The sequence below is a fragment of the Triticum aestivum genome, chromosome 3B (genome assembly GCF_018294505.1).
Source record: "Triticum aestivum cultivar Chinese Spring chromosome 3B, IWGSC CS RefSeq v2.1, whole genome shotgun sequence".
Taxonomy (NCBI): Eukaryota; Viridiplantae; Streptophyta; class Magnoliopsida; order Poales; family Poaceae; genus Triticum; species Triticum aestivum.
The window spans coordinates 347,307,400-347,379,488 of record NC_057801.1 but is presented as its reverse complement, the minus strand read 5'-3'; the positions used below and the strand labels follow the sequence as shown (position 1 = coordinate 347,379,488).

The 72,089-nt window shown below is 42.3% G+C and overlaps 1 protein-coding gene across 2 annotated transcripts; it reads right to left on the bottom strand.

Moving 5' to 3' along the window:
* Positions 1 to 31,363: 31,363 nt before the first annotated feature.
* Positions 31,364 to 61,797, bottom strand: LOC123069869 (protein HASTY 1). Of its 2 annotated transcripts, none has more exons than XM_044492826.1 (22): positions 61,579 to 61,797; positions 61,079 to 61,180; positions 58,013 to 58,156; positions 57,854 to 57,934; positions 57,697 to 57,766; positions 57,201 to 57,271; positions 56,952 to 57,115; positions 56,800 to 56,871; positions 56,469 to 56,706; positions 56,184 to 56,246; positions 55,825 to 56,100; positions 53,940 to 54,053; positions 53,702 to 53,828; positions 53,459 to 53,628; positions 53,113 to 53,217; positions 51,635 to 51,738; positions 51,239 to 51,539; positions 50,715 to 50,947; positions 49,968 to 50,468; positions 49,564 to 49,858; positions 32,348 to 32,531; positions 31,364 to 32,011 (listed from the first exon to the last, which is right to left on the bottom strand). In XM_044492826.1, the coding sequence occupies exons 1-22, from the start codon at positions 61,684 to 61,686 to the stop codon at positions 31,932 to 31,934; spliced, it is 3,603 nt and encodes a 1,200-aa protein (XP_044348761.1). In that variant the 5' UTR covers positions 61,687 to 61,797; the 3' UTR covers positions 31,364 to 31,931. The 2 variants fall into 2 exon arrangements, with proteins under 2 accessions (XP_044348761.1, XP_044348762.1); XM_044492827.1 differs by having other exon boundaries at positions 53,113 to 53,211.
* Between the last annotated feature and the right edge of the window lie 10,292 nt (positions 61,798 to 72,089).

Genomic DNA, 72,089 nt, shown 5'->3' with positions numbered 1-72,089 from the left:
CTGAATGTGCCTTTAATTAAAAGAAATATGGTCGGGCTTGTTCGATCTAAACAAAACAAAAACCCATCTAAATAAAAAAACATAACTGTTCGCGGATCTAATCTGGATAATCAAAACGAGATCGAACGGGTGGGGCTTTCACTGGCGCTTACAGAGGGGGTCAACGATGAGGGCGGCTCGGGCATGGTCGCCGGTGTTGCTCTGGTGGTCGAGGGTGACGGTGGTGGCGTCGGCTGGATGCGGCAGAGCGAGGCGAGGTCAGGCTGGCCTTGGTGATAGTTTGGGATGACGGAGGCGGCCAAAGCATCATCGGCAGAGCCCGAGCGAGTTGTGCTCGGGCTCGCGGCTGTGATCGAGTAGAAAGGGTCGAACCTTGTCAAAACGACGTGCGACAGCGAGGGCAAAAGGTAGACGAAAGAAAGGGTCGTGGGGTTGCTCACCGACGTCAAAATTTGGTGGTGAACGGCGGCGGCTGTGGCGAGATCGGGTTGGCCAGGGCGACCTCTGTAGGGGGTTTTGGTCATGGGTTTTGAAGGGGATCGAGGGAGGAGGGTGAGGTTCTTTATAGGGCACAAAACTTGGGGAGGGGGCGACTCAGTTAGGGCTTTGGCGAGGGTACAAACGCAGTCGATGTCGGGGTCGAGCGGGATTTGGGCATGGCTCTTGCGGGAACGAAGACAAGGTGGGCCCCACCTGTCAGTGGCAGCAGGGAAAGGACGCGGGTGCAGGTGACCCAGGCATAGCGAGCAAGGAGGGGAAGGCTATGGTGGGTTGCCGGGAGTGGGCTGGCTAGCCTGGCGCCTGGCTCGCGTCGGCTAAGGGTTTTCTTTCTTTTCCTGACAGAAAAGAAAAACAGAGAAATAGAGAAAAGGAGAGTAATTTTATATAGACAATATATATGTCAAAAAGATCGGAAAATAAATCCTAAAGGATGAACTATTTTTTAGAGGCAAAATAAAAACTTTATAAAATCAGTTTTTTTGAAAATTCCAATTAAAACCAAATATGAATTCAAATTCTTTTGGCATTATTTTTCTTTTGACTGTTGGGGTGTCATGTTACCTCCTCTCATACTTTTGATCAAAGTATTTGTCAAGGATTTTTAAAATGAATTTCAAATGCGAGTTTGAAGTGAATTCAAAATTCAGACAAAAAATCAAATGCCTTTAAAATTATCAAATTCCACCAGAATTCAAACAAAATCCAATAGATGCTTAGCTAAAATTGTAAAAGACTCCAAATTGAGAATTTGGGATGTTAACCTACCCACCTTAAGATGAATCTCGCCCTCAAGATTCGGGTTGGCTAGAAAATAGGTGTGGGTGGTCTCAACGAAGGTCTTCTTCTTGTTCCCAGGGGCTTCCTCCTCGGAGTGGTGACTCCACAGTACCTTGCCAAACTTGATGATCTTGCTGCTGGTAACTCTGTTCGCAGTCTCGAGAATCCTGACGGGCTCCTCCTCATAAGTCAGATCACTGTCAAGTTGTATGGCCTCTAGGGGCACTATGTCTCTCAAAGGAATATCAGCCATCTCAGCATGGCATTTCTTCAGTTGGGAAACATGAAAGACATTGTGAACTCCAGACAATCCTTCCGGCAATTCCAGCTTGTATGCAACTTCTCCTCTACGTTCAAGAATTATGTATGGGCCTATAAACCTGGGTGCAAACTTTCCTTTAACACCGAACCTCTTAACTCCCCGAAGTGGGGACACACGGAAATATGCTCGATCTCCCACTTCGTACGTTATCTCCTTGCGTTTACTATCAGCGTCTTCTATCTCGACTAGCTATCTTGAGTCTGTCCCGAATCAACTTGACCTTCTCTTCGGAATCACTGATAAGATCGGGACCAAAAAGTTTTCGGTCTCCAACACCATGCCACAACAATGGTGTCCTGCACCTCCTTCCGTATAGAGCCTCGAAAGGGGCCATCTTCAAACTTGTCTGATAGTTGTTGTATGAGAACTCTGTGCAGGGTAAATTATCATCCCAGCGAGCTCCATAGTCTAGGGCACAAGCTCTCAACATGTCCTCCCTAATATGATTGACTCTCTCGGTCTGTCCATCTGTCTGCGGCTGAAAAGTTGTACTGGACTCCAGTCTCGTACCCAAAGTTTCGTGTAACTGGTTCCAAAACTTTGAGGTAAATTGTGTTCCTCTATCTGACACAATACTCCTCGGAACTCCATGCAGACATACGCTCCTGGTCATGTATATCTTAGCTAACTTAGCACTAGTATAGGTGGTCTTCACGGGAATGAAATGAGCTACCTTGGTCAAGTGATCGACCACTATCCAGATAGAATCATAACCTAAACGAGTCCTTGGTAATCCTGTGATAAATCCACTAGATCATCGATGACGCACGTTGCTGCATTCATCTATTTGTAATATTAAATGTTATTAATTGATGCAAATATGTGGAGGCATTACACAAGAAGGAGTAATAGATAAAGGCACCAATGCCCTTATTGTCAACATAGCACACTATATATACAGTAGAAATTGTCAATACTACATATTAATGCATTAGTAAATATGATCGAGTTTGTTGCCAGCTAGATTTCAGAATGTAAAACTTATGCAAGGCTCCCTACTGATTTGATGGCATCTTAAAATGCAAAATTGGTTGCCATAATAGTAGTTGAAGGAAAATATCGCAGGTATCATACAAAGTTAATTCTAACAACAGTCACAACACATTGCATGCCAATTTTAAGTTGAAGGCAATGATTTACCTGAGATGAAAGATTATACCCTTCTTTGTTAGTTGGTGGCAGTTTAGAGGAAAGTAACGTTCAAATCTTGACAATAACAGGTGGATAGATGTAATATATATCTTAGACAAATGGATTTTACATGCTTCCATACGTAGCAATGGACTCATAAAGATTTAGGCTATTGTTTCTTCACTTCATCATGTAGGTTTAACAAACACATCTTCTCTTATCAACCCGGCCACTTAATGCTATATCAACATTGGTTCTGATACTTCAAAGATCAAAGAACAGTCACTACACGCCGTGGATAATAATATTATTGTAAGATCACATATTAAGCAGTAGCACGTACCTTGTGTTGTTATAATGCAATACATGCTTCAAAGATATGTAGCAGCCTTCCTGCAAAAGAAGATATATAGCAGTCATTATATTCCAACAAATGTGTTACATGTGTTAATTAACAATTACTTTTTATTCCAATCAAGCATTTTTTGTAGGTAATTAATATAGTCTCTATTAGTATTGTAGAGTTAACTGCAGAAAAATACCCTTGTGCGAAAAATTCTTTTCTCCTAACATGTTGCAGTCTTATCAAACGGATAAGAAGATGTACGCATCATCTTGTTCTAGTGAGAAAGAGCAACCAAGTACCAACATACAACGATCTTTAAGAAAACAAGAGGGCTCCCTGGAGTTTAAAAGGGAATTAATAGTATAAAGTAGCAAGTCATTGTCAGCATCACACTACAGCACACCCTTCCTAAGGCTAACATTTTGCAACTTCTCATGCTTAGCTTTAAATTATATTTTCCCGACCTTGCATGGAATAGAACTGTATAGCCCCCGTGTCTTCACTAACTGATGCATGTGAGTTTATATTGATAGTGGATCATCAGGTAAGCGACATAAACACATCACACCACATGCCTTGGAATCTAAGTTCATCAAGATAGTTGATTCAAATGATGCATTAATTAGCATGATCTAGTTGTGTTTGGTCAACTGCAACTAAAAATTATGTTTTGGGCAAGTAAGTGAATCATAAAGTGATGAAACAATGAAACCACGGTTAGAAACCTTCTTAGAAATAAATTGACATTAAAATAATAAAGAAGAATTAAGCGAGTGATGGTGTGCAAGAAAGGGGATTTAGAGAAAGGGGAGGTATGGGATAAATCCCTACAAAGACGAATTCGATTGCAAGGAGAGCTCGCTCTGCCTGATACAAATGACCAAATCAACATATAACTGAACATGTAATAAATCAAGAATTAGGCAAAAAGTGTCAGGTCAACTTGAGCATGGCGCATAAGTGGCCTTCCTCGGCCTTCTGGTGATCTTCAGATCTTGGCAAGCTCCGGTGACGTCCTCGCTCCTCGGGGTGCTGGCCACGGACGGCGATGTGCTCCGAGCGTTGGTTCCCTTTTGCCCCTTCGGATGGTGAAGCCGCCTTTTGTGGATGTTATCATTCCTGTCGGATCTTGGTCTTCTCGACTTCTCTCGCCTCACATGGTCCAGTGGTTTGAGGAATCCAACAATTTGATTAACAGGACCAACAAACTTCTTGAAGAGAAGAAATAAAATCAGTAGATGGAATACGAACCACGAGCGAGGAGGGTTGTAGGGGTACAAAAGATCTGCCCTAGTAAAGAAGATATTGAAGGATCGCATATATAGGTGCATCAAGCATGAACTAAGGAGGGGGCAGCAGGATGGTAATGCACATCAACCATCAACGCCAGCGAGTAACGCGCCTACATCGCCATTATGGCTCGCATCAACGATACCCTAAATCCACTACTTCGATTCTCCTCAACCGCCACATCAGCACCCCTTCGCATCGCCCGACGTGGAGTGTGGACTCCTTGTCCCAGTGGGCTCACATCACCCAGGCCCAAGCACCTTCTTTTGTTTTTCACTAGTAGGCCTTCTTCAATGGCAGACAAGCAATTTTATTGCTGGAGCAGCGGCCCAGCCTGTGTAGTGCTTTCTATCGACATACGAATGCTTGGATGGGTTTAGAAGGAAATCCAACGGCCAGAGATGCCCACAATTTTAGATCTGACAACCAAAAACGCATATGGCCTGGGAGGGCAGGAAAAGTGCTCAGTTATAACATCTCTAACTTCCAACTTTTTCCCATTTCCACTCGGGTATCGGTAAAGGTTGAAGTAACCCTGCTGGCTTCTGATGTTCTGCCTTTACTCACTGACAAACACCGCATACTGCTATGTAATCGGCAATATCCTTCTTCATACCTGTCCACCAAAAACTTTCCTTCAAATCCAGATACATCTTGGTGTTGCCTGGGTGTATCGAGTACGGTGAATCATTGGCCTCCTAAAGAATCAGCTTACTGATCTCTGAATCATTGGCACACAGATACGATCCTCAAACCATATAGTTTCGTGTTCATCCTCATGAAAACATTTAGCTTTTACTTTACTCATCCTTTCCTTTATCTCTACAATTTCATTGTCCGACTTCTTGGCTTCTAGTTTTCTTTTGGTCAGAGTGGACTGAATATCTAGGGTGGCGACAAATCCTCTCGGAACTATCTCCAACCGTACATCTCTAAGATCATCACATAACTCCTGCGGTAATCCTCCCGCTGTGAGGGTGTTCACATAGCTATTACTGCTCAAGGCATTCGCTACAACATTTGCATTCTCTGGGTGATAATGTAATCTCATGTCATAATCCTTGATCAACTCTAGCCATCTCCTACGTCTAAGGTTCAACTCCTTCTGCCTGAATATGTACGATACGTCTCCATCGTATCTACTTTTCCAACCACTTTTGCTCTTGTTTTGGACTCTAATTTGCATGAAACTAACCTGGACTAATGTTGTTTTCAGCAAAATTGCCACGGTGTTGTTTTTGTGCAGCAATCAAAGTTCTCGGATTGAGCTGAAAATTTGTGTAGAATTTTTGTGGAATGTATAAAAAATATTGGTGGAAAATATACTAGAGGGGGGCCACCCAGGAGCCACAAGCTTGGGGGTGAGCCCAACGAGCTTGTGGCCCCTTGGACCTCCGGCAATCCTAACTCCAACTCCATATATACATATTCACTAAGAAAAAACAGAGAGAAGGATTCATCACATTTTACAATACGGAGCTGTCGCCACCTCCTATTCTTCATCGGGAGGGCTGATCTGGAGTACGTTCGAGGCTCCTGAGGGTGGAATTCAATGTTGTCCCCATCATCAACCTTCCTCCATCACCTCATGATGCTCACCGCTGGGAGTGAGTTATTCCTTCATAGGCTTGCAGGACGGTGATGGGTTGGATGAGATCTATCATGTAATCGAGTGAGTTTTGTTGGGGCTTGATCCCTAGTATCCATTATGTTCATATATTAATGTTGCTATGACTTTGCTATGCTTAATTCTTGGCACTAGGGCCCGAGTGCCATGATTTCGGATCTAAACCTATTATGTTTTCATTATTATATGTGTGTTCTTGATCCTATCTTGCAAGTTATATGCACCTATTACGAGTTATGAGCCGCATTGCCCAAGGTGACAATAATTGGGATTCTTTTCCGTGATTAACGTAGTTTGAGGAGTTCATGTATTCACTAAGTGCTAATGCTTTGTTCTGGTTCTCTATTAAAAGGAGGCCTTAATATCCTTTAGTTCCCTTATGGACCCCGCTGCCACGGGAGGGTAGGACAGAAGATGTCATGCAAGTTCTTTTCCATAAGCACGAGTATATACGGAATACAGGCCTACATTACATTTATGAATTGGAGCTAGTTCTCTGTCGCTCTAGGTTATAACTGTTACATCATGAATGCAATCCAGCGCAATTATCCATCACTGATCCAATGCCTACACTTTTCACATATTGATCTTTGTGAAGTTACTTCTGGTGTTGCTATTGTTACAATCACTATAAAACTGCTACTGTTTCCGCTACTGTTACTATTGCTACTATTACCGTTACTATCAATCTACCATACTACTTTGCTACTGATCACTTTGTTGCAGATATTAAGTCTTTCAGCTATGGTTGAATTGACAACTCAACTGCTAATACTTGTGAATATTCTTTGGCTCACCTTGTGTCGAATCAATAAATTTGGGTTGAATACTCTAACCTTGAAAACTGTTGCGATCCCCTATACTTGTGGGTTATCAAGACCTTTTTGTAGCGTCGTTGCCGGGGAGCATAGCTCTATTTGCTGAGTCACTTGGAATTTATATCTATTGATCACTATGAGGAATCTTAAGGATGAAAGAACCAAGATCGTTCCCTCTAAGACGATAGGAGGTAAGGAAACTCTGCACTTGATTCACCTTCTGTTTTGAGTAAACTTGCAACACCACCACCTCCTATTAATCCTGATATGTCGCAAGTAATTGGGATGCTACTTCTGCTAGGAATGATGCTATTGATGATGCTAGTACTTTGCTTGATGATAATGTGCCACTAGGTGAGTTTCTTGATGAACAACTTGCTAAAGCTAAAGTGAGAGTGCTGGAACTGATGAAATTATTGAAACTGAAAAGTATGAAACACCTATTAGACCTAGCTCTCCTAGGTATGAATTGCCTGAGATACCTGAGGGTTATGTTATGTATAGAGAGGTAGCTACGAAGTTTCTTGCTTGTAAGGATAGAAATAATCTTAAGAAATTATTATGCAAGTTGAAGGAAAAATCTCTGAATGATAGGATGAAATATGATCTTAATTTTTCTACTTAACCTATTTTTGTTACTGATAAGGATTATGAATTCTCTGTCGATCCCGAGTTAATTACTTTGGTTGAATCTGATCCTTTCCATGGCTATGAATCTAAAAATGTTGTGGCACATCTTACTAAATTGAATGATATAGCCACCCTATTGGCTCATGAGGAAAAAATTTGCTACTACTACATTCTTAAGTTGTTTCCTTTCTCATTAAAGGGTGATGCTAAGATATGGTTTAATTCTCTTGCTCTTGGTTGTGTGTGTAGTCCCCAGGATATGATATATTACTTCTCTGAGAAATATTTTCCTGCTCATGAGAAACAAGTTGCTTTACAGGGAATATTTAACTTTGTGCAAATTAAAGAAGAGAATCTCCCTCAAGCTTGGGGGAGGCTTCTCTAGTAACTTAATGCTTTGCCTGATCATCCTCTCAAAAAAATGAAGAACTATTGATAATGGACTAGTCGATGATTCTCGGGACTACCTAGATACTTGTGCTGGTTGTGTTTTCAGAAAACGAACTGTTGAACAAGCTGAAGAACTATAGAATAATATATTGAGGAATGATAATGATTGGAGTCTTCATGAACCACCACCCAAGACAACTCCGAGGAAGAGATGTATTTTATTTCTCAGTCCTGAAGATATGCAAGAGGCAAAGAAATCTATGGAAAAAAGGTATTAAAGCTGAAGACATCAAGAATTTACCACCTATTGAAGAAATACATGGTCTCGATACCCCGACATAGGTAGTAGAGGTAAATTCTCTCAATAGATTTGATGAAGGTGGCATTCCTTATACTAAGTCTGCTAGTCAATGCTTGGATGAATTTGATAACTTTATTGTTAAACAAGAAAACTTTAATGAATATGTTACTAGACAATTGAAACAAAATGCTTATATGATTGAACGCTTGAGTGACTTTATGTTTAGAACTATTAATTATGTTAAGGGTGTGAGTAAACATCCATTCATGATAAAAACCCAAGTATAACAAGTCATCAAGTCACAAAATGATTTGCTTAATGAGATGAACAATAATATGAATGATCATGCTGTTAGAGTTATGACTAGGGGTGGTAAAATGACTCAGGAACCCTTGTATCCTGAAGGTAACCCTAAGAGAATTGAACAAGACTCTCAAAGAATTAATACTGGTGCACCTAGTCCATCTAAAAATAAAAAAGAAAGATGGCAGGACTTTGCATGCCTCTAGTGAACCTACTATAGACACACCTGAGAATCCAAATGATATTTCTATTTCTCATGCTGAAACACAATCTGGTGATGAACATGAACCTAGTAACAATGATAATGATGATGTTCATGTTGATGCTCAACCTAAAAATGATAATGATGTGGAAATAGAACTTGATGTTGATCTTGATAACCCACAACCTAAGAATAGAAGATATGATAAGAGAGACTTCATTGCTAGGAAACATGGTAAAGAAAGAGAAACATGGGTTCAGAAACCCATGCCCTTTCCTCCTAAAGCTTCAAAGAATAAGGATGAAGAAGAATTTGAGCACTTTGTTGAAATGCTTAGACATGTCTTTTTGCGCCTTTGTTTGACTGATATTCTGAAAATGTCTCCTTATGCTAAGTACATGTAAGATATTGTTAAAAATAAAAGAAAAATATCAGAAGTTGAAATTTCCACCATGCTTGAAAATTATTTATTTAAGGGTGGAATGCCCAAGAAACTAGGAGATGCAGGAATACCAACTATACTATGCTCCATTAAAAGAAACTATGTTAAAACTGCTTTCCGTGATCTAGGAGCCGGTGTTAGTGTTATGCCTTTCTCTTTGTACCGAAGACTTGATTTGAATAAGTTGACACCCATTGAAATCTCTCTACAAATGGATGATAAATCAACTGCTATACCCATCAGTATTTCTGAGGATGTGCATGTCGTAGTTGCAAATGTTACTATCTTAACGTATTTTGTTACTCTTGATATACCCGAGGACGATAGTATGTCAATCGTCCATGGTAGACCCTTTTTGAATACTGCAGGGGTTGTTATTGATTGCAACAAAGGCAATGTCATTTTTAGTGTCAGTGGTAATGAGCATACGGTACACTTTAAGAAACAATCTCAAGTGAATAGTATTAATTCTATTGGAAAATTTCAACAATTACTACTGGAGGTTTTGAGTTCCCTATTCCTAGTGTCGAAAAGAAATATCAAGTTCTTATTGTCGAGGACATGCATATCCCCGTTGAGGTAACCTTGTGTTATACGAAGATTCTCCAATTTCATGTCATTCGGAAGAAGTTTGTTAATAACACTTGATCAACCTTATTAATGGATTCTTTTTTATGGACATGTGGTCGACGAATTTAGTAAACACAACTTGTTGTACCCACTTTTTACTTTCCATTATTTAGAATTAATAAAATAGAAATGCCATAATTATATTGTTTTCTGAATTATCCGTGCAATAAAAAATGACCAGAAAATAGAAGTTCTCCAAATGCCCTAAAATTTTAATATGATTTTTTCTGCAATATATAAAAATAGTAGCACTAAACACACCCTAGGGGGGTGCACCTGTGAGCCACAAGCTCACAGGGTGCACCCACCCCCTGGGCGTGCTATGCAGGCTTGTGGGCCCATGTAGGCCCTCTCGCTTATTCCTGCCACCCATGCTCATCCTCTTCCTCCAGGAAAAAACAAACTTGCTCCACAGCCCATGTTCTTGCTCTTCTTGTTGCAATTTTTGATCTGCTTGCTCGTAGCTCCGATTCCAAAACTGTTTTGGTGGATTGCTCATTGGTACGTGACTCCCCCATTGGTCCAATTAGTTTTTGTTCTAGTGGTTTTTTTATTTTTCACATTTAGCTATTGTTGGTGACCTTGTTCTTGAGCTTGCATGACAAATTTATATGGTCAAAACTAGTTTTGGTGCACGATATGGCCTATAGACACTTGTGGGAGTAGTTGCTATCGATTTTGTTGAGTTTGGTTCACTCTTATTATGAGTCACTAAATTTTTTAGTAATTTTCAGAGAAAAGGAGAACCATGAGAAGGTGGTTAAGGGGCTCATCAAGCCGGGATTCGGAGGAGACTCCAAAGAGCAAGCCCAAGTACCATCTTCCGCGTGCGGCGGAGGCTCGACCATGTGAGTGGTCGTGTGACACATTCTTGAAGGAAGCGGGAATTTATGAGGATTTCTATTACTTGGCAAACAATGTTGGCATCATTCCCTTCCTCGAAGATAAGTGTGATCAGTACCTCCTACTCATTAATACCTTCGTGCAAAGCTTTCACTTTTATCATAGGAAGGAACCACACATGGTAGAATTTAACCTCTGTGATGTGCCTAAGGAAATGACACTATATGATTTTTGCAAATGTTTGCAAAATACCTTATGAGGGCAGTCACGATGATCCACATCCTAGAGACATGGAGGATTTCATCTTTGAAACTACTATGGGAGAGACAAGGGGAGTGTCAGAAGAGGGAGTAGCTAGTTTACATTTTTCCCATCTTACGTTATTATGCATTATTTGCCGGGAGATGTCTGATTGGTCGGTGGGAGAGTGGATTGCTCAGTGCGCCTGACCTTGCTATTTTGCGCCATGCTTTATATGTTGATTGAACTTTTAGTTTGGACGATACGGTTGCTCGACGGTTACACACAAACCATATGAAGGGTGTTATTTATGATGGTATGTATGCCTCCCACCTTGCTGAACATTTTGAGGTTCCTATTAGACATGAGGAGGCAGAGGAGAAGCTGCTACCTACTAAATATTTAGACTAAGATGATATGGTGGTGCATCATTTTATTGACAATGATAAACATAGGCGACTTTGTTACAACTTAGTATTTAGCCAAGGGACTCGTGAGATTATTACGTTGCATGCATCTTCTTTGCTCGATGTTTATTAAGGCAGGCACACTATTATGCCCAATGACATATATGCATACTGAGGTCTGACACAACCCCCAACACCTGAGCCAGCACCAGTACATGAGCCATATCTGGAGCCTGTTCATCAGTGGGAGCCACAGGAGCTCTCCAACCAGTGGAACTCTCAGGAGCCCCCGCACTAACCAGGGGAGGGCTACTTTGATCCGTGGCCATAAACCAACTTAGGCCAAAAGCCTAAGCTTGGGGGAGTACGAATTTCTCACCAACATTACATTCATGTTCACACATTTCATTCCAGTTGTCGGTGTTCATCCTTTTTCATTGCATAATCCATCCTAGTTTTATTTTGCTTTCTTCTTGTGTGTTTGAAAAATTGCGAAAATCCAAAAATATTTCTCATTTCTTTTTGGATTTTCTTTCTAGTTTTACTTTGTTTAGTAGTTCGTAATATTAAAAGAAAATAGAAAAAGATTTCTCATTCTTCTTTTGCTTGTTGGGAGCTTTCTTGTGTATATAGTTCTTTTTCTCATTTTTGTCTTTCTTTCATTTTACTTTCTTCAGAAAAATAAAAACTCCAAAAATATTTCAGTGTGTTTTTTGAAATTCTTTTCTTTTCTTTGGGTTGTCGTAAGGAGAATACCACCATGAAAATGTTGAGTGGATCTCATATGTATTATTGTTGATCTAACAAAGAGTCCATATTACATTGTCTTCTCCTTGGAATAAATGTTTGCAGATTCCAGCTTAGTCCACGGCACGTGCACTCTTATTATTATTCACATCGTTTGGTCGTGCAAGTGAAAGCCAATAATGACGAAATTTGATGAATTAATTGAGTTGACGAAAAGCTGGTATGAACTCAACTTGTTTTGTTTTTGTAAATATGTTTAGCTCATCGTTCTTGATTCAGCCTATTATGAGCAAACATGTTTGCAATGACAATTATAGATCATAGGTACTCATGCCATGTTTAAATAGATAGGAGTGGATAATGGTTTATCTTGTGTGTCAACATGCATTTAAAATGGTTATGATGTAGTATGATAGGATGGTATCATCCTATGAATGATTCAAGTGGCTTGACTTGGCACATGTTCACACATGTAGTTGAATCAAAACCAACAAAGTCTCCATGATACTTATGTTCATGGTGTTTTATATCCTACTCATGCTCGTATTCAATGTTGATTAATCTCAATGCATGTTTATGACCGTTGTTGCTCTCTGGCTGGTTGCTCCTCAATCTATTTGCTAGCCTTCACTTGTACTAAGCGGGAATACCGCTCATGCATCCACTTCCTTAAAACCCAAAGTTATTTCATATGAGTCCACCATACCTACCTATATGCAGTAATTACCTGCCATTCCAAGTAAATTTACATGTGCCAAACCCTAAATCTTCAAATAGTAATCTGTTTTGTATGCCCGAATCGCTCATGAAGCGACAGGGCACGATCATATCTTCCATGCTAGGTGGATTATTCTCATGATGAGTGTTTATTCACGAGAAAGTGGCTGGTAATTGGGATGCCCAGTCCTATGATCAAAATCAAAATATAATAATGAAACAAAGCTCCTCGGATTGTTGTTGGTATGGAGGGCACCCGAGGATTCAGCTAGCCATGGCTTGTGTTTGTTGGTCGATGGGGAGTTGTAGGATCGAAAGTATGTCTAGAGGGGGGGTGATTAGACTACTTGACCAAATAAAAACTTATCCTTTTCCCAATTTTAGTCTTTGGCAGATTTTAGCTAACTTAGCACAAGTCAAGCAATCTTAATACAATTCAAGCAAGCATGCAAAGAGTATATGAGCATCGTAAAGCAAGGCATGCAACTTGCAAGAATGTAAAGGGAAGGGTTTGGAGAATTCAAACGCAATTGGAGACACGGATGTTTTTGTCGTGGTTCCGATAGGTGGTGCTATCGTACATCCATGTTGATGGAGACTTCAACCCATGAAGGGTAACGGTTGTGCGAGTCCATGCAGGGCTCCACCCACGAAGGGTCCACGAAGAAGCAACCTTGTCTATCCCACCATGGACGTCGCCCATGAAGGACTTGCCTCACTAGCGGTAGATCTTCACGAAGTAGGCGATCTCCTTGCCCTTACAAACTCCTTGGTTCAACTCCACAATCTTGTCGGAGGCTCCCAAGTGACACCTAGCCAATCTAGGAGACACCACTCTCCAAGAAGTAACAAATGGTGTGTTGATGATGAACTCCTTGCTCTTGGGCTTCAAATGATAGTCTCCCCAACACTCAACTCTCTCTCACAGGATTTGGATTTGGTGGAAGGAAGATTTGAGTGGAAAGCAACTTGGGGAAGGCTAGAGATCAAGATTCATATGGTAGGAATGGAATATCTTGGCCTCAACATAAGTGTAGGTGGTTCTCTCTTAGAAAATGCAAGTTGGAAGTGTAGGTTCATTCTGATGGCTCTCTCTACGAATGAAGAGGAGGTGGAGGGGTATATATAGCCTCCACACAAAATCTAATCGTTACACACAACTTGCCAAACTCGGTGGGACCGAATTGAGAAACTCAGTCGGACCGATTCAGCAAATCTAGTGACCGTTAGGATTTTCGGTGGGACCGACATGCAACTCGGTAGGACCGATATGGTTAGGGTTAGGGCATAACGTAATCTCGGTGAGACCAATTAGACAAACTCGGTGGGACCGATTTTGGTAATAAGCTAACCAGAGAGTTGGTCAGGTAAACTCGGTGGGACCGGTTCGCTCATTTCGGTGAGACCGAAATGTTACGAAAAGGAAACAGAGAGTTTACATTGCAATCTCGGTGGGACCGGTCGCTCATCTCGGTGGTACCGAAACATTACGAAGGGAAACAGAGAGATTACAATCCCATCTCGGTGAGACCGAGATCCCTATCGGTGAGACCGATTTCCCTAGGGTTTGTGGCAGTGGCTATGACATCTGAACTCGGTGGCGCCTGGTAGAAAGAATCGGTGGGGCCGAGTTTGACTTTTGGTTTAGGTCATATGAGGATGTGAGAAAGTAGTTGAGGGCTTTGGAGCATATCACTAAGCATTTTGAGCAAGTAAGCCATTAAGCAACACCTCATCCCTCCTTGATAGTATTGGCTTTTCCTATAGACTCAATGTGATCTTGGATCACTAAAATATAAAATGTAGAGTCTTGAGCTTTGGGCTTGAGCCAATCCTTTTGTCCTTAGCATTTTGAGGGGTCCACTTTTCTCGTCCATGCAATGCCAATCATTGAGCTTTCCTGAAATATTTAACTTGAAGTGGCATTAGCTCAATGAGCTATATGTTGTTAGGAATTACCAAAACCACCTAGGGATAGTTGCACTTTCAGGAGTAAAACTTTACCTTTATGATTGGGAACCGCCTATAATGTGTCTAGAATGGAAGATGGTGAAAACTTCCGGTCGCTACATTGACAATGAAAGCATATCCCTCAAAATTATATTCATCTCTATTTTAAAAGCTTTGAGCTCTGGCACCTCTATAAATCCCTGCTTCCCTCGGCAAAGGGCCTATCTATTTACTTTTATTGTTGAGTCATCATCTTCTCATTAAAGCACCAGCTGGAGAACACTATTGTCATTTTTATGCTTTTTGATTAGTTAATGTTGAGTATGAGTGTGACTAGATCTCTTTTACCATGAATTACAATGTCCAGTCAGTGCTTGAACTTCAGAGGTGCTCTGCGTTTATGTTTTGCGATCTCAGAAAGGGCTAGCGAGATACCATTATGTCATATTATATCATGATTGTTTCAAAAAAGTATTGTCATCCGAGATATCTTATTATTGCTCGCTAGTTGGTTATGTCATTGATATGAGTAAATGTGATACCTAAATGTTATCGTGATTATGGTTAGTTCATAATCTTTGCTGAAAACTTGAACATGGTTAGGCATATTTACAACAACAAGATCAAACAGAGTTTGTCAAAGTTTTTCTTTGTCACTTTTAGTTTGTCGACTGAATTGCTTGAGGACAATCAATGAGTTAAGCTTGGGGGTGTTGATACGTCTCCGTCGTATCTACTTTTCCAAACACTTTTGCTCTTGTTTTGGACTCTAATTTGCATGATTTGAATGAAACTAACCCGGACTGACGATGTTTTCAGCAGTATTGCCATGGTGTTGTTTTTGTGCATAAATCAAAGTTCTCGGATTGACCTAAAAATTTGCTGTGAATTTTTGTGTAATATACAAAAAATATTGGTGGAAAATATACTAGAGGGGGCACCTAGGAGCCACAACCTCAGCCCCCCCCCCCCCCGAGGCGTGCCCTACAAGCTTGTAGGCCCCTTGGACCACTGGCAACCCTAACTCCAACTCTATATATACCTATTCGCCAAGAAAAAAACAGAGAGAAGGATTCATTGCGTTTTACGATACAGAGACACCGCCACCTCCTATTCTTCATCGCGAGGGCTAATCCGGAGTCCGTTCGGGGCTCCGGAGGGCGGAATTCAACATCGGTGTCGTCATCAACCTTCCTCCATCACCAATTTCATGATGCTTGATACGTCTCCAACGTATCTATAATTTTTTATTGTTACATGCTGTTATATTATCATTGTTGGATGTTTTACAATCATTTTATAGTCATTTTATATCAATTTTTGGTAGTAACCTATTGACATAGTGCCCAGTGCCAGTTGTTTTTTCTACTTGTTTTTTACATCACGGGAAATCAATACCAAATGGAGTCCAAATGCAGCGAAACTTTTTGTGGATTTTCTCTCGACCAGAAGACACAAGATGGGCCGAAAAAGTACAAGAGGGGTGCCCAGAGAGGGGCACAACCCACCAGGGCGGGCCTGGGGGCCCAGGCGCGCCCAGGTGGGTTATGCCCACCTCGGTGGCCTCCCGCACCGCCTCTTTTCTCTATAAATACCCCAATATTCTAGAAACCCTAGGGAAGTTGACGGAAATCAATTCCAGCCGCCGCAAGTTCCAGAACCACCAGATCCAATCTAAACACCATCACGAAGGTGTTCATCATCCTCATTGGTGCCTCTCCGATAATGCGTGAGTAGTTCATTGTAGACCTACGAGTCCGTAGTTAGTAGCTAGATGGCTTCTTCTATCTCTCGTTTGATTCTCAATACAATGGTCTCTTGGAGATCCATAAGATATAACTCCTTTTGCGATGTGTTTGTTGGGATCCGATGAACTTTGAGTTTATGATTAGATCTATGTTTTTATACATGAAAGTCATTTGAGTCTTCTTTGATTTCTTATATGCATGATTTCTTATAGCCTCGTGTTTCTTCTCCGATGTTTGGGTTTTGTTTGGCCAACTTGATCTATTTATCTTGCAATGGGAAGAGGTGCTTTATGATGGGTTCGATCTTACGGTGCTTGATCCCAGTGACAGAAGGGGAACTGACACGTATGTCTTGTTGCTATTAAGGATAACAAGATGGGGTCTATTTCTACATAAATAGTTCTTGTCTATATCATGTCATTGCTCTTATTGCATTACTCCGTTTTTCCATGAACTTAATACACTAGATGCATGCTGGATAGTGGTCGATGTGTGGAGTAATAGTAGTAGATGCAGGTAGGAGTCGGTCTACTAATCTTGGACGTGCTGCCTATATAATGATCATTGCCTGGACATGTCATGAGTATTTGAAGCTCTATCAATTGCCCAATAGTAATTTGTTTATCCACTGTTTGCTATTTTTTTCGAGAGAAGCCACTAGTGAAACCTACGGCCCCTGGGACGCTTCTTTAATATATTTGCCTTCGCGATCTATTTTCATTTGCTTTTATTTTCAGATCTATTAATCCAAAAATACAAAAATACCTTGCTGCAATTTTTAGTAATTTATTTTATCTTGCGTTCCCGCGAGATCTATTTATCCAATCTACTATAATTTTACCTATCTTTTTACCCATGAGGGATTGATAACCCCTCTCTTACGTCGGGTTGCAAGTATTTGTTCTTTGTGTGTAGCAGTTGTTTACGTGGTGTTGCGTGGTCCTCCTACTGGTTCAATAACCTTGGCCTCATCACTGAGGTAAATACCTACCATTGTTGTGCTGCATCATCCCTTCCTCTTTGGGGAAATACCGACGTAGTTCAAGCAAACATCAAAAGGAATTTCTGGCGCCATTACCGGGAAGGATCAAGTCAAGATAGTCTCCCATCAACTTGCCAATTTCTGGCGCCATTGCCAGGGAGACATCATCAACATCAACCAGGTTCCTAATCACAAATCTCATCTCCTTGCAATTTACATTATTTGCCATTTGCCTCTCGTTTTCCTCTCCCCACTTCACAAAGATTTGTCTTTTTATTCGCCCTCTTTTTCGTTCGTCGTTTTCTTGTTAGATATGTTTTTGAGTGCAATCTTGTTGTGTAGTCACCATGACTCAAGAGAACACCAAGTTATGTGATTTCTCAAATACCAACAACAATGATTTTATTAGCACTCTGATTGCTCCTCCCGCCACTAGTGTGGAGTCTTGTGATATTAATACTGCTTTGCTGAATCTTGTTATGAAAGATCAATTTTCCGGTACTCCTAATGAGCATGACGCTTCCCATCTTAACACATTCGTGGAATTATGCCATACGCGAAAGAAAAAAGATGTGGACAATGATGTTGTGATGTTGAAATTATTTCCATTTTCTTTGCGATATCACGCAAAAAATTGGTTTTCTTCTTTGCCTCGCAATAGTATTGATTCTTGGAATAAGTGCAAGGATGATTTTATTACTAAGTATTTTCCTCCTGCAAAAATAGTTTCCCTTAGAACCCAGATCATGAATTTCAAGCAACTTGAACATGAGCATGTCGCACAATCTTGGGAAAGGATGAAACTGATGCTAAGGAATTGCCCAACTCATGGGTTAAATCTTTGGATGATCATACAAAAAATTTATGCGGGGTTGAATTTTGTTTCTCGTAATATTTTAGATTCCACCGCGGGGAGTACTTTTATGGAAATTACTTTGGAAAAAGCTACTAAACTGCTAGACAATATTATGGCAAATCATTCACAATGGCATACCGAAAGAGCTCCTACTAGTAAAAAAGTCAATTCGCTAGAAGAAATAAATTCTTTGAGTGAAAAAGTTGATGCTCTTATGAAGTTGGTTGCTAATAAAAGTGCTCCTAATGATTTTAATGATGTGCCTTTGTCTACTTTGTTTGAGCGAAATAGTGATGCCATAGATGTGAATTTTATCTCGCGAAACAATTTCAATAACAATGCTTATAGAGGTAATTTTAATCATATGCCTTTTCCTAGTAATTCCTCTAATAATTTAGCTAAAAGAGAATTTTTAGAAAAAGTGTTTTCTAGTGATTGCTTTCATAAAAGTGATGAAGATCTTAAAATGATTGGTGTTTCTTCTATTGATTCTTTGTTTAGTAAAATTAAGGTTGATGAAAAAGGGACTGGAGAAGAGTCAACTTTAGCTAGTAAGGAGTCCCGATAATTCGGAGGGTCAAAATCTTGCTGAGAAAATTGATAAAACTGGGTTTGAAGAGGTTAAAACTTTAACTAGTGATGCGCCCACTCTTTTGGATTACAAAGACTTTAATTATGATAGTTGTTGTTTGGTTGATTGTATTTCTTTGTTGCAATCCATGATAAATTCACCCCATGCTTATGAACAAAAAAAAGCTTTTACTAAACATATTGTTGATGCCATGATGAAAGCTTTTGAAGAAAAGTTGGAATTAGAAGTTTCAGTTCCTAGAAAATTACATGATGAATGGGAACCTACCATCAAAGTCAAGATTAAAAGTTATGAGTGTTTTCTTTATGTGACTTGGGTGCTAGTGTTTCTACAATTCCGAAGTCTTTATGTGATGTGCTTGGTCTTACCGATATTGATGAGGACATCAATACCATTTTTACACCCACAGCCCCTGCTGCTATACATACTGGACCAATTACTAGAGCTCGCGCACGCCAATTAAATTACCAGGTACTTTTGTTTCTTGGTAATGATTCTAATGTTCATGAGAATATGATGCTGCCTAAATTGGATACATTTGTTTTGCTTACAAATGAAGGGCCTAGCTTGGAGAAGGATGAACATTGGAGCAAGACCAAGCATGGAGATGATGGCATGCGCAAGGGGAACAAGAACGGAGTTACAAGTGATGATTTCAGGACTTTGAAGCCACCATAATGAGTGCATGAAGCCTTGGACGAAATATACAAGATGCCACTTTATAAATGTCGTCTAGAGGCTTTTCTAGGTGCTGCGTCACCTTTTTATTCGGCCAGGCCCATGTAATTTCGAAATACATAAGTATAGGCTATTTTTAGAGTCCGTATGTGTGGGGAAACAAGAGATAGGGTTGGTTTCGGACCCCTCCACTAAGGGCCACGAAATCCCCCCCCCCTCTTCCTCCATATATACAGCCCTTAGGGCACCGTTTAGACTTTGGGTTTTGTTTAGATTAGAAGTTCGCCATAGCTGCAACTTCACGTACTTCGTTTGTGTTCAACGACCAGACCAAGACGTCACAGAACCCCATCTTGATCAATAAAGCTTTCATCTTATATTCGCAATATCCAAATTGTAATCTCAGTTTCTTGCTTGTTCGTCATTTGCGCGCAGGAAATAGACCCTCGTGGTCAGCTTGATCGTGCTCCGACGTGGTCAATAACCTCTCGGAGTTGGTTTAGCGATTGCTATGGCGCGACATCCTCGCACGTACGTAGTCGGATCGTCAAAGTCTACTCCTCCGAAACGATAATCACCATCTCATCGAAAGACGGGACACCTTTGCCTCTATCAAGTGGTATCAGATTTTCAGGTTGCTCAGTGAGATTTTACAGTTTTTCATAGTTTAGATAGAGTTTGTTTCTTCATACCTATAGTCCACAAAATAGCCAAAAAAATTAGGGTTAGTTCATCCTATCCGAACCAATCTGAGCCGTTGCATAATCTTTTCTGCATTTGCTTTGTTGAATTTGCGGTTGCATCGTTGTGTCAAGTTGCTGGTCTTAGCGTCTAGTCCTTTAGAGTTTCGAGTTCTGTTCACAGGTTGTCACGTCGCCGCTGCCATATATCACCACCGCATCATCATCATTGATGCTGTCATATACCACCATTGCACCAACTTCATCACCGCTGCCATATACCACCACCACATATTCACCGCCAATCCGAGTCCATATACGCCACCACATATCCGCCGCCATCATGCCAATCCGAGTCCACCTGCATAATATATCCGCCACAAGTCCGAGTTCCACCATATTCATCTCCGCCACTAGTCTGAGTTCCACCAGATTCATCTCCGCCATCAGTCCTAGTCCGAGCCCAGTATTTTGTTACTCTATTTTGGATTTCGAGATCACGCCATACTCCGAGTCGTGACAGAGTAGGACTCCCGAACTTTCGAGCTACCCACAGTAGAAAAATAGTTCCAGTTTCGAAAACAAGACTAAGTCTGGAAAATTCTGGCTAGGCAGTTTTTAGACCGTTTGTAGACTTTTTCAAAAACAATTGTTGCGGAGCAAAAAAAAGAGCCAAAAAGTGAGAAAAAAGGAAAAAATATTCAGAGTGTGCACCTCCCTTATTTACGTGTAGCGCCGTGATTTTGTTAGTGTTCTAGGCTCGCGTCTCTAGCACGGTCTAGCCTAGGACCAGCACAGTACCGTCGTTGAGCGTTTATTTAACTTTGCATCTCTGAATTGATTATTGCTGACCCTTTTTGCTACCATATTATAAGCCTTCCCAACTCCACATACATCTATGTCATGCGTTTGACTCTCCCTGGTAATCGCTCTATCCAAGCTTTGAGGGTTTTGACTATAACAGTTGCCGATCACCACCTACTACTGGGTAAATAAGGGAGTTTCCAAGCGTATTGAAATAGTCGCCATTATAGAAAGTTTTTTTTGACCTGTTTCTAGTTTTTGGGTCCGGGCAGTCGGAAAAACAAATTGGTCGAAAAAAATTCGTGTCTATCCTGTTATCTTGACTTGGGAAGAGTTTTGAGACACTCGCCATTATAGTGATTTTCGGCAAAAAAAAGAGCAGCGCAAAAAAATCAAAGTGTGCTTCTCCCTTGTTTCCGTGCAGCGTCGTGATTTTGTTAGTGTTCCAGGCTCGCGTCTCTAGCACAGTCTAGCCTAGGTCCAGCATAGTACCATCGTTGAGCGTTTATTCAACTTCGCATCTCTGAATTGATTATTGCTGATCCTTTTTGCTACCATATCATAAGCCTTCCCAGCTCCGCATATATCTACGTCATGTGTTTGACTCTCCCTGGCCATTGCTCTATCCAAGCTTTGAGAATTTTGACTACAATGGTTGCCGATTACCACCTGCTGCTGGGTAAGAACTGGTAAGAATTTGAGATTTGCTTGATGGGTTTGTGATACACCACCACCACTTCCTAGTAGTCTGTAGGATCATATTCTTGTGTGTTTCTATTTGCTGCTAACCATGGCAGGATCACAAGCCTATGAGACTGATTGGGAGAACCTGACGAACAAACAGCTACATGATAAATTTTAGCAAATGATGTGTGGACAGGTGCAAGATGTGCTAAACAGATTCGAAGAGGCCATGGAGAAGATAGATGGCATTGAGAAGACGTTCGAAACAAAGCTTGATAACAAGTTTAATGAATTGCTCACGCGTTTTCCATAACCACCGCCAGCTGCACCTATCGCACCTCTGCAACGACAATAACAATGCCCCCTTCCGAATCAGTATGGACGAGCGAAGCTTGTTCCTCTTGAGGATGGCCAAACTTCTGGTGCTGCTGTACCTGTTGTTAATGCTTCTTTGGCTCCTGCTACTACTGCTGCTGGTACCCAGGAGGATGATGAGTATGCGGGCGATTATGAGGATGAGGTTGATCAAAATCAGAACTACGTGCAGCCACCAGCACCACCAGCAGCAGGTCGACCTCAGGTATATAATCAGAATGGTAGGCCTGCACCACCACCTCAGGTACGAGATCATGACCATGTTCCTAAACTGAAATTGAATATTCCACCATTTGAGGGTAGATATGTTCCTAATATATATCTTACTTGGGAGTTAGAAACTGAACAACATTTTACATGTTTACAATATCCCGAGGAGAGACTGGTTGCTGTTGTTGTTTGTGCTTTCACTAGTTTTGCATGTGTATGGTGGTCTGAACATTGTAGATTATATCCTATTCCAGCTACTTGGGCTGCTTTGAAAACCGCTATGCGTACTCGTTGGGTTCCGCCATATTATCAACGTGAATTGCTTCAAAAATTGCAGCGTTTAAGACAAGGGAGAAATTCTGTAGAAGAATATTATCAGGAATTACAAACTGGCATGATTAGATGTGGTATTGTTGAGGAGAACGAAGTTATGCTTGCACGTTTTATGGGTGGATTAAATAGAGAGATTCAGACCATTCTAGAGTATAAGGAGTATATTAATATCACTCGTTTATTCCATCTTGCTTGTAAAGCTGAACGTGAAGTGCAGGATCGACAAGCATTGGCGTGAACTAACTTTTCTGCAGGTCGACCTTCATCATGGACACCGCGTGCATCCTCTACTTCCACTGCACCAGCACCTCCATCAGCTGCCACATCCACCCGTGATACAAGAAAGCAGGCACAACCACCACTATCTACCAAGAGCACACCTGTCGGGCCTGCACAAAGCTCTTCTTCTTCCATGGCATCAACAGGGCACACAAGTGATATTATTTGTCGTCGTTGTAAGGGAAGAGGACATTATGCGCGAGAATGCAAATCTCAGCGTGTGATGATTTCTACTGAGGATGGTGGGTATGAATCCGCTAGTGCATATGGTGAGGAGACTTTGGCTCTTATTACACGTGAAGAACACGGTGGAGATGATACTGATCATGAGACGCAATACATGGCTCCTGAAGACGCTGATAGGTATGAATGTTTACTTGCTCAACGTGTTTTGATTGTGCAGGTCACACAAGCTGAGCAAAATCAGAGGCATAATTTGTTCCATACAAAGGGAGTTGTGAAGGAACGTTCTGTGCACGTCATCATAAATGGAGGAGCTGCAACAACTTGGCTAGCATGGAGATGGTGGAGAAGCTATCTCTCACCACAAGACCACATCCACATCCTTACTACATCCAATGGTTCAACAACACCGGCAAGGTTAAGGTAACATGTACTGTTCGTATGCATTTTAGTATCTCTACATATGCTGATTATGTTGATTATGATGTGGTACCTATGCAAGTATGTTCCTTATTACTTGATCGACCATGGCAATTTGATAAAAATTATGTACACCATGGTAGAAACAATCGGTATAGTCTTTTTCATAATGATAAAAATATTACTTAGCTTCCTATGACTCCTGATTCCATTTTGAAAGATGATATTAATAGAGCTAATAAAGCAAAACAGGAGAAGAATAAGAGTGAAAATCAGATTGTGGCAAAAGAATTTGAGCAACAAATGAAGCCTAATAATAAACCATCTAGTGTTGCTTCTGAAATTAAATTGAAAAGTGCATGTTTATTTGCCACCAAATCTGATATTGATGAGCTAGATTTCAGCAAATCTGTTTGCTATGCTTTTGTGTGCAAAGAGGCATTATTTTCATTCGAGGACATGCCTTCCTCTTTGCCTCCTGTTGTCACTAACATTTTGCAGGAGTTCGCTCATGTCTTTCCACAAGACGTGCCACCGGGATTACCGCCTATTCGAGGGATTGAGCATCAGATTGACTTAATTCCCGGTGCTTCACTGCCAAACCATGCGCCATGAATGGAAAACAGCATTTAAAACTAAGTTTGGATTATATGAGTGATTAGTCATGCCTTTTGGCCTAACTAATGCACCTAGTACTTTCATGAGATTAGTGAACGAAGTTTTACGTGCTTTCATTGGACGATTTGTGGTAGTCTATTTTGATGATATACTGATTTATAGCAGATCTTTGGAGGAACATTTGGAACATTTACGTGTTGTTTTTATTGCTCTACGTGGTGTACGTTTGTTTGGTAACCTTGGGAAGTGCACATTCTGCACCGACCAAGTATCTTTTCTTGGCTATGTTCTTACTCCACAGGGAATTGAAGTTGATAAAGCCAAGATTGAAGCTATTGAGAGTTGGCCGCAGCCCAAAACGGTCACACAAGTGAGGAGTTTTCTTGGCCTCGCTGGATTTTATAGGCTTTTTGTGAGAGATTTCAGCACCATTGTTGCACCTCTCAATGAGCTTACAAAGAAAGATGTGCCCTTTGTTTGGGGTACCGCACAGGAAGAAGCTTTCACGGTATTGAAAGATAAGTTGACACATGCTCCTTTACTCCAACTTCCTGATTTTAATAAGACTTTTGAGCTTGAATGTGATGCTAGTGGAATTGGATTAGGAGGTGTGTTATTACAAGATGGCAAACCTATTGCATACTTTTCCAAAAAATTGAGTGGGCCTAGTCTGAACTATTCTACTTATGATAAATAATTATGCTCTTGTTCGGACTTTAGAAACATGGCAACATTATTTATGGACCAAAGAATTTGTTATACATTCTGATCATGAATCTTTGAAACACATTAAAAGTCAAGCAAAACTGAACAGTAGACATGCTAAATGGGTTGAATTCGTTAAGACTTTCCCATATGTCATTAAACACAAGAAGGGTAAAGAAAATGTTATTGCTGATGCATTGTCTCGTCGTTATACTATGCTTTCACAATTTGACTTTAAAATATTTGGTTTGGAGACCATCAAAGATCAATATGTGCATGATGCTGAATTTAAAGATGTATTGTAGAATTTTAAAGAAGGGAGAACATGGAACAACTTCGTCGTTAACGATGGATTTGTGTTTCGTGCTAACAAGCTATGCATTCCAGCTAGCTCCGTTCGTCTTTTGTTGTTGCAGGAGGCGCATGGAGGAGGATTAATGGGACACTTTGGCGTGAAGAAGATGGAGGATATACTTGCTTCACATTTATTTTGGCCAAAAATGAGACGGGATGTTGAGCATTTTGTTGCTCGGTGCACTACATGTCAAAAAGCTAAGTCACGACTCAATCCTCATGGTTTATATATGCCTTTGCTTGTACCTAGTGTTCCTTGGGAGGATATATCTATGGACTTTGTTTTAGGTTTACCTCGAACAAAGAAGGGGAGCGATAGCATATTTGTTGCCGTGGATAGATTCTCGAAAATGGCACACTTTATACCATGTCATAAAAGCGATGATGCTGTTAATGTAGCTGATTTGTTCTTTCGTGAAATTATTCGCTTGCATGGTGTGCCAAATACTATTGTTTCAGATCGTGATACTAAATTTCTTAGCCACTTTTGGAGATGTTTATGGGCTAAGTTGGGGACTAAGCTGCTTTTTAGTACTACTTGTCACCCCCAAACTGATGGCCAAACTGAAGTAGTCAATAGAACATTACCTACTATGCTTAGGGCTGTTTTGAAGAATAATAAGAAAATGTGGGAGGAATGCTTGCCTCATATTGAATTTTCTTATAATCGTTCATTGCATTCTACTACTAAGATGTGCCCTTTTGAAGTTGTTTCTGGTTTCCTACCTCGTGCACCTATTGATTTGTTGCCTCTTCCATCTTCGGAGAAGGTTAATTTTGATGGTAATCAACGTGCTGAATTGATTTTAAAAATGTATGAGTTAACTAAGGAAAACATTGAGCGTATGAATGCTAAACATAAACTTGCTGGAGATAAGGGTAGGAAACATGTTCTGTTTGCACCTGGAGATCTTGTTGGGTTACATTTGCGTAAGGATAGATTTCCTGATTTGCGCAAATCAAAGCTAATGCCACGTGCCGATGGTCCCTTTAAGGTGTTAGAGAAAATAAATGATAATGCATATAAACTTGAGTTGCCTGCAGATTTTGGGGTTAGTCCCACTTTTAACATTGCAGATTTGAAGCCTTATTTGGGTGAGGAAGATGAACTTTCGTCGAGGACGACTTCATTTCAAGAAGGGGAGGATGATGAGGATATCAATACCATTGTTACACCCACAGCCCCTGCTGCTATACATACTGGACCAATTACTAGAGCTCGCGCACGCCAATTAAATTACCAGGTACTTTCGTTTCTTTGTAATGATTTTAATGTTCATAAGAATATGATGTTGCCTAAATTGGATACATTTGTTTTGCTTACAAATGAAGGGCCTAGCTTGGAGAAGGATGAACATTGGAGCAAGAACAAGCATGGAGATGATGGCATGCACAAGGGGAACAAGAACGGAGTTACAAGTGATGATTTCAGGACTTTGAAGCCACCATAACGAGTGCATGAAGCCTTGGACGAAATATACAAGATGTCACTTCATAAATTTTGTCCAAAGGCTATTCTAGGTGTTGCGTCACCTTTTTTATTGGGCCAGGACCATGTAATTTCGAAATACATAAGTATAGGCTATTTTTATAGTCCGTATGTGTGGGGAAACAAGAGATAGGGTTGGTTTTAGACCCCTCCACCAAGGGCCACGTAATTCCCCCCTCTTCCCCATATATACAGCCCTTAGGGCACCGTTTAGACTTTGGGTTTTCTTTAGATTAAACGTTCGCCATAGCTGCAACTTCGCGTACTTCGTTTGTGTTCAACGGCCAGACCAAGACGTCACAGAAACCCATCTTGATCAATAAAGCTTTCATCTTATATTCTCAATATCTAGATTGCAATCTCAGTTTCTTGCTTGTTCTTCGTTTACTCGCAGGAAATAGACCCTCGTGGTCAGGTTGATCGTGCTCCGGCGTGGTCAATAACCTCTCGGAGTTGGTTTAGCGATTTCTAAGGCGCGACGTCCTCGCACGTACGTAGTCGGATCGTCAAAGTCTACTCCTCAGAAACGATAATCACCATCTCATCAAAAGACGGGACACCTTTGCCCCTATTACGGAGGACGTGATGATTGAGTATACCTCAAACGACATGTTTGGAGACTTCGACTAGTCCCACAATCTCCTTAGTGATCTATTTAGCTATGTCCACTTGTGATGTTGTAATAAGAACATAAGTATTGTTGTTGTCTTTATATTGTATCAGCACATTTGATATAACAAGATTGTAAATGTATCAACATATTTGATATAAAAAAGATTGTATTCTATGTATTTACATGAGATTTTCTTATTGAAAGTTCTTTTGTCTTATATATAGTTATCTACGGTGACAATCCGATGGAAGAGGAATTATGCCTTGTGGACAGTGCAACCACAAACTTCATACCGAGGGAGATGAAATATTTTCAAAATCTTAAAAAGATGAATGGAGATATTCTAACTAGCGTTGGACGCGATACGGTAATCGTTGGCACTGGACGTGCCATATTTACCCTCCCGGACGGTACACAAGTGACAGTCGAGGATGCTTTGTTGTATCCCGACTCATCACGTACCCTGATCAGTTATCGAGATATCCGTAAAAATGGCTTTCACATTGAAACACACAAAGACAACAAAGAAGAGTATCTACACTTCACCAAAGAACACGGATGTGGCAAGCAGGTACATGAAAAAGGTTCCTTCTCTATCGTTTGGTTTGTACTATACATACATCAAACCCATAGAGCAAGTTGCATATAAAGTAATTTTTCAAAATATTGATGCATTTCAAACCTGGCATGATCGCCTAGGCCATCTAGTGATAGGGATGATGAGAAAAATTATTAGCAATTCCATTGGTCATAATTTGCTTGAGTCAAAATTTCCTCAATCTTCAGACTTTGTGTGCACATATTGTGCCACGGGAAAGCTAATTTTGTGACCCCTCGCACCTCAAAATACAAGCTGAACCAATTCAATTTCTTGAACGTATCCACGAAGACATTTGGGGTCCCATCCAACCATTGTCTGGACCTTTCCGGTACTTCATGATTCTAATTGATGCATCTACATGATGGTCACACGTGTGTCTTCTATCCACGCGAAACCATGCATTTGCCAAGATAATGAGGCAAGTCATTAAATTACAAGCCCATTATCCAGAAAGTCGAATTAAGTCAATTCGCGTGGACAATGATGCAGAATTCTCCTCATGTGCTTTTAATGATTATTGCATGGCCCTGGGGATTGAAGTTCAGCACTCCGTTCCATATGTCCATACACAAAATGGTTTGGCTAGATCATTGATTAAAAGGATCAAACTCATTGCAAGACCTTTGTTAATGAATTGTAACTTGCCAACCTCTTGTTGGGGTCATGTGGTTCTACACGCTGCTGACTTGATACAATTGAGGCCTATTGCATATCACAGCAATTCCCCTCTGCAATTGGTACATGAAAATCCTCCTAGCATTTTCCCATATGCGTAAGTTCGGATGTGTTGCATACATCCCGATCTCACCACCACAGCGGACATCCATGGGCCCACATACGAAACTAGGGATCTATGTGGGGTACAAATTGTCGTCGATTATTAAGCACCTAGAACCCCTTACTGGGGACCTGTTCACAGCTCATCATGCTGATTGTATATTCAACGAGGGGGAGACTTCAAGTACCAGAAGCCCGAAAATTGATTGGAATGCTCAAGCCATTTCGTCCTCTAATCCACATACACAAAAGACCAAACTCCAAGTTTGGAAAATCATTAATTTGCAACATCTTGCAAATAACCTGCCAAGTTCATTTACTGATCTAAAAGGTGTTACAAAGTCCTTAAATCCGGCCAGAAATGTGCCCAAAAGAGTGAAGGTACCAATAAAAACCACTCAACTCCCTATTCCTAAAAAGAGGGGGGGTAGTACGACTTCTGACCTGGAACAAGCTTCCAGCAAGCAACAAAGGAAATCGAAGAGGAAAACCTCAGAGTTAATAAATGCAAGTCTGCTCACCGTTGACAAACACCTTATGGGTAGTATACACCTAGTGGAAGGGCAACCTTCACGACCTAGCTTCAGTTTGCACACACTGGCTGGGCCATCGGAACACCCAGACTCACGCGTATTCGGAAATCATGAAGAGTCACTAGGGGTGCACGAAATTTCCATCAACTATATCGAATCTGGAGAATCATTCGATCGTAAGTCTACGACTGTCGACATTTATTTTGCTGAAAAAATTGTAAATATCCTTCTCACTGATCATGATCCAAAGACTATCGTTGAGTGTCAAAAACGCTCCGACTAGCCTAAATGAAAGAACGCAATACAAGCAGAAATTGCCTCGCTTAACAAAAGAAAGGTATTCAGTGAAGCAATACCGACACCTCCCAATGTTTTCCTTGTAGGATACAAATGGGGTTTTCTCCGGGAACGGAATGAGAACAATGAGGTGGTGAGATACAAAGCAAGGCTCGTAGCACAAAGGTTCATGCCGAGACCCGGCATTGATTTCAATGAGACATATTCTCATGTAATGAGTAGAAACACTTTTCAATATCTTATATCTTTGGCAGTGCAAAATCGTCTATCTATGCAGTTGATGGACGTCGTGACCGCATATCTTTACGGGTCACTAGATTCAGACATGTATATGAAGGTTCCTGACGGAAACTCTATCCCGAATACAAGCGCAAAACGCAACATGTATTGTGTAAAACTGAATAAGTCATTATATGGCTTAAGACAATCGGGACAGATGTGGTACAACCAGACTCAGTGAGTTCCTTCTATAGAAAGATTACTCCAATAGTAGTGACATGATTTTGATCATTTCAGTGTAAGTCGATGATCTCAACTAAATTGGCAACACACAACACATTGGTGAAGCACGCAATCATCTAAAGATGGAATTTGAGATGAAGGATTTGGGTAAAATCAAATTTTGCTTACGTATTCAACTGAGCACCTTCCCTCGGGAATCATGGTACACTAAGGGCCCGTTCGGAAGTCAGCTGACTTCTCAAAGTGGCCAGCTTCTCTGGAAGCCAGCGCTGGCCAGCTTCTTCGAGGAGCCAACGCTGCGTTCGGCAACCGCGGCTGCTCCAGCTCCCATCTGCATGGGATGGCAGCCCAGGTAGCAAGCAGGAAGCCCATTTAGGTTGTTTCTTCTATGGTAGAGCGAACGTATCGAGAGAAAGAAACATATCCCACGAACCGGTACGCAACCCCCAGGTCACTTGGCGGTGGCATATCAGGTAATTACAACCAACTCCGCCTCCTTTGATTTTTGAAGCCTGGTTTGATCAGCTTCTCATTTTTACACTGCGATGGTAGTTCGCTCCAGGAAGCTGGATCCTTGGAGCTGTCGCGTTCGGACGGCTCCACGGGCTGAGCTGAAGAAGCTGGGAGCAGGAGACTATCCGAACGGGGCCTAGGCTGCTTATATCCAGAAAATATTGGAGAAATTCAATATGGACAAATCCTACCCATCTAAAACTCCCATGATGGTTCACTCTCTACATAGAGAAAAATCCGTTCAGGCAGAGGGATGACGGAGAAGAAATATTGGGACCCGAGGTTCCATATCTCAGTACCGTTTGCAAATTGCACGAGACCTGAACTCGTATTTGCTATGAATCTAATTGCTAGACATAGCACAGCTCCCACCAAACGTTATTGGTCTGAAATGAAGAATATCTTTCGATCACAAAGGATCTTGGCCTATTTTCCAGTTTCAGAGAAATCAAAACTCTAATATGATTGGTGAAATCAGGACTCTAATATGATTGGATACGCTAATGCTGGCTATTTATCTGACCCCCATAATACCAGATCACAGTCCGACTTTATGTTCCTACATAATGGAACTGCCATATCATGGAAGTCTTCTAAACAGACTGGACTCTGGTGGCAACATCTACCGATCATTCTAAAATAATTTCATTATTTGAGGCATCACGGGAATGTGTGTGGCTTCGCAGAATGATAAACCACATACAACAGTCATGTGGAATTGGTTCTCTAGAATCACCTACCATTATCTACGAAGATAATGCAGCTTGTGTTGCACAGATGCAAACATCAAGTGTAATATCACTAAGCATATTTCTCCTAAGTGGTATTTCCCCCATGATCTTCAAAAAAAGGGGGAAATAAACATCTTCCAAATTAAATCATGCAAAAATCTTGCTGATTTATTTACCAAATTCTACATTCTAGAAATATATTTATGGAATTGGTATGCGACGACTTCAGGACTTGCAAGAATCAGGGGGGAGTGTCTCCCTGAATTATACCTGTTTGAAATTTCATATTACATTTCTTTCTCTCTGAGTTTTATGTTTCAGGTTCTCATCAAGAATATTAATGAAGAATTGCTGGAGAAGAATCCTTTTGAGGTGATGATGCAACTAGAGAGGGCAAAGGGAAGTGCCCTCCCCATCAAATTTGTCATTGCTTTCTTGCAGATCAGTTCTGCTCGGTCTTAACCAAGGACCGAACCAAAGTTCCGATGGACTGAAGTCTGGGTTGTTGCTTTTGGAGGAAACCAATCAGTCTGCAATTTCAGTAAACCAAATTTCTCAATTACCCGAAGCACTGAACCAATGGTTCGGGGGAACCGAATGCCCAGCCCTAACTGTTATATGTAACATTTCGATGTGGATGGGTTCTTCACCCTCTCTTTTAATATATGATACCCATGCTTGCATATTCAAGAAAAAAAATGCTGCAAGAATCTGGTTTTTGATAATTATTTACCACAATACCAAGTTTAAAACCATCTTTTCACCATTTTGTACACAACCGCAACTTCAGCAGGTCATTCCTATGATAGTCCAGCTAATCCGATGTGATCGACTTCTTCAGCACTGGGTCCATGGTGTGCTACAGTGCTCCGATTTCGAGCTGGATGTGAAATAAAGCAATGTTTGTCAGTGCATGGCAGAGTAAACTTCCAAAATCCGCTCTAGATTTATTTCACAACACAACATAGCATCACAAGCAAATCTAGTAAGCGAAAGAAAATGCTTAGTGTAGATGGAAGAATGAAAAATGCTAGTCACAGAAATATCACTAGAGACAGAAAAGAGTTCCATTAAACCAACTCTCAATAACAACAGACTAAAAAACTACAAATGGAAAAAAGAAAAGGTGCTGTTTTTTCACTATGTAGTGATAAAATAATTGACTCATCAAATATTATGCAATAAAAATGAAAATCATGTGATTTAGTTTGCTCACTTGTAACATTGGTGATAATATTGGTGGTCTTTTGAGAAGCGAGAGCTTTTAACTTGTTCCCTGTAGCTAGCAGAAGTAAGCTTCGCATATGTTGCTTCTGCTCTTTTGGGCTAGTAGTTTTGCTCAAACAATCATCAAAAGCTAGCAAATCTTCCTGCTTCATGTCTGAGAGGGATAGAAGAACCTACATGCAAGTACTTATTACAAGTCTGAATGCTCAACAGTCACAAGATTAAAATGCTCTACTATTAGTAATGAAAAGAAAAGTAGTAGCAATCAAGGCATAAGAACATGGCAAATTCAGCGTATTTTCACTTACACTGTACCGGAGCCCCTTAAATGTTTCCACATAATCAACCTCTAATAAGGTTTAACCAATGTCATGGCAAGGTCTACAAACACAACTTGCAGCTTACTCACAATAGTATTTATTATTACTCAAAAGTGCAGGATGGTTCATGTATTTCATAAAGAACCAGGAATGTCCCCATTTATAAGAAAAAACCAGGCCAAACACCTTACAAATGACCAGTTTATCAAAAAAAAAATGGCTTAACCTAACTCAGGTTGCCACCGCAATGTTCGAAAAAATCACACTATGCAAGATCATAGACTGACGCCAAGGCACTATATTTGTTAACAAGGTTCAGCCCTAGCCTACATCCCCAGGGCAATGACTCTGGGCACTCCTCCCCAAGATACCGCAACAGTAGCTGCCTAGGATCCGGGGCATGCTGCCTCACCTCGCGCTCACGTTCCATGAGTTACGGCATCCCCCCCCCCCCCCCAACCCCCTATATAGGAGGCTTGGGGTGCCAAGTGTCCGGCACGGACACTGACTTGTGTACGCTATCCACATGATTATAACTCAAGCCCAACTATAACCCCACATTCTCAACCACCTTGAAGTCATCCATACGTCAAACCTGCACATAGACCGGGCTTTGGTTGTGGAACATCCATGTACATACATCTGACTTTGGGTTGTCGTCTTTGTAGCCCTACCTGGAGGATTTATTTGGTCTCAGACCTGCAGCTATTGTGGGACGCCATTGCTGCTCCTGCAAGTCAACTCTTCATGGCTCCAGTTGCAGTAGTGCTCCCTTGCCAGCTCATCTTTTGACGAGTATTGCTGTAATAGTATTGTACCAGGACCTAACTGTAAATGCAATACAAATAAAGGTTGTGTCCAGGAGAGGACATGGAGAAATTTCCTCATTTACAACTTAGTAGGGGTGCAGGGCGGCGCCCGAACCCGTCCCGCTTCCAATTCAATGGCAATAGTTCTAGGCAGATTGATGTGCGTCACATTAACTTATACTAGCTGTGTACTAGCTTGGCTGTTTTGCGGGACGCCGTCCTGCACCCCTACAACTTAGTATCAGAGCCCCTCTCCTCTCTCCATCTGTTCAGACCCCCTAATGAAACCATAGCCATTAGGCCGGTAGAGATGACGAACATATTAGAGGGGAGCAAGAACTGGCAAGGTTGCTCCTGAGCTGAAGCTGAAGTTAATGTCAAATGCGGTCGTCGAGTTAGACGGGAGCAAGAACTACTTGAGTTGGTCTAAGGGCCAAGCTGATCCTTGGGACAAAAGGAGTGGAACACCACTTGCAGGAAACCTGTGTTCAACCTGTTGATAAGATAAGTACTGAATGGCGTATGTGGAATAGCACTAGTTCAACCATGGTTGCATGGCGAATGGTATCCCGTTTCACCATATCCATCGCTAGGATGGTGGAGGCCAACACAAATGCAGTAGCAACATGGGAGACATTGGAAACCATTTACTCTTGGAGCTTGGTGTGATGATGATGGTGGAGGTCCAGAGAAAGTGGAGGCACTGAGGCAGGAAGAGAAAATTGTCCTGTAGTACCCAAGGGCGCAACCACAGCCGCTGAACACTTTGCTAAGCCAACTATGCCCAGGCGGGTGAAGGTACTTAGGCTTAGGCTTAGGGTGTGTTTGGCAGCTGTTCCAACCCGAGCATAGTTGTTCCTCTTTGAGACATGCTAAGTCTAGACATGCTGGGTACATGCATGTGCAGTTGTTTGGTTGTGATATATGTGTTGAGACATGCTCTGTCGAGACTGTGTTTGGTAGCCTGTATCTGAGGTAGGCTGCATCAATAAAGTTTTTTATGCTAATACAATTTCGAACAACATTTCTACATTTCACTAATAATTCAAGCAATAAAACATCACCGTTTCAACATAATCTGAACAATGAAAGATTATTTCGGCTATATACATATGAAGAAACAATTACTAGATTCAAATCTCAGCATATTGGAGCAATAAACATAATCTCAGCAATATAACATCACTAGAGATTCATATTACATAGCTTTATTGGATTCCAGTTGAACAATAACAATCGCATAACACTGAAGAAATCGATTTCTTCTTGTGCTTCAGTAGTGCTGCTACTACTACTGAACCTACTGAACCTGACAAACGCATCATGCAGCAGAACTATTACCAATTCCAATCAAAATCAAGAGGAAGGAACAAGTAAAACGGAGTGAGGAATGGATCAAAGGGGAGTGTGTGAGGTGCAGCGGCGGCAGCATCTCCAGATCAAGGACCACTGTCAGGCACTACGGTGGCACATAGCACGGAGCACGCGGTCGACCTCCATCCCGTTGACCAGCAGCAGCAGCTCATTGACGAACTCCCGCGTCTACTGCGGCCCCGCGTCCGTCGTGAGCGCAGCCCCGCGAGGCCTCGCGTGCCGCCAGTCGCCGTCGCCATGGGGTTGGACGAACTGGCCGGAGCTCACGCGTGGTGGCTGGAGGGGGAGGGGGAGGGGGTTAGTGGAAGTTAGTAAGGAAGGGAGGAGGGAGGAGGTGAAAGAAGGAAGGAAGGGTGGAGGCGCTACCTCCCACGGCGGCAGCGACGAGGGGCGGCTAGGTCAAAAAATGGGGTCACGAGGGAGAGGTGGGGTTCGGGAGGGGTGATCGTTCGAGGGGGTCGTGGATCGAACGCAGCCTAGCTAACCCCGGCTCGCCTCGCTGGGGGTGCTCGAGCGAGCATAGTTGAGGGCCCTTTTTGCATCGGTTGAGCATAGCCCACAGGAGCCCATGCACCCTACCAAACAGCGAAAAGTGGGTTCGATGTTGAACTTTTAGGCTCATGCACCCTCCATGCAGGCTACCAAACACACCCTTAGGCTCTTGCTTCCACATTCATAAGCTTCTAAGCATGTTACATGTTCCCTTGATGCTTACTCCGTCCGGCCACGAATAAGTGTACTTCTAGCTTTTGTCCTAAGTCAAAGTTTTAAAAATTTGACCAACTTTTTAGGGAAAAGTAGCAGCATTTATGGCACTAAATTAGTATCAGTGGATCCATTTTGAAATGTACTTTCATAATATACCAATTTTGTGTCATATATGTTACTACTCTTTCCTATATAGTTTTGCAAAAATTTAAAACTTTGACTTAGGACAAAAGCTAGATGTACACTTATTCGTGGACGGAGGGAGTACAAACCATATATCCCACTTACTCGGAAACAATTCAGATGGCTGATAGAACATGCCAACTGTTAGATATATGCCCTAGAGGCAATCATAGAACATTCAATAATATTACTAGTATCAATAGTTTATTAGATGTTCCTTGAATAATATCAGTTGATAGATATATGCCCTAGAGGCGATCATAGTTGTTTGTGAAACTCTATGCTTGAGTGATTATTCTAAACTAGTCCCTAGTCGGAATTCATGTGAGGACACATGACTATTAGACTAGCACATGCATAAGTTGATGGTCATGTTTCACGTCATGGAACAAATAATGTCGAATAAATAATGTTGACATGTTGATGAGGACATCAATACAATTGTTACACCCACAGCCCCTGCTGCTATACATACTGGACCAATTACTAGAGCTCGTGCACGCCAACTAAATTACCAGGTACTTTCGTTTCTTGGTAATGATTCTAATGTTCATGAGAATATGATGCTGCCTAAATTGGATACATTTGTTTTGCTTACAAATGAAGGGCCTAGCTTGGAGAAGGATGAACATTGGAGCAAGAACAAGCATGGAGATGATGGCATGCGCAAGGGAAACAAGAACGGAGTTACAAGTGATGATTTCAGGACTTTGAAGCCACCATAATGGGTGCATGAAGCCTTGGACGAAATATACAAGATGCCACTTCATAAATTTCGTCCCGAGGCTATTTTAGGTGCTGCGTCACCTTATTATTGGGCCAGGCCCATGTAATTTCGAAATACATAAGTATAGGCTATTTTTAGAGTCCGTATGTGTGGGGAAACAAGAGATAGGGTTGATTTCGGACCCCTCCACCTAGGGCCACGAAATTCCCCCCCTCTTCCTCCATATATACAGCCCTTAGGGCATCGTTTAGACTTTGGGTTTTGTTTAGATTAAAAGTTCGCCACAGCTGCAACTTCGCGTACTTCGTTTGTGTTCAACGACCAGACAAAGGCGTCACAGAACCCCACCTTGATCAATAAAGCTTTCATCTTATATTCGCAATATCCAGATTGCAATCTTAGTTTCTTGCTTGTTCTTCGTTTGCTCGCAGGAAACAGACCCTCGTGGTCAGGTTGATCGTGCTCCGGCGTGGTCAATAACCTCTCGGAGTTGGTTTAGCGATTGCTAAGGCGCGACGTCCTCGCACGTTCGTAGTCGGATCGTCAAAGTCGACTTCCACCAAAGCGATATCCATCATCTCATCGAAAGATCGGGACCCTCGCCTCTATCAAGTGGTATCAGATTTCCAGGTTGCTCGGTGAGATTTTACAGTTTTTCGTAGTTTAGATCGAGTCTGTTCTTCATACCTACAGTCCACGAAAAAGCCACAAAAAAATTAGGGTTAGTTTATCATATCCGAACCAATCTGAGCCTTTGCATAATCTTTTTAGGGTTTTGCTTTGTTGAATTTGCGGTTGCATCGTCGTGTCTAGTTGCTGGTCTTAGAGTCTAGTCTTTTAGAGTTTCGAGTTCTGGTCATAAGTTGTCACGCCGCCGCCGCGCCATCATCATCACCCCTGCCATCTACCACCACCGCTTATCCGCCACCGCTTCGAATCCGTATCCATATACCACCACAGCTGTCATATACCACCACCGCTGCCATCTACCACCATATATCCACCACCAATCCGAGTTCTTGTCATATTAGGTTTGTTTTCGAGATCCGTCTAGATTCCGATTCGTGTTTCCTTGCCGGAGTAGGTTTCGGAAAAAAAAAAAAAGAAGAGTCGGGTAGCCACGCTCCGTTTAGGCCCAAAATTTTTCGAAAACGCATTTTTCGAAAAAATTTCTGGCTATCCTATTTTTAGGTGTTTCTGAGTGTTTTGAGACAGGTGCCATTATAGGAAGTTTTTTTTGACCCGTTTCCAGTTTTTGGGTCCGGGCAGTCAAAAAAAAAATTGGTCAAAAAAATTTCGTGCCCATCCTGTCAGTTTGAGCTAAGAAGAGTTTTGAGACACTCGCCATTATAGTGATTTTTCGTAAAAAAAAAAAAGCAGCGCAAAAAAAAAAGCGCAAAAAAAAGAGCGAAAAAAAAATTCCAGAGTGTGCTTTTCCCTTGTTTACGTGCCGCGCCGTGATTTTGTTAGTGTTCTAGGCTCGCGTCTCTAGCACAGTCTAGCCTAGGACCAGCACAGTACCGTCGTTGAGCGTTTATTCAACTTTGCATCTCTGAATTGATTATTGCTGACCCTTTTTGCTACCATATTATAAGCCTTCCCAGCTCCACATACATCTACGTCGTGCGTTTGACTCTTCCTGGTAATCGCTCTATCCAAGCTTTGAGAGTTTTTGACTACAACGGTTGCCGATCACCGCCTGCTGCTGGGTAAGAACTGGTAAGAATTTGAGATTTGCTTGACGGATTTGTGACACCCACCACCACCACTTGTTTGTAGTCTGTAGGATCATATTCTTGTGTGTTTCTATTGCTGCTAACCATGCCAGGATCACAAGCCGACGAGATTGACTAGGAGAATTTATCGAACAAGGAGCTTCATGATAAGTTTCAGCAAATGATGACTGAACAGGTGCAAGATGTGCTGAACAATTTTGAAGAGGCCATGGAGAAGATCACTGGCTTTGAGAAGACGTTCGAAACAAAGCTCGATAACAAGTTTAATGAATTGCTCGCGCGTCTTCCACCACCACCACCCGCTGCAGCTAACGCACCTCTCCAACAACAACAACAACAACAACGACTACCTCCACGTCGCGAAGCAGACCTCCGCCGAGCAAGCCGTGTTCCTCTTGCGTTTGGCCAAACTGTTGGTGCTGCTGTTGATACTTCTGTGGCTCCTGCTGCTGATGCGGAGGAGGAGGATTATGTGGGAGACTATGAGGATGAGGTTGATCAAAATCAACACTACGTGCAGCCACCTGTACCACCACCAGCAGGTCGACCTCAGGTATATATTCGTAATGGTAGGCCTGCACCACCACCTCAGGTACGAGATGATGTCCATATTCCTAAACTGAAATTGAATATTCCACCATTTGAGGGTAGATATGTTCCTGATATATATCTTACTTGGGAGTTAGAAACTGAACAACGATTTACATGTTTACAATATCCTGAGGAGAGACGAGTTGCTGCTGCCGTTTGTGCTTTCACTAGTTTTGCATGTGTATGGTGGTCTGAACATTGTAGATTATATCCTATTCCAACTACTTGGGCTGCTTTGAAAACTGCTATGCGTACGCGTTGGGTTCCACCATATTATCAACGTGAATTGCTTCAAAAATTGCAGCGTTTAAGACAAGGGAAAAATTCTGTAGAAGAATATTATCAGGAATTACAAACTGGCATGATTAGATGTGGTATTGTTGAGGAGAATGAAGCTATGCTTGCACGTTTTCTGGGTGGATTAAATAGAGAGATTCAGACCATTCTAGACTATAAGGAGTATACTAATATCACTCGTTTATTCCATCTTGCTTGTAAAGCTGAACGTGAAGTGCAGGATCGACAAGCATTGCGGCGAACTAACTTTTCTGCAGGCCGACCTTCATCATGGACACCACGTGCATCTTCTACTTCAACTGCACCAGCACCTCCATCCGGTGCCACCTCCAGCCGTGATACAAGAAAACAGGCACAACCACCATTATCTGCCAAGAGCGCACCTGCGGGGCCTGCACAGCGTTCTTCTTCTTCCATGGCATCAACAGGGCACACAAGTGATATTATTTGTCGTCGTTGTAAGGGAGGAGGTCATTATGCGAGAGAATGCAAATCTCCGCGTGTGATGATTGCTACCGCGGATGGTGGATATGAGTCCGCTAGTGACTATGATGAGGAGACTTTGGCTCTTATTACACGTGAAGAACATGGTGGAGATGATTCTGATCATGAGACGCAATACATGGCTCCTGAAGATGCTGACAGGTATGAATGTTTAGTTGCTCAACGTGTTTTGAGTGTGCAGGTCACACAAGCTGAGCAAAATCAGAGGCACAATTTGTTCCATACCAAGGGAGTTTTGAAGGAACGTTCTGTGCGCGTCATCATAGACGGAGGGAGCTGCAACAACTTGGCTAGCATGGAGATGGTGGAGAAGCTTTCTCTCACCACAAGACCACATCCACATCCTTACTACATCCAATGGTTCAACAACAGCGGCAAGGTTAAGGTAACACGTACTGTTCGTGTGCATTTTAGTATCTCTACATATGCTGATTATGTTGATTGTGATGTGGTACCTATGCAAGTATGTTCCTTATTACTTGATCGACCATGGCAATTTGATAAAAATTATGTACACCATGGTAGAAACAATCGTATAGTCTTTTTCATAATGATAAAAATATTACTTAGCTTCCTATGACTCCTGATTCCATTTTGAAAGATGATATTAATAGAGCTAATAAAGCACAACAGGAGAAGAATAAGAGTGAAAATCAGATTGTGGCAAAAGAATTTGAGCAACAAATGAAGCCTAATAATAAACCATCTAGTGTTGCTTCTGAAATTAAATTGAAAAGTGCATGTTTATTTGCCACCAAATCTGATATTGATGAGCTAGATTTCAGCAAATCTGTTTGCTATGCTTTTGTGTGCAAAGAGGCATTATTTTCATTCGAGGACGTGCCTTCCTCTTTGCCTCCTGCTGTCACTAACATTTTGCAGGAGTTCGCTGACGTTTTTCCACAAGACGTGCCACCGGGATTACCGCCTATTCGAGGGATTGAGCATCAGATTGACTTAATTCCCGGTGCTTCACTGCCAAACCGTGCACCATACCGTACCAATCCAGAGGAGACGAAGGAGATTATGCGTCAAGTACAAGAGCTTCTCGACAAAGGTTATATACGCGAATCCCTTAGTCCTTGTGCTGTTCCTATTATTCTAGTGCCGAAAAAGGATGGTACATCACGTATGTGTGTTGATTGTAGAGGCATTAATAATATTACTATTTGTTATCGTCATCCTACTCCTAGGCTAGATGATATGCTTGATGAATTGAGTGGCTCTACAATATTCTCCAAAGTTGATTTGCGTAGTGGCTACCATCAAATTCCTATGAAATTGGGAGATGAATGGAAAACAGCATTTAAAACTAAGTTTGGATTATATGAGTGGTTAGTCATGCCTTTTGGGTTAACTAATGCACCTAGTACTTTCATGAGATTAATGAACGAAGTTTTACGTGTTTTCATTGGACGATTTGTGGTAGTTTACTTTGATGACATATTGATTTATAGCAGATCTTTGGAGGAACATTTGGAACATTTACGTGCTGTTTTTATTGCTCTATGTGATGCACGTTTGTTTGGTAACCTTGGGAAGTGCACCTTTTGCACCGACCGAGTATCTTTTCTTGGCTATGTTGTTACTCCACAGGGAATTGAAGTTGATAAAGCCAAGATTGAAGCTATTGAGAGTTGGCCGCAGCCCAAAACGGTCACACAAGTGAGGAGTTTTCTTGGCCTCGCTGGATTCTATAGGCGTTTTGTGAGAGATTTCAGCACCATTGCTGCACCTCTCAATGAGCTTACAAAGAAAGATGTGCCTTTTCTTTGGGGTACCGCACAGGAAGAAGCCTTCACGGTATTGAAAGATAAGTTGACACATGCTCCTTTACTCCAACTTCCTGATTTTAATAAGACTTTTGAGCTTGAATGTGATGCTAGTGGAATTGGAATAGGAGGTGTGTTATTACAAGATGGCAAACCTGTTGCATACTTTTCTGAAAAATTGAGTGGGCCTAGTCTGAATTATTCTACTTATGATAAAGAATTATATGCTCTTGTTCGGACTTTAGAAACATGGCAACATTATTTATGGCCCAAAGAATTTGTTATACATTCTGATCATGAATCATTGAAACATATTAAAAGTCAAGCTAAACTGAATCGTAGACATGCTAAATGGGTTGAATTCATTGAGACTTTCCCTTATGTCATTAAACACAAGAAGGGAAAAGAAAATGTTATTGTTGATGCTTTGTCTCGTTGCTATACTATGCTTTCACAACTTGACTTCAAAATATTTGGTTTGGAGACCATCAAAGATCAATATGTGCATGATGCTGATTTTAAAGATGTAATGCATAATTGTAAAGAAGGAAGAATGTGGAACAAGTTTGTTGTTAACGATGGATTTGTGTTTCGTGCTAACAAGCTATGCATTCCAGCTAGCTCCGTTCGTCTTTTGTTGTTGCAGGAGGCGCATGGAGGAGGATTAATGGGACACTTTGGCGTGAAGAAGACGGAGGACGTACTTGCTACACATTTCTTTTGGCCAAAGATGAGACGGGATGTTGAGCGTTTTATTGCTCGCTGCACTACATGTCAAAAAGCTAAGTCACGCCTCAATCCTCATGGTTTATATATGCCTTTGCCTGTACCTAGTTTTCCTTGGGAGGATATATCTATGGACTTTGTTTTAGGTTTACCTCGAACAAAGAAGGGGAGGGATAGCATATTTGTTGTCGTGGATAGATTCTCGAAAATGGCACACTTTATACCATGTCATAAAAGCGATGATGCTGTTAATGTTGCTGATTTGTTCTTTCGTGAAATTATTCGCTTGCATGGTGTGCCAAATACTATTGTTTCAGATCGTGATACTAAATTTCTTAGCCACTTTTGGAGATGTTTATGGGCTAAGTTGGGGACTAAACTGCTTTTTAGTACTACTTGTCACCCCCAAACTGATGGACAAACTGAAGTAGTCAATAGAACGTTGTCTACTATGCTTAGGGCTGTTTTGAAGAATAATAAGAAAATGTGGGAGGAATGCTTGCCTCATATTGAATTTGCTTATAATCGTTCATTGCATTCTACTACTAAGATGTGCCCTTTTGAAGTTGTGTATAGTTTCCTACCTCGTGCACCTATTGATTTGTTGCCTCTTCCATTTTCGGAGAAGGTTAATTTTGATGCTAAACAACGTGCTGAATTGATTTTAAAAATGCATGAGTTAACTAAGGAAAACATTGAGCGCATGAATGCTAAATATAAACTTGCTGGAGATAAGGGTAGAAAACATGTTGTGTTTGCACCTGGAGATCTTGTTTGGTTACATTTGTGTAAGGATAGATTTCCTGATTTGCGCAAATCAAAGTTAATGCCACGTGCTGATGGTCCCTTTAAGGTGTTAGAGAAAATAAATGATAATGCATATAAACTTGAGCTGCCTGCAGATTTTGGGGTTAGTCCCACTTTTAACATTGCAGATTTGAAGCCTTATTTGGGTGAGGAAGATGAACTTTCGTCGAGGACGACTTCATTTCAAGAAGGGGAGGATGATGAGGACATCAATACAATTGTTACACCCACAGCCCCTGCTGCTATACATACTGGACCAATTACTAGAGCTCGTGCACGCCAACTAAATTACCAGGTACTTTCGTTTCTTGGTAATGATTCTAATGTTCATGAGAATATGATGCTGCCTAAATTGGATACATTTGTTTTGCTTACAAATGAAGGGCCTAGCTTGGAGAAGGATGAACATTGGAGCAAGAACAAGCATGGAGATGATGGCATGCGCAAGGGAAACAAGAACGGAGTTACAAGTGATGATTTCAGGACTTTGAAGCCACCATAATGGGTGCATGAAGCCTTGGACGAAATATACAAGATGCCACTTCATAAATTTCGTCCCGAGGCTATTTTAGGTGCTGCGTCACCTTATTATTGGGCCAGGCCCATGTAATTTCGAAATACATAAGTATAGGCTATTTTTAGAGTCCGTATGTGTGGGGAAACAAGAGATAGGGTTGATTTCGGACCCCTCCACCAAGGGCCACGAAATTCCTCCCTCTTCCTCCATATATACAGCCCTTAGGGCATCGTTTAGACTTTGGGTTTTGTTTAGATTAAAAGTTCGCCATAGCTGCAACTTCGCGTACTTCGTTTGTGTTCAACGACCAGACAAAGGCGTCACAGAACCCCACCTTGATCAATAAAGCTTTCATCTTATATTCGCAATATCCAGATTGCAATCTTAGTTTTTTGCTTGTTCTTCGTTTGCTCGCAGGAAACAGACCCTCGTGGTCAGGTTGATCGTGCTCCGGCGTGGTCAATAACCTCTCGGAGTTGGTTTAGCGATTGCTAAGGCGCGACGTCCTCGCACGTTCGTAGTCGGATCGTCAAAGTCGACTTCCACCAAAGCGATATCCATCATCTCATCGAAAGATCGGGACCCTCGCCTCTATCACATGTGATAAGGAACATGAGGTTCCACTAAAGGAATGTGCGCCCCCGGTCTAATACCTGCAACGCTCTTCGTCCCAGAATAAAAACATCCTACTTATACAAAAGAAACACAATAAGCCGACCCTTGCGCAATTGAGTATTTTAACAGGGACATCGTGGGCACCTACTGGAAAAAACGAAGAACTGCCATGTTTGTTCCCCTCTCCAGAAGATCACACCCCAAGTCCCCAATCAAAAAAAAGGTGAGCGAGAACAGCAAGACATGTATACAAGGAGGTAGAAGGGTTTGTTGTACTCAGAGGAGCAACCTAGCTTTCGGACTAGATGGAACAATAAAATCGTCCTACTGAGACCCTCCTCTTTCTCGCTAACTTACGAGTTTTTTTTCACATGTGCCCAAAACAGCACCTCAAATTCTCGAGGCATGCCACGATAAGACATTCCTGGAACACAACTAGTGCTTCAGCTCCGATGTCAGACAACATTCGAGGAGAGGATGGGAGCGCTAAGAGGTAAACTACCCTATACTTTCATCCCTACCTTCGGCTGGAAAATGATTGCCCTTGGATAGCTGACGAGAGTGAACCACGGTAAAACGTATTGCAGGCAAACTAGCCGTGGGGCGAAATCGGGTATAGTAAGCAAAGATGGAATCCTTGGGATGGCAACGAAGCCACAACAACCCACTCACGTTCCTCATGGAACATTAACCACCAAAACCTAAGTATCCTTTGCCCTTATGCTCAGGTGGCTCGGGGCTAGGAGGAAGCACTAGATACACGCTCAGGCATCACCAAGAATCCCAAGATAAAAATTAAACTCCATTAATCTTTCCTACTTATAAAGGTTGGAGTTGGTGGTGAGTTCACATGTGGGATCACACAAATAAACAAATGCACTGCCCGTGGGAGTAGCAGCCTTCCAAGAGACATAAATAAACAAATCTTACTTCTACTAGGTGTGGGAACCATCCCAAGTAAACAAATACACCGCTACCCTAATGTGATAATAACATTCTTATAAGAACACAAATTATAAATGCAAGTACGCCTCCAATACAGAATCATCATCGTGATTTTAGTTCCTCTGCCCAACAAACTCTTTCGGTTCCATGTCATAGCAAAAGAGGGCAAACAAATTACAATTCAATGCGGCGATAGATTTTGTCCTCCTATCTAATCTTTGATCTTGTGCATTCAACTTACTCACGCACATTCTCCTATGTCCCGATTCCAAAATGTATCTCACTAGAATCTTGCAAAGGACCTACTATGGTCGCTCGAGACTCTTTAGCGACTGCAACATGATCTTCTGTTATATCCGCACTCTTTTTAATCATGAACCATGCAACAGGCGCAAGACACCATCATCTTATGATGATCTCCTAAGCCATTGGTAATTCATTGTTTTTATGGCTTCGTAGCAACGCACGGGCATTGTGCTAGTTGCTAGTCTAATTAAAATACACGTGTGCATCATTATTAATATTAGATTAGCAGGACTTGACGGCCCTTACCACAAACCCTGCTTCTACACAACGATGACCCGCTCGACGATACCCTTGCGCCAGGATTGATAGCCCAGGAGGGGCATGTTAGCTCAAGTTGGAGAGGTTGATGGTCGAATGGGCCTCCAAGATATAGCAGCGCAGGGATGCAAGCATGGAGCGGTCTAACCAATGCACGTCGCCCAAGTTGCTTGAGTCCCGCAGGGGCTCCACCTAGAGAGTAGAGACCAATGCCAGACAAGAAGGCGGGCTCCACCTAGAGAGTAGAGACCAATGCCAGACAAGAAGGCGGTGCGTTGAGAAGGCCATGATACCTACAGCCGCCAGCTTTCGCAGGTCTACAAGCAAGGTTTCGAACTCTCATTGATGAAAGCCAATGATCACCGTTCAAGAATCTCCACCAGGGGTTAAACTAAACTCGCTTACTAGTGATTGGCCCAAGCGACAGTAAAACCACTATGATTGACATGAAGACGCTATTGACAACCCTCCGACATCACCCACCATAACACCGCCACATGCAGTCCCCCAAGACAGCACCTCACATCATGATAGCCACAACTCTTCACCCTGTCGGATCAGGACACCACAACCAAACCGAGCACCAACAACACCTTCTGCCATGCAAGCGACTTCCCATACAAAACCACACCACCTCCACATATGGAGCAAGCCGAGCAACTCAGATGCTTGCAGCACCAGCCAGCCAACCATCCACAACCTACAGCGTCCAAACCCACCCTAGCCTTACCTCCTATTAGCTTGGCGCATGGGTGAGCCCCACAAGGAACAGCTACGCACCACCATGAACGCGAGACCCATTCATACACAAACAACAACAATATCAAGATGGAGTTCAGCCTGTAAATTTTCACGATTTGAGAGGGGGGGGGGGGGTGCCGCTCTATTGTAACAAGTATTATCCACGTAGGGAGGAATATGTGTGTGTTGTATATCAATAAAGGACTTCCGATTTAGGAACACTCTTTAATGTCACTTACGTTTTAGCGGGTCATGAGTCATGACCAAGTAACCACTGGCTTCGCTTGGTGGTAAATTTGCGGGTTCAATTCCTGCTAGATGCACGCGAAATGAGTTTGAACTCATGTTTAAACAAGGAAATGTACAAATTATCTTCTTATCCCCACTTGAGGTAAGGAGCCAATGGAGTTCAAGGTACCAATCGAATTCAATTGATTATGTCACTCCGCATTACTATAAAAGGCAGCAGCTTACTTAATAGCTCAACATATGAACTCTTTACCTTCTTATGCATTCATAGCACAAGACTTCACTACTCAATCTGCTTTATATAGTCAATAACTCAAGCATTGTATACATCATTAGTCCGATTCTTCGTAGGAACTACCCATAATAACAAACTCGAGTTTTTACTGGCAACTACATACAAGAATTTGCATCTTGGATAGGGTCAACCTGTGCAGCATAAAAAACTTCTACAGAAAAGGAAAAAGGACCTCCTACTAACAACAGCTCTTGGCGTTACCAGAAGGGTGTCTACCATATACCACCCTGATCAATCCAGGACAACAGCTATGGATGCTTTAGCGAGTGGACTAGGTTGGTGGGCACTTTCACCATTCAGCCAAGGATGCTTTAGCAAGTGAACTAGGTTGGTGGGTGCTTTCACCATTAAGCCATGGATGCTTTACCGAGTGAACTATAGGTTGGTCGACGCTTTCACAATTCAGCCATGGATGCTTAGCGAGTGAACTAGGTTTTTATTTGAGAGAAGTAGGTTTTTAGCAGTATCCCTTCTCGAGCTTCTATTTCTTCGGTTAAGAGAGATCTGGAATACAAAGAACCAAAGAACATCATGCATGGGAGAAGATTTAGGGAAAGGTACCCACCTTTTAACGAGAGAAAGGGCAAGTCATTAGAGCAAGCATAGTTAGATACAAGATACTATCATTACCGCATGGACAATTAGACAGTCAACCCATAATCGCAACAGCCCAATTCAAATCTCGGCTTTCACAACAACAACAAAGCATGTAGTCCCAAACAAGTTGGGGTAGGCTAGAGGTGAAACCCATAAGATCTCGCGACCAACTCATGGTTCGGGCACATGGATAGCAAGCTTCCACGCACCCCTGTCCATAGCTAGTTCTTTGGTGATACTCCAATCCTTCAGATCTCTCTTTACGGACTCCTCCCATGTCAAATTCGGTCTACCCCGACCTCTCTTCACATTCTCCGCACGCTTTAGCCGTCCGCTATGCACTGGAGCTTCTGATGGCCTACGCTGAATATGCCCGAACCATCTCAGACGATGTTGAACAAGCTTCTCTTCAATTGATGCTAACCCCAACTCTATCTCGTGTATCATCATTTCGGACTCGATCCTTCCTCGTGTGGCCACACATGCATCTCAACATACGCATCTCCGCCACACCTAACTGTTGAACATGTCGCCTTTTAGTTGGCCAACACTCAGCGCCATACAACATTGCGGCTCGAACCGCCGTCCTGTAGAGCTTGCCTTTTAGCTTTTGTGGCACTCTCTTGTCACAAAGAATGCCAAAAGCTTGGCGCCACTTTATCCCTTCGGCTTTGATTCGATGGTTCACATCTTCATCAATACCCCCATCCTTCTGCAACATTGCCCCCAAATATCGAAAGGTGTCCTTCTGAGGCACCACATGCCCATCAAGGCTAACCTCCTCCCCTTCCGATTCCAAGGTTTGTCTTCATAACTCAACTTCCTATTTAGCCCCATCCGACTATCGTCAACTAGCACCACATCATCCGCGAAGAGCATACACCATGGGATATCTCCTTGTATATCCCTTGTGACCTCATCCATCGCCAAGGCAAAAAGATAAGGCCTCAAAGTTGACCCCTGATGCAGTCTTAATCGGGAAATCATCAGTGTCGACATCACTTGTTCAAACACTTGTCACAACATTATCGTACATCTCCTTGATGAGGGTAATGTACTTTGCTAGGACTTTATGTTTCTCCAAGGCCCGCCACATGACATTCCGCGGTATCTTATCATAGGCCTTCTCCAACTCAATGAACAACATATGCAAGTCCTTTTTTTGCTCCCTGTATCTCTCCATAAGTTGTCGTACCAAGAAAATGGCTTCCATGGTCGCCCCCAGGCATGAAACCAAACTGATTTTTGGTCACACTTGTCATTCTTCTTAAACGGTGCTCAATGACTCTCTCCCATAGCTTCGGTGTATCGCTCATCAGCTTAATTCCACGGTAATTAGTACAAGTCTAAACATTCCCCTTGCTCTTGAAGATTGGTACTAATATACTCCGTCTCCATTCTTCTGGCATCTTGTTTGCCCGAAAAATGAGGTTAAAAAGCTTGGTTAGCCATACTATCGCTATGTCCCCCAGGCCTTTCCACACCTCAATGGGGATACAATCAGGTCCCATAGCCTTACCTCCTTTCATCCTTTTTAAAGCCTCCTTAACCTCAAACTCCTGGATTCGCCGCACAAAACACATGCTGGTCTTATCAAAGGAGTCGTCCAGTTCAATGGTAGAACTCTCATTCTCCCCATTGAACAGCTTGTCGAAGTACTCCCGCCATCTATGCTTAATCTCTTCGACCTTCACCAGGAGTTGGTCCGCTCCGTCCTTGATGCATTTGACTTGGCCAACATCGCAATTAAAATAAATTAAAAAATCCTCCTTATGCCCACGTTTAGGCCTTATCGAGACACAAGAGAGGGGGTGTCAAAGTATTTGTGGATTGCCCAACCTTCCCCGTCCGATCGATCTTTTGGTTATACTGGTTGGTGCATAAGATTTAATAGCAAAGTCGTCCAAAACAAGAGCAACAAGAGCAACAGTTATATAAACCGTAGTTATTTACACCAAGTAATTAGCTATAGCTTTGATAGCACTCAATCTTATGTATAGCATAAGAATCACTTCTAGGGTCTAAATACCTCTTGAAGAGGTAGAAACAGTTATCTAAGATATAATTCTCAAATCACATATTTTCATCAAGTCACTAGATACTCTGTCATGATCTCAGAAAAAAATACCTGTTTAGGTGCAGGATCTTTGTCTGACAGATAAAGATATATTTCTCGACAAAGTCCAATAAGCTCTGCACTAACAACGGCATTCAACTCAACAGATAAGCCCTGTATTATAGAAGAAAATAGATCGTTCCCAACAAACTGCCTCAGCTCAGCCCGGTTTGTTGCAACAGCAAGGTGAATCAATGCACCACAAAAGGGTATTACTTTAGTCACTGCTTCACTATCTGTCCAACTGAACACTTCAACAGTTATTCTCAAAGCAGGAAGGGCAGTGCCAACATTAAGCATAAGAAATCTGCAAATGATTAGTACCAGTCAGTCTTTGTTCATTTGTTGAGATGTTACTCGATGAAATTTAAGAACTAAGGTAAACACATATATGTGGCAAGAAAATTTTCCAGTACCCAGTAAGAGAGCTGGAAGCAAATGACTCCAGACTTTTAAGAGAAGAATCAATCCGGTTGACAGGTCCTAGTTGTTCCAAAGATGGAAGTCCACTGTTCAAACCAGGTAATGCTAAAACCCAAAGCACAGAACAAACTTCACGAGTCAAGTCTCGTAACAGCTTCTCTTCCATCACCTCAACCTTAAGTTCTGACCCAGAAAGATTACCGAAGTTATCAGGAACCTTAGCTCGTCCCTCGCGTAGAAGACTTGACCATGAATAATCAAGAGCTTGCTGACAGTGAACAAATATTGGCTGCAAAAGGTTCACTGTCCATATCTGCCATAGTTCAGCAGGGCAATATTTAACCAAAGGAACAACAGCAAGGTGCATGAGTTGGCGCAAATGACGAAACTCCATAACTTGCACATTCTCCATAAGAGCAAGGATGACAGAGGAACCATCTATGCATCGGAAAAATGCTTCACCAAGAGTAGCTGCTAATCCTATAAGATTGTACCTGTAGTATGGTATTCTCACTTGGGTCAAAGATAGATTACAGGAGCAATGGCTACTTAACATGCAAGATGAAAATTTCTGGTAAGCGTAGCTCGACTGTTCTCTGAGTCATCAAGGATTGTCAGCACATCAAATTGATGAACAATATAGATGGTACCAATAATGCGCTTTAAGATTGAACGGGGAATCAACAGAACTTCAAAAATACAAAGTGAATATTTGCAGTACTCTAATTAAGAATCCTTACCCACTGTCACGGACGCCACGTAACCAGTTTCTTATGTTATTTTCCTTAGACTCTCCCTCCCTTTGAACATCCAGTAATCCATCAGCAGGTGCAACATGGCCCTTGGTAGGTTTACTTGTCTCTCCCAGCAGACTGGCCTGCTCCGAGATAGTCATGCTTTTGGCCGCTTTGATTTCTCCTGTCAGCGACTGAGCAAATGGCTCAGCCCAAAGTGCATGTATACATCTCAGCAGCTGAAGATTGGGCAACAAAAGGGAAACAGAAAGTATCAGATTAGCCTATGTATAATGGCTAAAGAGAAGTTAATGAAAATCTGGCGAAGAGCATGTATAGTCAGCCACCACACTACTGAAGATCATACAACAAAAGAGACAAATAAAAACTGAGTCCAAACTATAGTCAGTCATCAGATTACTCAGTTCATAAGCTACAGAAGAATTAATAAAGGATCCTGATTATAAAACTTCCATCATTGATGTCTTGTCCTTATTATCTAAGCTGATAAAAACAATGTGTCAAATTACCCTTAAGAGAGGGGGCAGAATCCATGATAAATGTGAAGACATCGGATGCAGATAACCAGTTGCTGTTGTTGTGGCAATGGCTGCTTGCGGAGCTGTTGTAGACCTTTTGGTACCGCTCCGTTTGAGTGCCTTCTCAAAGAACGTAACCGTGTGATAAATTGACCACATAAATTGGGCGTCAGCGAACATGTCTGTCAAACCAGATGGGTCAGACAAGTATGCAGTTTGCCATTCCACTTGGGTCCATGTTTTGTTAAGAGGTTCAAGTAACCAGGCCAGGACTTCCTGTTGCTGTTGAATCCTACAAAGATGTTAAAATATATGAAACTAGTGGAAGCAACATCATGTTATCATAGTTACGAAAATATATGTGAAAAAGGTGTCACGGCGAAATACCCAGACGAGGAGGCCATAATAAGAAACGCTTCACATAGGTGATCATGCTCAGCCCGTAGTAAGCGGCCCTCTCCTTGAAGGTAAGCCATGGTATCGGCAATGTTCTGCATCATTGGGAAAGCACTTTTAGCAACCAAATTTCTGAAAGAAAACAGATGCGACAGTAAACTGCATTCTGTAAACAGAATTAGGAAGATGACTTGGGAAGAGTTCAGGAAGCATGTATCAAATACATGTTTCAGGTGGTTTCCTGATTAGAATACAGCAGGTCAAATTAGGATGTGGTAGTGTCAGCTGTGTAACTTTTGAGGGAATCAAGCAAGAAGAATCACTCTATTGTTCAATCATACCCTATGTATACCTCCCCTTGCAGCCACAAGGTAAGGTTCGCACCACTATAATTTAATGGTATATCTTTACAAATTGACTGAACTATACCAAACTGGACGGCCATCAACAGAAATCACCTACACGGCGAGCATGTTTTCCTCATTTATACTTCAAGATTATGAAAACCCAACTATTCTTCTTCTACAAACTGGCTTATCCACAGAGATAACTTTAATCCAAACAACACAAGTGCAATTAACAACTTCAAGATGGTACTGTAAGTAGCCTGTCGTAGATTCGCAAATAGATATAATCTGCCATAGCCTCACAAACATAGTCTGCGTACAAATGTTTTTAAGGCCGCGGTAACCTAAGGCGAGCACCCACCGTCCTGATGCCTAGGTGTCATAATTGCAAGGCTTAGCTTGCGCTTGCCAGGGTGCCTTGCCGCCTAAGCGTCACCGAAGCATCTAAGGCGGGTCACCTTAAAAACAATGCTGTCTAGTGCAGACCTTCATGTAAGATCAAACGGTACTCCTTCCGTTCCAAATTAGTTGAAGTTCTAGCTTTGTCCTGAGTCAGACAAGTTAAAGTTTGACCAACTCTATAGAAAAATGTACTAAAATCTACATATATATTACGAAAATATATGTTAATAGAGAATGAGTCAGTACCGCCATGCTAGCGCTACGAGCAGCACTGCCAGGTAAGCACAAGCTAAAGGACGTGGCAGATTAGCTGGCGCCAGCAGGAGCTTGCGTGCATTTGAACTCGAGTATAGGCTTGGGTGTGTGCTGGATAGTGGACTTTTTGTGATAGCCATTGAGGCCCATGGCCTTGTAAAGATGGCACTATAAAATGTACTAAGAAGAGATGACTCGGTACCTAATGAAATGACAAATGAGAATCATTGCCTCGTCTCTCTTCTCTGTTCTTCCCCAAGTTCAAATCCTTCCCCTAGTCCCTGATCTGCTGGTAACCACGGCAAGGACGCTAAAGAATCTAATGAATGTTCTATATGCTATATGTTGATATGTTTTTCTATAGGCTTGGTTAGACATAAATAAGTTTGACTTATGACAAAAGTACAACTTCAATTAATTTCGAACGGAGGGAGTAATAGAAATCAATTGTGAACAGAGCCTAACCTTCATATGAGGTAGAAGTGCTTTATCAGCAGCTCTTGATATGCGAATGAATGATGAGCAAATCTGTAACCTAGCTTGCCGGGAATTATTTGATGGACCCTGTTGCTACAACAAATGATACAAAACTAGAATTATGTACCAAAACAATTTAAATAGAGTGAACAACAGAAGGGAGATAAAATGCATGAAATGGTCGCACGTGGAGATAATTGTTGAGCTCAATATAGCATCAGCATATTAGGATTGAACTGGGTGAAGGATTTACATCCAGCATAACATCCTCACCGAATAACAACATCAGGGTAGTTCATTTTATTTCACTGCCACAACGAAAATGACAAAGTACCTGAATTGTAATCGGAAGAGATGTCAATAGTTCAAAAAGCTTGTTCACAACACTAGCAACTACATCTGGATAATGTCTCAAGTACAGACCCAGAGAATCCAAATAATGACCATGAATAACTATGAGGCTAGGTTCTGTCCACTTCAAAGAAAGAAGCTGCTGAAGTAAGCCTGGTTCACAAGCAGAAGAAAGTAAGAGCGCTGTAGAACCAACAACAAATCAGCCATAAAACACAGATCAAACCTTCAAAAGTCCTGTGAATTTGGAATTTTGCCTCATGGTCAGTCTTTGCATAATCACCCGAGCCATCAAATATGGCACTAACAACTGTTTCAAGCCCCAGCTGGGCACCTACCATAGCGCCAAGATCCTGAAACAGATAATTAGATAAAAACATGAACTAGAAGGTTACTTTCTTTGAGATAAAGTGGCAAAAGACAAATCATTGAGTTGAAATGGTAAATGTATGCAGGTATTCGACCTTGGGGGATTTTGTTGTTTGATTAGCATCTCCAGAAACAACATTTATTCTCTGTACAATGTTTGCTGCAGCAATAACAGGCCTTTGAGAAGCAATAACTCTTATGAGATCCAGCTGCAGGAAGAATCAAAATATGTGTTTAGTAAAAAGCATCATATGCAGGTTTTATCAGAACATACAGTAAGTAGACTTGTGGCAAATATATTGCTGTTACCACAAATTACAAGGCTAAGCTGAAAGGATGAAAAACGATAACAAGGCAGTAGGCAAATGAATATGATATGCTCGAAGGTAAATGATTACAACTAGCATGCCTTGCCTTGGCATATGTACAAGGTATAGCTGATAACAATTAATAGCCATGTCTTTTTAATAGGCATCCTATGGAACCCATGACCTTCTGTTAAGTGTCTCGATCAGAAGATACTACCGCGTCATTCATTTTATGAAAAACCAATTTCTGATTCCTGAGCTCCATCTTTAACATGGAAGAAATTTGCTCATTCAAAATAAACAGATCAATTTGCAACTGTGGAAATTCTGCACTTTTTTAACATAAAGGAAAAAGGAATTGATTTCATCCAGATAAAATTTTGACATTGAACTCGAGCAAGTCAACTATAAATTGTGGTAATTCAGCATTTAACTAAAATAACGACTTTTAGTTACGGAATTTTCAATTCAAAATTCAGCTCTCAAACAGAAAACTTTGGTTTCACCTGGTAATTTTTTTAGCTTCGAATAGCCCACAAAGGGCAGAGGTCAAAAATTATGGTGCAGCAGATCAAAAGGAGGCATATGTAGGGGGCCATTAACAGCACCAGAGAAGAAGCAAGGCAGCTGCGACTATGGTTAGGAAAGAAACCAGATAAAGGAAACAGGAAAGGGGGTGTGCCGTGGAAACATGGTGGCAGACGAGCCAGCGAGAAGAAGAGGAAAACACAACGTGCGAGCAACAGTACTGGACATCCACAAGGCCATAGCATCCTCTGCCCCGAGGACTGAAGTCATGTGTAGACATTGATGTTATGAGCACGGGGGCATCTATTGGAAGGTGATACCACAGCGCAACAGAGCAAGGGGGCATTAACGGCACCAGGGAAGAAGCAAGGCAGTTCTGCGACAATCGAGCATTAGTTTCATCTAGGGTTTGGAAAGATATCAGATAAAGGAAACAGGAAGGTGGTGCGCCATGGCTTGGCTGGTGGCGGCAATATGGTGGCAGACGAGCCAGTGGTTGAGCAGGTAGAGGGAGAGAACGGCAGGTGGAGAAGAAGAGGAAAAAACGACGTGCGAGCAACAGTACTGGACACCCATGAGAACCCATGAGGCCATGACACCCTCTACCCAGAGGATAGATGTTACTGTTGACGTATAAATGTGTTGCCTAGTCTCTTCCATCAGATCGGTCTTTTGGTTGCATTGGCTAGAGCATGCACTTCTACATGGTATCAGAGCCAAGAGGTCTTGAGTTCAAGACCCGGCTGGCACAATTAAATTGCAGCCCACTTTCGGTCCACGTTTAGGCCTGAGGGAGCCACACGTGAGGGGGAGTGCTGACGTATAAATGTGTTGCCTAGTCTCTTCCATCATCGGTCTTTTGGTTGCATTGGCTAGAGCATGCACTTCTACAGTTACGATCGCAGGCATATCGACTGGCGGTGATGCCGTGGACTCCACAATCTCTTTCACTGAGGTTAATGGACATACATAAGTGTAAACCAGGTGAATGTGTTTCAGTAGACAGTTATACTAACATTTGACACAGGAAAGTTTTATCTGATTTTCACTAATTGTCCGAACAAATATGGCAAAGGCAAATACTGAAAATCGTTGACGGCAAGGGGTAAGGGCCATATAGATGCCAAGAAAAAACAAGACATACCAATTTGGTACGATAGTTGCTGAAGTCACTCTTCCCCTCAAGCTCTTCATTCCATAGTTCCAACAGACTTGAAGATGAATTCGCACTTTTCTTAAGCATTCTTTTGAAAGAAACGTCCAATAGTGTACTGTATATTTCATCGGTAATAAATAATGACACCCCCTTTTTCTCCTTTTCAGTTGAACTGACACCAACAGAACCCAAATTTCCAGCAGGAGAGGTATCACCAGAAACACGAGCAACAGACTTAACTTTTGATGGTTCCCTCAATACCACCTACATAAATTATGTGTTAACTTCTTCAGAGTTAAAGAACAACCTGGCACGCATTTGAACTACACAAGAGACCAGGTGCATACCAGCCAAAACAACAAAGATTGGAAATGGAGTGCAATCCTGTAATGTTGGTAATATTCCAGCATCTGTTTGGAACAAAAACAAATTAAACACAAGAAAGTGAACAGCGAGAACCAACTGGTAACATGTAGAGATCTTCGTGTTGATGAGTATTGAAGACATGCACAAACTCAATACAATATCCAACTAGTCATCTGGTGACAAGTCAGCTAGCACTTGGACAAAATTAGAAGGTAAGATGCTACATAGAACTAATCATTTGGAGAGGTGCATTTGGAAATGCTCACTTGTTGTAGGAAGTGTGAAGTTCTAGCTCCATCAACCAGTATGCACTGCATGTTAGAAGAACCTAGAGCAACTACTGCCTCGCAAATACAAACTCCAAACTCGTATTCACTTTCATCAATAGCCATGGGCTGCATCCTAGATTTGGTTAAAAATTCTTGGGAGATGTTCATCAACACCTGGAAAATGTTGCTCATTGCTGCATCATACTCGCAAACTGCGACATCTGCAGGTCGTTTTCTGAGCTAGGTTGCATTGCACAAGCAAAGAACATGTCAGAAAAGGTACCCATAGAACGAGCTTTTAGTTATGAATGCATCAGTGTTACTATACCTCTGACAAACTATTTTAAAGAACTCGCAAGAAAGGAGGCGAAAATCACTGTAAGAAAGCAAGGACCCACATCTGCAAAATAGGAAGGCACTTGAGATAAATGAGATAGAACATAGTGAAACCTTGAGAATCAGATATTCAAGCCAACAGACCCATGAATTAAACCATATTTGGCAAGATCTGTTACAGGAGCCCATTCAGCATATGCATTGATAGCATTTAGAACAGCTGTTACTGTCCCTACATGATGTTTAGCCAACTCCATTTGCTGCTTTGTGTGCTCGCTTAAAGCGGCTACAAAATGTTTCTCAACTAGCTACAGAAGAGATATCAGAAGATTCTTAAGTAAGCATGTCCTGTAACATGGCCAAATTTGCTAGACAAAGTGAAGACAAACTTACAGAATATAACAGAGGTAGAATTTGTGGCAGTGCCTCTGTAAGGCCACGCAACAGTGCTCGTCGTTTATCACCTGTTGAATGTAAGTGGCAATTTATAATAAGTAAAATGAACATGTTTGTTATATTTATATATATATATATATATAGGAAAATGGTTGTGTACTCCTACTCCTCATATAGCACATAGACGAATCTTTTATACCTCTTTTTTATTTTTAATATACTTCATTAATAATTACTAAATACTTCAAAGTGAGTTTCATGAAAAAAATAATGTGAGTCCACATATTTTTAAAGGTTTACGTATATACCGATTTCTTCATACGTGAAAAAGGTATATTACAAAAAGTACGTCACAAATGATATTTTTTCACAAAATTCATATTGAGGTATCTTAGAATATTTAATGAAGTATATTGAGAATGATAAAGAGGTATAATCAATGCGTATAGTTTCAAACAATGACGGCAGAGAAACTGCAAAAAACAAAACTGACCTTCTAAATCCTCGTTGTGAACAGTGATATCCTCTGGAAGCCACCTTAGAATCATAGAACCTAGCTCAGCCTACCAGTTATAGACAATACAGTTACAAGATCCAAAATGGGGTGATCAAAGCACAGATCTTTTGCTGCAGTACTGTGAGAAACATACCTCAACAGGGCCAGTGTTAGACAGAGAAACAATAGAGGGAAGTAATGTATTTAACAAAGTAACCCCCTCTCTTCTAACTACCTACAGAGATAAGATAATTGCTAAGATATAGTAACTGAAGTACAACAAATGTAGAAGAGAAAAGAACACATGAAAAACCTCTGCTACTAATGCAGCTGTTTGACTCTTCAAAGCCCACTCCTCATGAGGACCAATAACCTCTGACAACAAATTGATGGTCAAGTTAGCAAATTCATTTCGTTCTGCAACACTGAGTTCCTCCCATCTCAATCTCACCAAGTGCTGTATACATCAACAAGATAACCATTAGACAAGGATAGCGGCAAGAGACAAACAGCTTCCTATGTAAAAAAAACTGCAGTGGAAACTGTCCCTAATTCAATCATTGCAATGGAAATGACTGATGAGGTCAGGCAATAGTTGTAGTTGGCCTGTTTGAGTCATATTTAGAGTAATATTTACTTTGTATCATTAAGTTGATCATACACACGGTTTTCCTCTACAAAAAGCTCCTAGCCTGACACCATAACTAAGATAACATTGTGAGTTGGGACAACAGCTTGTTGCCATGCCCCACAGATGCAACATATGTGCTGTGAGCACATATGCATGTGCAGGAAAAAAAATGACGTTCATATTTTATATAGATATAAATCTCAACTGGGCAACATATACCGGTTCATTATCCTAGAAAAGCCCCAGGCTGAAAATTTTCCCTAGTTTGAGCTTTCAGCTACATAAAAAAATCATTTAGTGCCAGTGTAACTGGATTATAAAATTATATAGGGCTAGGCACACAGCTTCTGGTTACCTCACTCTCCTAGACCATATCACACTCACCAATACATACATGGTTAGATCTTTGGGTTTCATCCTAATTGTTTCCAATACATGTCCACCGTGAGATCTCAAAGCATTCACATTTGACCTGGCATGGTTTCTGTTAAAAGTTGCCTCGTCAATAACCTAAAGCAAGGCACCAATAGGGACGAGTAGCTATGACCTTCCTCGTGGCTCGTGCGCGCACACAAAAGAGAAGAGAAGGACTTAACTGTAGACACCAACATGTATAAGTGTTACTACCTCCATCCGGGTTTATTAGGCCCCCTCGTATTTTGACAGAGACTTTGACCATCTATATAACTAATAAAATATATAAAGTATAGGGTCTGCCTATCTAAGCTGATTTTCACTCTGGTTGTGGTCTATTTTTTTTGTCCAAGTTTTTTTGTTTCTTGTTGCTGCATTATATATTTGTGGGAGCTTAGATGTGACATCCTTAAAAAACATCTAGATGTGAATTAGACAAACTGTAAAGTATAATCTAAAAAAAGTGCATTGTTGGATTTGTATTTGAAAGAGCTTTCAGATGGTATAATTTTTGTGACATATATTTTACATTTTATTAGTCAAATTTACAGGTCAAACTTTAGCCGAAAATAAGAGGGGCCTCATAAAGCCAGACGGAGGGAGAACACACCTAAAATCCAAGTGTTACTACACACCTAAGATCCAAACATTCACCACCAAAATTCCAACATGTATAGGAAAAATCAACTATTTGACGGGACGAATGTCAAAACATTCATTCTCCACCTAAAATCCAACTGCTGCTACACACCAGATTTCACATGGAACTAATAGCCTAGTAGGAGGACTGTCATTTGCCTTCATAGAAGAGATGTTACGATCACTGTTCCAAATATAGGTCAGTTAACTGCTATTCGGACCCCTCCCGATACGAGAACGTGCTATTCGCGCCATTAACTGTTAGGTCCAGTTAGTCTGACAAGCCGATTTATCAGCTGTCAGGCCGACTTATCGGCTGGGCCAATTAACTGCTAGGCATTTTTTTAGCACAAAACTGGCCTGAGAATGCCGCCACTCGTGTTTGAACCGAGATGCTTGAGCGCTGCTTCCTAAGAGCAGCGTGTCTACCAATTTCACCATGACGGCTAACTTCAAATAATAGGTAATGTGTTCCCTCCCTACTGTTCTTGATCAGAACATCAAGGCAACAATTTTCCTTGTTGCTATGTGGCCTAGGATTGCATATCTAGACACTTAGTACACTGCATGTTGCTATATACCCTAGGATATATAGGTATGGCCCTAGTTAACCTCCCGATAAATGGGTTACTGATAAATTAAGTTAAATGGCCAATTCGCCGGTTGATCCCTACTCAGCACCCGACCGATATGGTACCAGTTACCGATATCCTGAACATTGGTTACGATGCATGCCAGCAAGCACAGAAATATAAAATAATATCTGGAAGTAAACTATTGAGTCAAGTTCTTTCCTAGATTATTAATCAAAGAATCTGATGTCTCAAATCAATACACAGCTTCTAAGGCAGCGTACACACTAACAGAACACCGATTCTTAAAACGTCAAATGCTACGTTGTTTTTTCGCTTGGTTATTTTGACTATCAGAACAGAACACACTCAAAGCAACACCATTTCCAAATTATTGCACTACAGTGATAAATTCACGAATTTAGCATACCTCATTGTGCAAACATTTGAATATTTGCCACTAAAAACTGTTACCAATTAAATATTTACCGAACCAGGTGTTTACAGCACACCATCAGAAAACATCAAAGGGTAGTAAAAGCTGCATGAATTCACATTTACAACTTAATGTAGTTCTGCGTTTAAATATTTTACGCACAACTTCTTGTACCCAAGAATAGTATTCATTATTCTACATTTTCAAGATAGTTTTTTGGTTTCATAACAAGCTGTGCGCATATTTTCCTATTTTGCCTTGTCAGCATTATATGAGATCACTAGTCACTTAGACAAATCTGCACCACACTATTCCTCTTACACCTACCACATCAATCACTTGCAACAAATCTACTCACATACGCTAGAATAGTTTAGATAGAAAGGGTTTACAACTTTTTAATAGATTAACATGTTTCTATGGTATATTAATGTGTGTTTTCCAATTCTCCACATAATCCATTTCTAACTTCTGCAATATGCATGCAATTGCCCCCGTTACATAGAAGTGCATGCTGACTGATGAGCAGTGCATGATTTTTGTAACGCTAGAAGCAAAAAAAGAACAATCTTAAGTTCAACTGTTTGCATATCTTTATGTAGTTTACTGGCCGAATAGTTTGGGTTTCTAAAGCAATCACGACAAGATCAATCACTAAGATAACAATTTATAAGATGCAGAGTTCACCTGCAACATTTTAAACCCATGTAGTCGGATCTCTGAAGCCTGGTGCTTCCGGACCAATAGAAAAGATGTGCTCGCTAACGCTCGGACATCTCCACTTTTGACCTGCAATTGGCAAGTCTCACTGTCATGCCATTGGCCCCCAACAGCATTACATCTTTAGCAATGGAGCACTACAGTACAAGTTTTTTCTTAGTATTACTACAGAAGATTAGCAATGGACCACTACAAGTTTTTTCTTAGTATAGAAATGTGCATAGAAATGGTAGGGAATTCAACTATTTGATCAGAGCATTGGCCTTGTCCTGCCAAATACGTGCAGAACAGAGCCGCACGGATGCATCAGCGTTTCTGCCAAAAACATTCGAAGCAGCTCAAAATAGGAAACTTCGAAATCTTAAATGCCCGGGTAACGACACGACGGCAGCACCACCAACGTCGGTACAGACACAGAAGCACCAATAAGAACGAGGATTAGGAGGAGGACGGGACTAAGCACGGACCGATTCGAGATAGGCGAAGGCGGCGTTACGGGCGTCGGGAGAGGATCGCCAGTCCATCGCAGCGGAGATCGCCGCCGCCACGGAGTCCGCAGCAGGGTCCGCGGCCATCTTTGGTGGGGTATTGCTTCTGGAATGCGAAGGGGGACTAGCGGGAGGTGGATACCAGGGTGCGGGGACGGGGCATTGGCGTGCGGAGCCGGCGGGGGGGCGGGGGGGGGGGGGGGGGTGCTAGGGTTTCCGTGCTCGTCGCGGCTGGAGATGCTTTGCGTGGGTTTAAGGGGAGGAAGAAGAGAGAGTGGGTGAGTGTGAGGGACGAGGACAGGCTAGGGTTTCGGTGTTCGTCGCGACCGGAGATGCGTTGCGTGGGTTTAAGGGCGGAAAGAAGAGAACTGGCCCAGAGCGTGGAATGCGCAGCAAGACAACACAGGTCGGTGGTCGTCGCCTCGTCGGCTCGTGGGTCGCGGCGGTCGTGTGGCCGCCTCGAATGCGTCGTGCGCTTGACGCACGAGTGCGTGTTCTTCTCGCTCGTACTTCCTCGGTTTCAAAATATATAAGGCCTAGTTTGGCAGCAAAGTATTTTTTAAACTGTGGTAATTGAAAACCAGAGTATTCTCTTGGGTGGGCAAGGAATACCATAGTTTTTTTTAAACAATGATTTTCTCAGTTTTACATGTGTTTGGCTGGTGCTGTCTTATTAAAATTTTGACCCAAGTATTTGAAATGGATGACTGAATACTCTTTCATCATCCACACAAGAAAACTTGTGCGACCATTAGTCCATGTTGCTCTGTCTTTTTTTGGTCCTGCAAGTGTTCATTATAGTTAAATGAAGATAATGTACCAACTCAACAGGAGTTACATGCTGAGTTAAATGAACCATCGTTGCATGTAGGGTCAGATTTGTTTACTGCTATGCTGACTACACAGGCGCAAGAAACAGATGGATCAGCCGGCCTTCAATGATTGTATTAATTTATCCAGGAGGTACATGATTGATGAAGAGCGTGTTAAAACTTCAGTTCATTAGTCAACTTGATTGAAGTAATGCAATCCTAGGAGTATGTCTATACGTGCATGTACTTCCAGCTGGTCCTAAATTATTTGTGTGCCATTTATACAGAATTGGCTAGCTAGCATATATAGAGCATGCTTGGATCCAAGGGACTATTTTTAGTCTGACTAAAACTAGTCTCTTTTAGAGGCTAAAGTTCCAATCACCCCTGAACTAATGAGAGGCTAGAACTAGTCTTGAGACTAAAAAAATTTAGTCGGGGGAACCCTACTAAAATGTGGATTAGTCCTCTCTCTCCTCATTTAACTCCTCTCCTTTAACACATGTGAGTTCTGGATTGGAGGATTTGGAGGATAATAAATGCTCATTAACTCAATTTTAGTCTATTTAATATTTGTATCCAAGCATGGGTGAGGCTAGCAAGTTTTAGTTCCACTACTTTTAGTCATGAAACTAAAACGTATCAAGCACCCTTATAACCTGCTGCCTGCTGCGTACGAGTGTTCTCTGAAAGAATCGATCGATCTAATCAGTGCGCTACTAGCCGGAGATAAATCGGCAGGGACTCATATGGAGAAATAGCCTGATACTGTTCTTCAAAAGGACAGTGTGCTACTCGCCGTACATTAATCGGCAGCCGAGGAATCGATGGAGAAGCATGCAAGATCATTGTATACTAATCAGTGCATAGACAAGCTCATACCTTTTTTCCTTGGTGGTGAGCTTGATTCGCTCATGATGAAGAAAAGAGATGGAGATGACGCCGGCTGGAAGGACCCGAGAGACCTGGAGATATAATACAGGTCGTTTTACCATATAACAGAAAGAGGGAAAATAGGATAAGATCGTAGCTGGATATCCTTATCTCGACATATATGGCAACTTCAACTGCGATCTGCCCGACGTTTTCTCTCCGTTCTGTTTTAAAAAAAGAGGTCGGGACCTCTTTTCCAGATACCGCAAAAAAACCATGGTTTATGACATACTGTAGTTTACAAAACTTTGTTTTTTTTGAACCAAACGCAACAAAGTATTCAAAACCATGATTTTTTTTCAGAAACCGTGGTGTTCTCATAAACTTTTAAAAAACTTTGCTGCCAAACGCAGCCTAATTTTTTCTCCCGTCGCAGTGGGTCTCGTTGATTAAATTTATGGTCAAAATTGAACCTCGGGAAGCGCGGGCGCATTATATTTTGAAATGAAGGGAGTGTTTACTAGGTCAATGTCGTGCGTTGCAACAGAGAAGCTATGTATATATGGATGATATATATATTTAGATGATGCTCAACTCAACAAAAGGTATGCTCCATTATTAAAAAACATATTTGCAAGGCATGAGGATCAAGTTGTGTGGATTTGGTAAAAATAGAAGAACTTCCGAAAATTCTTGAGCGTGAACATTCGCCAGCCTATCTTCATGGATTTTTGCCAGGCGACCGGTATGAGCTCACACGGAAGTTTAAGTTCACGCACTTGTAGCTTCTATCCCAAATTTCCTATAATCACATTGTTTAATCAGCAAGTCCCGTCATAGACTATATACTGCTACAAAGCCCCGTGCAAAAATATGAGAAGTCAAGCAAGTGATGTAATATTTAAAGTGGACGCTGATAACTGCCACACGTGTGGCATATACGACATGCACCCACACACCGTGTGTGGTGTGAGTATGAGGCAGCCCACACGGGCTGTGTGTGGGCGGACATTAGAATTGCTCATACGTGTGGGTGCGGCTACTTCGTGCCACACGTCCAACAAATACTATTCATCTCCACCCCGTGCGTGTGGCACGAAACAAAAATGCCCACACGTCCTGACACAGCTACGTTTGGTACCCCGCGGGATGACGATTTAGTTGTCATCCTGGTTGGCAGATGTAGTTATTTGGGATGGCAAGTATAGTTGTAAAAGCATGACAACTCTATCTGTTTTGGTTAACTATAGTTGACATGTCTAATTTATGGTAGTTGTCGCGTGTAATCAAATCGTAGTTGCCGTGTGTGATTAACTACTTGTCACATATGGTCAAAACAGTAGTTACCATGTCTGTTTACCTAGTTGTCACGTGTGGTCCAACCATAGTTGCCATGTATTGTTAATCACAGTGTCCATGTATGTTTATCTGGTTGCCACGTACGCGCAACTGCAGTTGCCGTGTAGCAAAGAATCACAGTTGTCATGTGTGTACCGAGTTGCCACGTTCACGTAACTGCAGTTGCCGTGTAGCAAAGAATCACAGTTGCTATGTGTGTGTACCGAGTTGCCACGTTCGCGTAACTGCAGTTGCCGTGTAGTAAAGAATCACAGTTGCCATGTGTGTGTACCGAGTTGCCACGTTCGCGTAAGTGCAGTTGTCATCCACAAGGTAGAAGTGTCGTGTGGGCGAAAAGCAGTTCACCCACACGCGCATGACCTAGGTGGTGGCTGTGTGGGCGAAAAGCAGTTCGCCCACACAACGCAGCTGGCAAACAGCGTGGTGCGGGCGTGTGGGCAAAATTTCCAACGCCCACACACCAGCCCCGTCCTACTGGCACACCAAATCCACCTTTTCGTGTCAAGATTCGTGCAAAAGACAGTAAACGGCGATCCGGACGTGTGGGCGAGTTGGGTAATGCCCACACGTGTGGGCGTTAGTGTTTTCGTTTAAAGTTTATTTGCCTGATGCCGTGAAATCTTTTGTAGGCATATACGTACAATGACTTATGACTTGTAGTCATATGTTTAAATAGCATTACGTCTCCCTTGAACGCGAAATTCATGCTTTCCGAAACATAAGACAAATATGAAATTTGTGGAGGTACTAGCTAAGGGAATAAGACTGACTCAGTGAGACCTTCTTCCCTGTGCATGAACTCCGAATTCGCCACAATAAATAACTACATACTCCTTTCGTCCGGAAATACTTGTCATCAAAATGAATAAAAGGGGATGTATCTAGATGTATTTTAGTTCTAGATGCATCCCTTTTTGTCCATTTTGATGACAAGTATTTACGGACGGAGGGGGTAATTGTTAAAGTGTATGAAAATCAATCATCAAAGAAGCAAAACAATGTGATTATGCTCAAAAAAGGTACTTCACAAACTAAAACATATGTAAGAGACGAATTACGATCTAGGAGAGATACAGGTTGTTCGTTTGCTGCCTCTCATGGCCACCCAATGAACCTCTTTGGCGTGAACTTTGTCTAAATCACTAAGGGTTGCTCCTATTTGCTGGTTGTCATGAAAATTATGCAACAGATAGGGAAATGGCAGTAGAGATTACACATGCATCTGAATTACATGTGTCAGAGAGGGGACATCAGTTTGCAGCTCTTGCATCAATCAAGAACAAGCACACCTCGGTCAGCACCTAAGCACTACATCTACTAACACCACGCACGCATCTCTCATGCGGGGAATACCAACACCACACGCACGCATATTACCAACACCACGTACGCATCAATCAGAGCAGAGGTCAACACCACAAGCTGCAGCAAATCGCCGTTAGGGCGCTAGCCAGTTGCGCACCTACACCCTCTCGGAATCGCCTCCTCGCGCATCCTTAATAGTCGTCGTTTGGCCGACTCAGCGGAGACGAGAAAAGAGACGCCAGGAGAGACCTCGTAAGAATGGAAAGGGGAAGAGGGTCAGTCGCCTATGCCCCACCGTTGCCGAGTCCTAGGTCCGGCCATCGGAGTGATTTGGTGCCAACACATGGGAAAGAGAGAAAACAGCCCCCGCGTCGTCCCCGCTAGGGCGGCTCGGGCGGCTCCCTACCCAGCCGCCGGGGGCGTATACTCCTTCCTCCCCACCCTCCGCCGCCGCCGGGGGACGCCGCCGGTCTAAGTCCGGGGGCCGACGGCGATGGCGGAGGACATCACCTTTCTCCCGTGGATCTGGGGTTGTGCGGATCCCCGAATCATGTGGAGGCGCCTCAGATCCGATCGGCAACGGCGATGGCTGTGGCGCGGCGGCGTCGGAGGCGGCGTGGGCTGCGGGCGCGGCGACCAGCCCTGTTTGGGCGGCGGCGGCACTGCGGTCGGCGACGGCGGCGGCGCGCCATCTGCCTTTGGATCGGCGGCGGCGGCGTGGAGGGCCTGGTGGTCGCGTAGGCGGCACCTCCGTCAGATCTGTTTTGACCGGTGCAGTCGACGGTGGTGGTCATCTCTTCCGTCAGAGGTGATCGGCCTGCGGCTGGGTGATCGGATCTCGAGATCCGTAAGCTAGTCCCGGCTACGAGTCGGGGAGACATAGTTGCCGGTGAAAACCGAGCCGTTGGCGGGCGATGGCGGCGTTTTGCGTCGTTACCTTGATGAAGGCATCGTCGTGTAACTGTTGTCAACCCACTCGTGCTGCTTCGGGGGAAACCCTAGGATCTGGCCTTCCAGATCGGACGATGGCGGTACTACGGTGCCGTCTCTCTCTTGGGAGCATCGTTTGTGGAGCAGCGCTGGAAGACAGAGGCGGGAGGTGGAGCGGCTTCATCTTGCACGGAGCTTCGGTGGAGCTGTCAAGTCATGCCTGACCGACAGGTGCTACGCTGAGTCATGCCTGGTCGGCAGGTGCTACGCACGACAGATCTTCCAAAGACTTCAAGCTGTGTCGGCTGGTGGTACTTGGCAGCATGGTGCTGAGGTGTATCAACGGCGACCGCGACGTGCTCAACTGTTTGCGCGCAGAGAGGAGGTATCGTTGGGCGCCGTGGTGGCGTCGATGATAGCTAGACCGAGCAAGGTTGACGCATCAGTACAGTTCTGAAGATGGAGCGGTGGCAGTTGGCGGCGGTGGCCTCTGAGAGCACGCCGGACCGGCGAGACCCATGCCCGGCAGGCGTCCTGGATGGGTCCTCAGGTCTTAGATGTTAGGTTTGGCTGCGATGTCTGTTTGGCATTAGGCCCAGGCTATCTGCGCCCCTTCATCAACTAGATAGGTGTGCGACAGTTTGTTGCTTAGACGGCGGCTTTAGTCTTACTGTTGTATTACTTTGTAAGGTCTTGTGAGAATAATTAACAAAGTGGCCGTATGCATCGCCCAGATGCAGAGGCCGGGGGTCATCCTCTTTTTCTAAAAAAACATGGGAACGAGAGAAACCTACGATGGATCGGGAGATGGGCGAGAGTGAATTTGGGGGGGGGCACATGTCCAGGGAGGGAGATATCTCGAAAGGAGGAGGGTAGAGCACACGAGAGAGACGAGAGGAGCTTCAAGACCTGGAGGAAGCCGGTGGACGACGCGCGCCATAGGAGGAGTACCTCATGGCGTTCGCATCGAATAGTTGGGTCACAGGCGGGACGCAGGCGCGCTGCTGGAGACGACGATCTCATATGTCGCTTGCGAGAAGAAAGGAAAGGGTAGGTGGCGTCGACAATGGTGGCGGCAGCCAGATCGGGATGGGACTTAGAGATTTGGATTGGGATGGATCATATTTTCTCGAGGATTTCTTTTCACGAGAAAAATAGAGGCGGGGGTGAGCAGGCAGGAAACCAAACACGGGGAGGTGGACAAAGGGAGGGGAGAACATGGTCCGGTGGCAGCAAAAGGTACCTTAATTTTTTTTAAGTAGTCGGGATTTATTGTACTATATTAAACAAGCGATAAATACTACACACGCGCAAAAGTCACGAACTTTCACGGACCTGTTGCACGGCTTTCACTAATTGCCCCCTCCCCTATTTTAAGTGGTGGGCCCGCCTTACTTTACCAAGTCTGAGCCAATCAAGTCCTAACCACCCTGTAAAACCATGTAAAACCCCTCTGTGTGTAGCATCTCTCTTAAACAAGCAAATATATTCATTCCTACATGCACCACATAACAACAAAGACCAATTACAGGCTCACGACAAGGATCACTTAAATTGATCTAACCATTAAAACTTGGAAACAATAACGACCGAAAGCCCAGAAATTTAGGATCTGGCGCTGAACGTCTTATGCACCATCGATTTGTCAAACATGAATCTTGTAGCAAGGAGGCTAGCCACGTCAGTGTTTCTTTCGTTTGGTACACAAATGCATCGTCAGGGACATCTTCTATCTCATCTCATCCCCACTGGAGCGACCTTATCCACTCGCTTGCTCTCACTGCACATGGAGGAAGGAAATAGAGTAGTTTCGGTGATGGTGGAAGCTCGCCGGCGGCGGCCACGATGGCTGCTTGCAAGGGGGAGGCGACCAGATAGCGGGGGCGAGGCGTGTGTATGTGGGCACTGTTCGGGAGCTCCTCTTCCCGCAGGAGCTCGAGAGGAGGTGCGGCGACGGCGGCCATGACGGCTACATGCAGGGGACGACCAGATAGCGAGGGCGGAGCGTGAAGATGTGGGCATCATCCGGGAGCTCCTCTCCCCGTAGGAGGTCGGGCATGAAGGCGGAGGGCGGACAACGACGTCCAAATCGACAGCGAACGAAGGGACGACGTCGGCACTATGGCGGCACGACGCCGGCTCGCGCCACCAAGCGGGGACGCACACCCGAGCGCAGGGACACAATAATGCCCACGAGCGCATGGTCACGACGGCCGCCTTGAGTGCGGGGATAAGCACAGGCACATCAAGGGCTCTGGCGTTGATGATGGGAAAATTGCGGGCGTGAAACATGCGTCCATGTCATTGATACAGAGTGAAATTTAAATGCATAAAATAAAAATAGAATCAAACATTGCAGGTACATTATTTCCAGAACTCTTACATTTACATAAAAATTCTGTTAATTACATCTCCGAAGAGAAAACCCCTGATTAAGAATTCCAACATATCTATTACATAGGATTGCATCACATTCCTATTACAACATTCTACAAGAGAAATCCTCCTCGCGGTCGACGACGAACTCCTTCTTGGTGAGCTTGAAGTTTGGTTCCATGCAAGTACTCCTCTATGATTTTATGTGTGATGTTTGGGAATATATTTCCTAGCATGCAACCATTTTGTGTGTTCAACCTCATTTATATGCGGAATGCAGGTTGATTTTGGCAAGGCATAGTTTTATCCTACATTTGGCACATAGGATATGGGTATGTATTTTCCTTTAGGATTTTTATATGACCTCTTTGGTTTTGGTGGCATATATATATGTGACATGCCAATTTTAATAAGTTTTGCATCATCACATTACTACTATCACCGCGCGACACCGATGTGGAGCCCGTGTGTAGCGTAACGGATTGAAGCTTTCTGACACAATCTTGATGCTTTTTTATGGTGCATGTGATATGTGCCATATTTTGTTGACTCTGAGTCCGCCCAGTATCGAGCCTGACCTGAGTGGAGTTTGCTTATCATATTTTGTTTGTTTAAAGCCTATCTGGGCTACATGGAATATCCCTTATCATGTATTTTGCATGAATTTTGTATGCATATGTGGATGTGGAGTGAACCTATTTTTATTAAGTTCTGATTTACCTGTATTACTACTAACACCGCGTAGCACTAAGATAATGCCCGCGTGCAGCGTAACCAAGCAAAGATTTGTGGAGCAATTATGGTGTTGCATGAGTCATATGACATCTATAATTTTTGTTTATGTTTGTACCTTACATGGTATTAGCACTAACTCCACATAGTGTCATTTCATTGACGCTCGTGTGTAGCATAACCCAAATAAAGTGAGTTTGTGATATCCATTTGTGATGATGCTAATAGTTTAGGCTCTTATAGCATTGGAGCAATTCATGCCATACTTTATTTGACTTTGGATCAAATATGTGGCCTGAATATTTTGTTTAGTTTTCTCTCACTTGTATTACTACTAACACCGTGTAGCATTATGATAATGTCCACTTGTAGCGTAACCAAGTAAGATTGATTTTTATGATGCAACATGTTTTATAATCCATCTTGCATGATTTTGGTTTTTGGGTGTGTAACATGAACACATTTTTTAATGAAGTTTTGCCCTACTCGTATTACTATTAACACCGCGTGGCATTAAGATAATGCCCGCGTGCAGCGTAACCAAGTGAGGGAATATATTTTTATGCTCTTGTTTGTATTGCAACTAGCGTGACACATAATGCCCGTAGCGCAACCAAAAAAGAGTTTATCACGAGTTCAGTTTAGCGAGTTCGTAATTTCATTCCAACTTAGTCATATCCATTTTTTATGATGACCAAATTAGTGCAATTTTTTATGAGGTTTCGTGCCTATGATACTCTCTTGATTTGTATCCGCGTATAGGGACCAAACCAACGAATGAGGTGTTCACTTGGCTTGTATCGCTAAAGGGACCGAACCAAGACGGATATTAATAGGACGAAGCGCACGCAACATTTAAATGAACCATGCTTACAAGAACCATGCATGCTCCTTGACTCGTACCGCGATGGCCGAGCCGAAGGCAAAAGTTTGGGATAGATATGACATGCTCCTTGATTTGTACCGCGATGGCCGAATCAAGGACAAAAATTTGGGATGATGCAACGTACATACTCCTTAGTCTGTACCGCAATGGCCAGACTAAGGGCAAGAATTTGAGAGAGGAGGAAGAAGAAAGCTCCCTGGTCTGTACCACAATGGCTAAACCAGGGGCTAGAAGAGAGCCATGAGTCTCACCTTCTCACCTCCTGCAAGTACCACGCCTCCTCTTTCTCTCTGTGCTCTTGTATGATGTATGTGTGTGTAATTTTAGCAGTAGAAAGAACGATCAAATGGCCGACCATGTGAATGCTGAGCGAGGAAGTAATTATAGGGAGGACTGGAGCTAGCGCTAATTTTTGGATCGCCGCGCGCGTTCGCCTACCCACGTTCTGTGTACGTGGGATCGTGAGATCGTGGGAAGCGTGGGCTACTCCTTTCCTTTCTCTTATTTCTTTATTGCTAATTAACCGGCAAGGTCCCATGAGCCAATATGGGCTTAATTAGGCCAAGGTTTTTACAACGTGTAGGTCTTGAGCCCATTGAGCCTAATTATTTGATTAAGCTTTAACTGCATGTAGGCATGGCTTAGACTAACACACGTATGGGCCTCTTGATTTAGTTGGAGAGCCTAATACACATGCATGCATGTCTATGCATTGATCAGGAAATCAATTACATATTAGATTATATAGGCCATGTCATGTACGTACAGCTTATACGTGTATGTATGTACGCACGTATTATCCAATGACTCAATGTTATTATTGGCTTTAGATTATATTTTCTATAAATTTAGTTAATTCACAATGACATTTTGGTGGGGCCGTGCTCATACGTGTTATATTTTGCTGATACCGGCACCCATCTTAGATGCCGGGATTTTATGTTGACATTAGAATTCTACCGTCAGTGACGGTACACGTATGCAAGCTATCTGTCCTCTATAATTTCCTTGGGACAACAATTTGATGATTATTATTTTTTTCATCACATTTTATAATTACTGGCTCTTTTCGGTGTCCGTAATATCAACATTCAACAATATATCAAACCATTATTTTCATCCGCCATTGCTTTGAACGATCGACTATTTTTAAATAGTTTCCCTTCATTATTAAATGGATTTTTGCCATTTGCATTTATCTAACTTTTGGTACAATA

Excerpts from the sequence above, each read along its gene's own strand:
- LOC123069869 (XM_044492826.1), bottom strand. The coding sequence starts at position 61,686 with ATGGCCGCGGACCCTGCTGCGGACTCCGTGGCGGCGGCGATCTCCGCT. Across the intron at positions 54,054-55,824 it reads GCAACTATCGTACCAAATTG|CTGGATCTCATAAGAGTTAT; the intron begins GTATGTCTTGTT and ends TTCTTCCTGCAG. Across the intron at positions 53,629-53,701 it reads AATTCACAGGACTTTTGAAG|GCTTACTTCAGCAGCTTCTT; the intron begins GTTTGATCTGTG and ends CTTGTGAACCAG.